At 56.0% G+C, this 70289-nt stretch overlaps 2 protein-coding genes across 3 annotated transcripts; both read left to right on the forward strand.

The window, feature by feature from the left end:
* The first annotated feature begins 16618 nt into the window (after nt 1-16618).
* Nucleotides 16619-23416, forward strand: CLDN8 (claudin 8). Of its 2 annotated transcripts, none has more exons than XM_037161505.2 (2): nt 16619-17253; nt 20943-23416. In XM_037161505.2, the coding sequence occupies exon 2, from the start codon at nt 21564-21566 to the stop codon at nt 22239-22241; it is 678 nt and encodes a 225-aa protein (XP_037017400.2). In that variant the 5' UTR covers nt 16619-17253; nt 20943-21563; the 3' UTR covers nt 22242-23416. The 2 variants fall into 2 exon arrangements, with proteins under 2 accessions (XP_037017400.2, XP_037017399.2); XM_037161504.2 differs by lacking the exon at nt 16619-17253 and adding an exon at nt 18911-19007 and having other exon boundaries at nt 20452-23416.
* A 20237-nt stretch (nt 23417-43653) lies between these two features.
* On the forward strand, nt 43654-46142 carry CLDN17 (claudin 17). The gene has a single exon (XM_037161523.2). It carries the CDS (start codon nt 44679-44681, stop codon nt 45351-45353), a length of 675 nt encoding a protein of 224 aa, XP_037017418.2. The 5' UTR covers nt 43654-44678; the 3' UTR covers nt 45354-46142.
* Nucleotides 46143-70289: the final 24147 nt, after the last annotated feature.

Raw genomic sequence — 70289 nt, forward strand, 5'->3', positions numbered from 1 at the left:
GCCTGGTGAGAAGGATGAGGGGGGGTCACTTGAGAAGCCGGGAGCCGCCCCCTTGCTCCCCCCTCTGATGCGACGCCGGCCAACACTCTCCCTGCACAGCACCGTCATCACAGGTGAGGCGCAGACCAGTGGGCCCCAGTCCCACCCGGCTCTCACGGCGGAGGCGGGAACTCCCCCCAAGTGGTCGGCGCGGACCAAACAGTCCCACCCCCCGAACTCCGACTGCATCATCCAAGGGCTTATTCGCTGTCATCCCCACCTGAACACTTGCTTTTAAAGAATTAATCAGGCACCTCGTCACCTCTCTTCATTCACTGTCATCTGGTGACCGGTGCACGGACCCCTCAGACATGCTGGCCCTCGCGGGAACAAGCACATGGCTTCCAGGGTCAGAGGCTGGTATTTCCTACTCAAGTCTAAGGCACGTGGGTCCGGACATCAACTGGACTGCAGAGTCTCCATCGAGCTCCGTCTTAGCCCCCGATTCAGAGACTCTCACGGGTGCTGTCTGTCCCCGTTTGTGCTCTGCAGACACGTCACCGCCGTGTGACTTTCCCACAAGCTTCTCAGAGACACCGCCGGGTTTCCGGTGTGGCCGGGTTCCATTCTGGGCACTTTCTGGGCAGGCGCCTGCTCTGAGCCCAACAGAAACTCTTCCCCGCCTCCTGGGCCAGCTCTGCCGGTGGGCGCACCCCATCTGTGCCGCACAGGACCGCCGCCGGCCAGCAGGCGTTTCCCCGCCGTGTGCGGACTCCAGGGGGTGCTAGGGTCCCCGAGGCCCCAAACCGCCAGCGAGAAGGGTGCTCGCCAGTGCGGAACCCGCAGACCGAGGTGACGTGGGAAGTGGACCGTGTGAGCCAGCTGGTCGGTTCCCCTGCTCCTGCGCGGATGCCCACCGCGCCCCAACTTCTCCAGCGGGACCGAATCTCCATTCTGCATATTGTCTCAGCTGCTTCTTACTCTTCGCACGTTCACATACATCTTATCATCAGCTTGGCATCTTCTAAAAAGAAATCTTGATGAGATTTTGATTGAGATGGTATTGAATTGATAGATGGACGGGGGATAATTGGATTTTTAGCAATATTGCATCTTCCAATCAACGCATGTGGTAAGTACCTCATTTATTTAGGTCTTCTTTAGTTAAGTATGTAGTGCTATGTTATTTTAAATGCAATTGTAGTCTATTCTGCGTTTAATTTTTTTAAACATGAATGGTGGTATAAATAAATACACCGATTTCGTATTCACTATATGCACAGTGACCTCGCTGAGTTCGTTTATTTATTTTAGTATTTCACCTGTAGGCCCTCTGGGATCCCCCAGGTAGGTGTTTACGTCGTTCTGAGTAATGTCTCCTCTGTGTTTCATGCTTTCTGTCTTGAACTGTTGCAGTGGGTAGGACCCTCGGCTCCAAATCAGAGGCACCAGGGCTCTCCCTGCCCGACCTGTCCTCGGGCTCCGGGGCCGGCGTCCGGGCCACCGCGGGACACAGGCCCGCTGCTGGGTTTCCTGTGGCCAGCCACCCTCTATCAGGTGGGGACAATCCTCCTTGATTTCCAGCTTGCAATGTGGTTTTGTGTTTTTCACAAACGAGCACGGGGTTTTGTAAAATGCTTTTTTACTCTATCTAATGAGGCTATCCAAGGCTACTTTCTATTTTCCCGTCATTTAGAGAATTTAGTAACCATCTTTTGAACGTGTGACAAAATATACACTCCTAAGATAAAATGTTTTGTCTGTGATTTGTTACTCTTTTAAACATGGCAAGATTGAAAAGATTTGTTAACATCTGGTTTCAAACTTTTACAACAAAACTCACAGGAGAGAGGGGTGTGTGGTTCTAACATCTCACCGTTCATCTGGGCCCCCCACACACGAATCCCCAAGTCCCTTTAGTTCTTCCCTAGTCACATTTCTTGGACCACTGGCATTTGTAATTGGATACAAGACTTTGCAAAGGCTTTGCGCAGATGTTATTTTCTCTGGATGATTCTGTTTGTTCCTGGTGGGCAGGTGGGCGAAGACTGGAAAACATTGCCTCTCTGAGCACATTAGCTTCTTTAAGGGCGACCTAATACACTAACTTTCAGGGGTACATCGCCTTCCAAGGGTACAGACAGAAGCCTGGCTTGTGGGCCAGCAACTGCCGCACGGAGATTCAGTGTGGCTCCCCCGCAGGGAGGGCCGCCAACTCTCCGCACAGCGTCGGCCTTAGCTGTTTGCTGAACTTCCGTGCCTCCTGGCCCACACGGCCTGGGGGGGGGCGGATGCTCGAGGGGACGCGGCCCCCTTTCCTGTCTCCCCCTGCTCTGGGATGTGGCTCGCTGGTGGTCTGCATACCACCTAGTCCTCCAATGCCTAAGACCACCAACATCTCTACCCAGGGCCCCTCAGAGGGGTCTCTCTTTCTTCCTTTCTGCAGCCACGCACTTGATCATATCCTTGAACGTTGCCTGTTAGCACCGCGGCAGCTTGTCTGCTCGCCTTTTGTCCGCCCCTCTCACGTCTGGAGGGGAAGCGGTGCAGAGCGCCGTGCTCGCGCTGACCAGCACTTCTTCCTTCTAGAACGTTCGCCGCTCGAGTCCCGGCTACCTTGGTGGCTTTCAGGTGCCTCTAAACACTTTGTTTTTTCCTTAAATCAGCTTCTCAAGTTGCATTTAGTGGGAGAGTTGTCCTTCTGCTAGTGGGCTCACCATGACACGGATTGGCAGGAGCAGTTAAGATTCTAAGTGAGAAAACTACTTCTGTGCCGCAAGCTCCTTTCTTGCCTCTAAACCTTAGTGTCTACACTCACAAGGCTTCCTCGGGCTTTTGGGAATCAAATGTCACTTTTTTAAGTCTAAAGTGCGATGGCCTGGGTGTCCCGCTGGACTCCAGTCTGCGCTAACCATCACTCCCCACCATCTGGCCTCAGAGCCGAGTTCAGCTTTTTCAGGGGAACTCGCAATCCTGAGTCAGCCTCCTTTAGATAGAAGAAGACTGGTCACGGCAGACGTAGGCGTGTGCACGTGCGCACACACACACGTACTCACACACCCCTAAGCTCAGACAGAGGCAGCATCTAAACATCTCCCAAAACAACTAGGAACAGTGTGTGTCTGCACGTGTCTGTGTTTAGACATGAAACAGGAATCGCAAAGCCAACGAACAGCCCCCCAGGCCAGCTGGCCGGCCCTGCGGGACTCTGCTCAGCCACCTGTCTGTGCGGCTCACCCCCGGGCGCCCCTCTACGCAGAGAGCCCCCAGCACCGCAGACGCAAACACAGTTGTGGTCACAGGAACACGGTCTTGGGAAACACAGCCGCACCCACGGAGAAGACAGCCCTTTCCCTCAGGTGCGGAGGGACTCACCGCGTTCCCGGACTCTCGGTTCCCCAGCCCGCTCTTCAGTTCCACCGCCGTCGCCATAAAGTGTCACCGCCGGCCCTTCCGCCCCCAGCAGTCTGCTCTCAGAGGTGCATTCAAGACTTCATTTCAGGAAAACACTGTTAATATTTAAAGCACAAGTCTTGTCCCGTAAAGTGGAAAGGGCATTTTCTCACTGCTGGACACTGCACTGGCAGCGTAAGGGGTCTCCCATCCACACTGGGCACCGTGACGGCCTGGGTTTGCCGAGGGAATGAAGGAAGTGACACCGTCTCGTCGAGACACCGAGCGGCCGCTCCTGGGCCTGCCCCGTGCGGCCACCGCTCCCTGGACACAGAGCCCGGCCCCTAGCAGCTTCTCATCGAGTGGAACTGGTCAGACACGGCCCCGCTCACGTCCACGACCTGCCCCCTTCCCCGGCCCCCACTTACGAGCCTTGGCCTCTCACCTGCAAAGGAATCGTTTAGAAAAACGGCCCCTGCGAAGGACCAAAGGCTGAGCCCTTTCTCAGTGACATTCACTGCTCGGGTTTCCACGGCTCGACGCACCAAAGTCACGTTCCAGGCTGGACACAAGTGCTTGACGTCCGTCCTGCGTGGGGCGGGGAAAGGCTGAGCCTCGTGTGCCATTTGGATGGGACTGGACCAGGACAGATAATCACTGGGACATAGGTCAGTGCTCGGCCTAAAGGGGAAAACGAGAGAGTCCTGGCGGGACTTGGGTGCCGACAGGTGGGAGACCAGAGTCTCCGATCACGAACAGCGCAGACCCCGCCCAGGTTCCCTCGACGTGGGACTCGGCTGCACAGGAGCGTAGGAAACCAGGTGAAATAGTCCCAGATTCCCGTACAACTTCAGTGTGATTTATCGTTTTATTTTTATTTTATTTTTTAAGATGTTAATCTTTTATTTATTTGTTTATTTTTAGAGAGAGGGGATGGGAAGGAGAAAGAGAGGGAGAGAAACATCAGTGTGTGGTTGCCTCTCATGCTCCCCCTACTGGGGACCTGGCCTGCACCCCGGGCATGTGCCCGACTGGGAATCGAACCAGCGACCCTTTGCTTCACAGGCCCGTGCTCAATCCACTGAGCGACACCAGCCAGGGCCGATTTATCGTTTTAAAGGTGTGATTTCTCATCGTGGGCTGTGGAAAGCTGACGGAAGCACGGTTTGGCTATCTTCATGTTCAGGGCCTGTTAATTAAAAACAGATTAACGCCCGCGCCTTTTCTGTTTGAGGTCCGTATTCGTAAATGCGGCAGATTAAGAAGGTTCCAATGGCCTAACCTTGTCAGTAGCCTGACCCAGGGCCCGCCTGGTCCTCAGGTCAGCGTCTGGGAAGAGAAGGCCCTGGGAACTCAGCTCCCTCCACCCCAGCAGGCGAGGGCCGTGATTCTCCGTGTCCTGAGCACAACATCCTCCAAAACATGCGTGTGACAAGACAGACCCAACTAGACACGGGTTCGAGACAGCCACCACCCAAATCCCTAGAGGTGACTGACACCCATTCCCGGCACTAGTGTTGAAAACTCACTGACCCGAATGGTCACCACAGCAAAGCAAGAGAACAGGCTTCCTACACAGCAGCAGTTACTACAAGGCACAGCCACCCCGCGTCCTGAAGGGCGGCAGTACCGCGGGTGCCGAGAGCAGGGCTGTTATTAAAGACAGAAGGGCCACCACCCAGTAACGCACAGAGAACTCACAGAACCCGACGCCGAACAAACACACAAGCCAGTCAGAAAGTGGCCGAGGACCTGGACAGACACCTCTCCCGAGAGGACAGACTGACAGCCCATGGGACATGAACAGGTGAACAGCTTCCCTGGCCGTTCGGGAAACGCAAACGAGGCCACACTGAGACGCCACGTCAGACCGGTTAGAGTGGCTCCATCGCCAAGACCGGCGATCACAGGGTGGAGGGGCTGTGGGGAGCAAGCAGCCCCCACGCACTGCGGGTGGGAGTGTGAGCCGGGGCAGCTGCCGTGGGACACAGAGCAGAGACTCCCCCCAAACTGAGACCAGAGCTGCCGCATGAGCCAGCAACCCCTCCGCTGGGCATCTGCGTGAAACAAAGGTATCGAAGACATGTGCAATGCTCTGCTCCGCATTCTTCACGGCAGCCGGGACACGGAGACAGCGGGGTGTCCTTCGGTGGAGGACTGGACAGAGGGGACGTGGTGCCTCTGCACCGTGGACGCTGCTCGGCCGCGAGAAAAGGTGAAGCGCTGCGTTTGCGACAACGGGCCCTGAGAACACCGTGCCGAGTGAGACGGATTGGAGAGACCTAAGGACCGCGTGACCTCACTCCTGCTCGGATGTGACACTGAAACTCGGGGACACAGACGACAGTGTGGTGGTCCCCAGAGGGAAGGGGGTGTGGCCGGAGGGTGCAGGAGCCTCACGGACGGTGACGGGAGACGGTCTGACTTTGGCCGGTGGGCACGCGGTGCGTATGCAGCCCCTGCACCACGGAAGTGCACGCTTGCCACCTATCGATCTCACTGACCGATGTCACCCCAGTAAACCTAATTTTTGAAAAGCAGGGGGGAAAGGAGCATTTCTTCATTAAACACGATTCAATCTACTCTTCAGAGTTAAACTCCAGAACTCTGCGGCATTCCCGGAAGTTCCCACGTGGGTGTCCTGAGTCTGTGTCGCAGCTCGGAGCACAGAGTGGCTGTCGGGCAGGGAACCCGGCCCAGGCCCGGGCTGGCCGCCCCGAGGGCAGGTCGCGGCCTCCGCGCTCTGCAGAGCTGAGGTCGGCGACGGCCCTTGGACGGTTGCAGGACACAGAGCAACTGCTGCCCAGAGGATTAGTTCGAAATGGACTCTGAGGCTGAAGCTGGGGTTGGTAAGTAAGTGGAACAATTTGTCAACGAGTTCTGCGGGTATTGGAACAGAAGGGCCATCGTGAATGATGCGTTTTCATCCCAAATCTAAAGGGTCATCTGCGAGTACCCGAGGGTCACCCGAGAAGTACAGTGTTTTAAATAGAAGAGCAAACAGTCAATTTGTGGACAAGCTCAGTAAATATTTCTTCTTTCGTTTCGCTCACAGATGAAAGTCAGTTTTACTGGCTGCAGTGACCTGCTCGCCGGGGACTCCTGAGCGGAGGGGAACCGCGGGCCCAGCCCTTCGCTGCCATGATCTCCTGGTTCAGCTGAAGGGTCTGGCGAGGTTCGTAGGGGCTGCAGGTAAATGTGTGAAAATCTGTAGATCAGCAATACACGCCCATTGGTGACTTTTTAGTGATCCTTCCTCACCTGGAATCACTTCAGTGAAAATATCCATTTTTCTTCCCTGCAGGAAGCACTTAAGAGGAGAAGCAAATAATGAGCACTTAGTAGGACCCCCCACCCACCCCTGGAACTGGAACCACAGGGTTCCCCTACTGGCACCGTATTCTGCCACAAATCCAATGAGCCTGCTTAGTTAGGCCGAATACGTGTACTCGTCTTTCACCATTTTTAATTTTAGTATTTTTTGTGTTTTATGGTTTGAAAAATGAATTGCTCTTCCGAACAAACGTAAGGTGAGGCACAAAATACACCCTAGTGATTTGTTTTCTAACACATAATAAAAACTAGCATGAAAATATCTCTTTGTAGTGTGGCTTAGAGTAAGAGACTCCATTCAGGAAAAGCTTTGTAATAATTAAGAAGGCATCACTACTCATTACAGAATGAAGGGAGGGTATTACATCTTACATCAGACAGGGAGAGAATGTGAATGTTTAACCGTCATCATTACTTTCTTTGAAGCTATTTTCTGAACAAGCGTTTGGTACGTGACCTTAAAAAGTCTTCCTTCAGAACTAAGATGTCTCTTTTCTGCCTTTACACGGTTATGAATATTACCTTGGCCTTAGCTGCAACAAGATAAGAAGGGCGTGTCCCCGGCACAAATTCTGTGTGTATTAAATAAACACATCAAGCTGTGCGTGTAGGCTCGTAATTTGGGAATTAACTCGTTATTTTTAAGGCTGTCGGTTTCAGTGTTTACCTTTGGAGTTAAGGGAACTTTGATAAATTGGGCTTAATTAGGAGCATAGAAAACAAACATCGGTGCTCTCAAGGAGCATGTAATCATCCATCTGAACTCCTCCGGCGCCGAGTCCTCCCCCTCTTGTGAGAGCATCGGGCACCGAGAGTCGGCTGCTACGCATCTGCGCGATGTTCCCGTGTATTTCGTGGGGTTTCAGAACGGGTCGCCCCAAGATGCACCTCCGGGGCATGCAGAGAGTTTTGAGCTAAAGCTGACTTCAGCCTCAGGCCTGAGGGAAATGCAGCCACCCCCCACCCCCCGCCCGCTGAAAGAACTTGAACTGGCGGCCTTGCTGCCGTGGGAGATCAGCAGGGACCGCCTCTGTCGACCCCCCCACGTGGCAGGGCAAACTTTCGTTTGCTAAATGTCTGTTCTCCTCACCAGCCTGCAGTGACCTTCCCAGCCCCGAGGCACCGGGACCCGTCCATCCCGTGTGTGGCTCTGACCCCTGGGCGTGCGGGGCCCCGCCTCTCCTGTGAGTGCGGCCCTCCGTTCACACCTGCGCATCACTTGTGGTCATTTCCTCCCACTGGTCTGTGCTGTGTCAGAGGTCCTTTCTCCCCCACAACTTCCTGCGTTCAGATTGCGGGCGTTTACGACCACGAGTGGATTCGGGCGGAGAGCCCATCTCTCCATGTGACCCTCCGTCCTCCCACCCGTCCTCTCCCAGCCTGAGTCACCGAGCCCTCTGCCCATCCCATTCCGGCCACTCTCAGACTGTCTTAGGAACCAACCTCGGGGCTGTTGACCACAGAAGCAGAGTTGCCGTCCCGAGGAGAACATCTCGCCCCAGTTACACGCCAGCCCCAGGCCCCCGAGAGCAGCAAGGACAGTGCCACAGCTGACGTCAGGCCCTGATGCAACGGCTACTCTCCCCGCCCACGACCTGAACCCCTTTGGCCACCGTCGTGAACGGTTCCCCCACAGCCCAACCCCTGGGAGCCGTGGGCCGCCGGGTCTTTGAGGACGCGCCCACCCGGGACTCCGGGCCCCGGGGGCTCCGCACTGTTTCCCCAACGAACAGACCCTTGACAGTAGCGGGTGCACTCACTAAGTGTGCATACTGGCTGCTGCGCTGAATTACACACTGCGTGTAACTGAGCTGTTCCGACTGAACAGCGTGGTGACTGGTAAGCCCGGCGGCCTCATTTCACCGGGCGGCGCAGACTCGCAGTGAAGGTGCGTGGCGCCGGCATCAGGGAGCCCGTGGGCACCGCTGTTCTCACAGGCTCGGGTGGTGGTCGGCATTTTTGGCAAGAACGTACCTTTCCTGCAGGTGTGTACACTGGTCTTTAAAAGCAATGCTATGCTGCACTCGACAGACTACAGTGCAGTGTGAACACGACTGCTGTTTGCCCTGGGCAGTGAAAAACGTGTGTCCGGCTCTGTCGCACACTCGCTGCGTCGCAGGGGCCGGCGGCGGAGCCACACGGGGTCTGCCGCAGACCGGTGGCCCTGCGCTGTAACTTACTGACCGTGGCCTTGCAGTTCATTTCGACTGAAGGGACACGGAACCTTGACTCTCCGAGTGGGGAGTCAGAGGCTCCACTTGAAATCCCCTCTTTCTGGCCGTGTTACCCTGACCTGGAAACCACACAGGCGTCTTCCTCTGTGTGAGGACACGGTGGTCTCTCTCCTCACGCGTGCTTGCGCCCACCAGCGGTTGTTTCTGGTCAGAGACCCCTCGCCTTCACCGGAGTCTCTCTGGAGCCCCCGAGGCGCACGCAGGCAGGTCCAGATCAGCTCTGGCGAAGACCCTCGCTCCCTGCTCCCGGAGTGGCCCGAAAGTCAGGGTGCAGCCGCCCGGACAGAGTGCGAACAGCGTCTTCGACTTCGGGAGAAGCCCGCCCTGCGTGGACACGTCGGGTGCTCTGCGGTGCTTCATTGTCTCGGTGACTACAGGGGGCCCTCTGTTCGCTTCCTTTGACAGTCACAGGGACACAGAGGCTTCATCATTTAGACACGTCCCCGCTGTGTGCATTTCGGAGCCTGACTCTTCCCTGAGGTCGGGCTTTGGGGCCGAGACGTAAGCCGTGCCTGCGTCCGGCTTCCGGGGCCCGCTGGTGGGAGTCAGTGAGGAGCACTGTTCCTGTTACTGTGGCAGGTCTCAATGCTGTGTCTTCAGATTCTTGACCATTAACTAGAAGGTAAAGCATTTTGGAGCCATCGGGACGGCAGGGCCCAGAGACCCTGCAACGAGACGAGATTCCCGACCTGGAAGGGCTGCTTCTCAACCCCCCACGGTGCTTTCCAGGCCGCGGCCCACTGACGCCATCAAAATGATAAGTGAACCAAGCCCCCCCCCGTTCTACCCCAAATCTCCCCTTTTCCTCCTCAATCAGAGCTTCTCAGCCTCTCCAGCGATCAGCCCCGAACACACGCTCTCCCTCGGAAGACAGAAGGCCAGCCCCTGGGCAGAGCCTCAGGCCAGCGTCGGCCACAGAATCTGCTAGAAACCTCACATGGTGCTTTGTTTGAATGTGTGAAATAGTTTTCATTTGCTATCATGTCAAGTTTGTCAAGATACAGTAACTCGTGTTTAACATCACCAGTTAAATCACCTCATTTTGTTTCTCCCAGAGCTCTGAGGACGCTGGCAATTTGGGAGGATTCTGCCCACAGGTGTCCTGGCACCTGGGAACCTGTCCCCTCCCCCCGGACGTCGCCGGCCCCTCACCACGGGGCGCATCCGGCCGTGTGTGAGCTCGTCCTGAGAAGCAAAGCCATGAGCTTTCGATGTTTGGTGGCAGAACTGTGAGGCCTATTTTTCATACTGATTACTTTTCCCTTCATCCATGACCCCGATTTACAAAGTTCAGATCATCACCTCTCTTGACTGATGGGACGCTGTGGGAGCGAACCAATCTCCTCTACGACTTGAATACGCAGTTCACATACTCTGTTTCCTTAAAAGCTCCTGACTGTCATTATTTTTTGCCAAACTGATGGCAAATGACTTACCCTTTCCCTGCCCCAGACAGATGCCTCATTTCCTTCCGGCAGGTGGCTAACGCTCACTAGTTTATAAAAGTAGTTCACTGTTCTCCCTGGTTTTGAAGTATCTGAGATTAGGATTTGGGGGATTGAAACAGGTGGGCAGAATTTGACTAATAGACTAGACCTTAGGTGAACTCGTAGGTTAGAAAAAGTACTTCTAAAATTAGAAAACAAATTCTGTTAATTCTTAACTGTGATTTTTAGGCTAATTATATGAGTGACTTCTTGAGTTCAGCTAAGTTTTAGATGGTATAACCCCCTCTACCCTCCTCAATAGATATTAAGAGGTTTAAATGGGATATTTATGTTCTCTTCAAAGCCTAAAATATATTTATGTAATATGGCATCTATGTATCTATTTGTTAATACGTGAAAATGTGGCTCAGGACATTAGTCACTGATTAAACAGTGATGCCCCTGATTTCCTTGTAAGTTACTGCTTCTTCTCAAAGAACAAAACAAGTCATAAAAGGGGTGGTCTCAGGGTTTAGTCCACGTACATCGTCTGCAAGCTGTGCAATGGCAGGTAAGTTATTTAAACTAACTGGACTTTATAAAAAATACCATCTGAAGAAGGCAGGCTTATCAACTGTGGTCACATAAACAACAGCCTCTAGTGACCTGATGTAGCATAATAGTCCATCGGGAATAAATTTTTGTGTGTTTTTAAAGATTTTATTTATTTTCAGAGAAAGGGGAAGAGAGGGAGGAAAATGTCAGTGTGTGGTTGACTCTTGTGCACCCCCTACTGGGGGTAGGGGGACCTGGCCTGCAACCCAGGCATGTGCCCTGACTGGGAATCGATCCGGTGACCCTTCGGTTTGCAGGCCGGCACTCGGTCCACTGAGCCACGCCAGCCCGGGCTGAGTATAAATTCTTAATGCACAGGAGCGGTGGGCCATGAACAGGACCGTGGCAGTAATACTGAAGGAGGCTGCCTGGTTTTGACTTACAAACAGCTTTCTTTTCCAAAGACCAAGTTTTAAAAAATGCTTTTCTTCATAAATATCATTAAATGTTGTTATCAGAATCTAACGACAGCCAGAGTCCAGGGAAAGAATTGAGCGTCGGATAGAACAAGGTAAGAAGCATGGAGTCTGGGGCACAGTGGTTGAGCTATAGAACCGCTAAGGAGCCCCTGTGACCAGAGATTTGTCCACGTCCCAAACCCGAGTGGGAAGCAAGCTCCTGGCCTCGCTCAGCGACGCCGACCGGAGAACTGAGGGTCCCTCTTCTCTCTCTACCACCGACCGACCCAACCCCCTCCCTCGGTACTCGTGGGAACTCACGGCGGGGTCGAGAATCTCCCTGGGCGTGGTCTGCAGAGCCGTTTTCCCGAGAGACGGCTCACAGAATCGTCGGGAAGAGGCACCGCAGCCTGGAGCTTTTAGAAGGGATTCCCCAAACCAGGCAAATCTGGGCCACCAGGGAGGCGGGCCAGTCTGTGGTGACGTGACGCCTAGCGTGTCTAGAAGCTTCTTTTCATGTCAGCCCGTCACCACCAACATTGCTGGCTCCAGAAGCAAGCATCTTCTTCCGTCACCCACGCTGCCAACAAAGCCGCCGGCTGCCCCCAGCCAAACCCGGGGCCCAAACACCGGCCACACACGCCGGTGTAACTTCGGAGCCTCAGTGACGTCTGGACCGACCTGAAAAGCTGTGTGTGTCACACAATCGTTCTCTCTCCCACCTCTTCTCCACAGGCAGGCCGCCAGCGCGGGGCTGGGGTGCGGGGCGAGCCCCGGCGCCTTCTCCAGGGGGTGAGCCTGGCTGCTCTGCCCCCCCCCCCCCCCCCCGCCGCCTCCCTCCCTCCCTCCCCCTCGTCCTCATTCCCGCGACCTCCTGGGAGTCTCTCTTGCTCCCCATTCATCGCAGTGTCTGCGTCCCTGTATGTTTACTCGGCCGGGAGACCCTGTGTCTGTTTTCTTTCTCTCCGAGGTTGACTATAATCTAAAATACACATGAATTTTAGACATGTTTTAATACTTATTGGGAGTAATCTTCATGATTTTATTCTTCAGCTGAGACTTCGTGAGTTGAATATGTTCTATTTTTCTCTAGGAAAGCGCTGGGCTCAGTCTGTGTTTTTAAACGCCGATTTCGGGGTGGAGACCAAGGTGGGAGGAGCGCGGACTTGGGAGGAGGGGAGACCCAAACTCTGCCCCTCCCCGCGGCCTCGGCGGCCTGGGAGGGCAGGCGCGACGCCCTGGAGCGATGGCCCAGGACTGACCCAGACCCTTTAAAGACGCCCGGGAAGCGGCAGGTTTCCATTCCAGTCACGGACGCTGTAGCTGCCGACCCCCCACGCCCACCCACCCCACCCCACGCCGGGGCCGAACACACAGCACCTACGCTGCTCGGCCCCACTCCCCTGGGCCTTTCTTTGTGGGTCTGTTTCAGGACCGGAGAGGGGACCCCGACACCCAGTTCTCATCTTACATCCTTCAGCAACTCGAGCTTCCTCAGGCTCCGAGCAGACCCCGCGTGTCCCGAGGGCAGGCAGCGCCTTCTCCCAGGGCCGCCACCAGCCAACCCTCCACCCGCGTTCCTGGACGCAGACAAAGGTGCTTCCCCGGTGGTAGTGTTTCAGGGAGACATACACGTAGGCACTGATTGAGTCACGCACTTTAATCATCTTCCTGTGTCTGTTTGTCTTTTTAAATAAGGAGATTATGTCTGGCATCTTAATGAACTTGGAACCCAATTCCTCAAAACCTGTGAGGGCCGTGCCTGGCGGATGAGCATCTAGGCCTGCCTTCCCCTCCCGCAATGCCGAGGGGCGGGGGCGGGGGCGGGGGCGCGAAACGCAGCCGCTCGGCCTCACAGCGCCCCCCTCTGGGCGTCCAGGCTGCCCCTTTGGGTGCCCGTCACAGCTGAACGGCCACCGCCAGGTAAGCCGGTCCGGGGAGAGTGACGCTGCGCGGACGGCTGCAGACCCACAGCCGGCGCCGGTGTCCCGGTCTCCGCCGGCCACGCCGGTCCCTTGCAGCAGAGCACAGTGTCTGTGCTGGCTCCGCCCTGAACTCGCGGGGAGGATCTCGAATGACCTCCACGTCTGCGCGTGATGGCCACACTGGTAAAAGCTCCTGGAATCACCTCCAGGACTGGCTGGGCGTTTTGTGTCTGGAGCCGTGGGATGAATTCCACTGGGGGAGCTTCCAGTTGGGGGGTTTTGGTCTCCAGCAGAGTGGATTTTCTTGTTAAATTCAAAGGCACACCAGCCGTCTGCTGAAACCACAGTGGGGGGAGTCGCCGTGCAGTAGGGACGTCGTTACAGGGCGAGGCCTGGCATCGGATGGTCCTTGCCCCTGGGGAGGAGTCCATGTGCGGCTCCAGGTGCTGTAGAGCAGGGGGCCAAGCCGCACGGCGCCCTGATGGAAGCGCTTCGGGAGCCGTGCCTGTCGGACTCCGGAGTCAAGACTTCTGCTCCTGCTTCTGCCCGAACCTGGGTGCTGGCCAAGCTGCTTCCAGTCAGCAGCACCCGGGCCCCCGCAGCCTGCTCAGGCAGCGAGCCAGGCTTAATTAGCCCCAAACCTGCCCCCTGACCTTTCTTGGGGGAGATCCAGACGAGTTTATTGCCCTCATACATAACATTCAAGGGAACCCTTTAAAAGCCTCGCTGGACGGTGCGTCTGACTGCACTGCGTTATTTATCGCACCTGGGCTCCTTCTCCTCTTCCACACTCGGCCATCGGGGTCTCCTGGGAACACCTCTGCAGCGGGGGGACCTGGAGGAGCACAGTGACCACGAGGCTGACGGCAGAGCACATCTTGGCCACCGGCCTACAGGACAGATGACACCGACCTCTGTTCCTAAGCCCCGGCAGGACCAGGAAAGGAGGGACAGCAGGAGATGTATCGGCAGACGGAACCGCGGGTTCGGCCTGACCGGCCGTGTTCTGCTGTAGAGCAGGTTGACGCTGGGGGGGCGTGAACCCGCAGCAGCCGATGAACTGCAACCCCACCCTCGGGTCAGGGCCCTGGACCAGGGGAGGGTCCACTGCGGGGTCTGGCCACTGTCCTCTCCATCCCAGGAGAGCTCGTGACACCCGGGCGGCGCACAGGCTTGGTGTCCGTGTTTGTAAAAGGCTCTGGACACGTACCAGCCAGTCTGCTTTCCTAATATGTTAGCCCTTCAGGTTTCCACGATGCCTTTGACTGGGAAAAGGTAATATGAGCAGCTTGTAAATTATTAAGGTTTCCTTTCAAATGGAGACTCGTGTGGAAACTGGGTTTGCGTTTTCCTCGGGAGACTCGCCAACTGCTTCCTCCTCCCCGCGGGAGTGCGGCATGCAGAGTGGCGTCTCCGAGGTGGGCCCGCCCACGGTCCTTCGCCCAGAGATGGTATCGGCCACCAGGGTGGATTCCTGCAGCTCCTTTATCCGGGAGATCGATCTGGGTCCACCACGGGCCACTGGTGGGGGCCCAGCCGGCGGAGGTGGGGCCGGTTCTGCCCTCCTGGTGCTGACGCAGGACCTGGAACAGGGCGGGTTCAGGGGCGACGCAGGTGAGGAGCTCGGTGGCGACTGATGGTGGAAGCTGCTGGACCTTGGCGTGTTGAAAACCAGCAAACCTTGACTCAAATGTGTCCCACCCGGTCTGCTCGGCAGCCACCCCACTGGCGATGTTAAAACTGGAGAATTTCACTGAAACCCAGGTTTCTGGCTGCTTGTCGAAAGTGGGGAACTGTAGTGACACCGAGATGCGTGCCCACGTGGCCCAGACCACGGGACTCGGGTTTTCACGCGACAATATTTTCTTAGGTAGTGTGGACACTCCAGGTTTCCCAATACTTACAAAGCACAGGTTTCCACTTGGGCAATATTTTTCCTGTTGCAAAGAAAGTGACTGTATTCTTGTGCTTTTACATTCCATACAATTTTGTATTAGTTTCAGGTGTGCAGCGTGGTGATCAGACAACCATGCACTTTACAAAGCGAACCCCGATATTCCCAGCACCCACGTGGTACCACCCAGAGGAGCACTGAGTATGTCCCCTGAGTTGCGTTCATGCCCCTGTGCCCATCCTGTGACCACCAATCTGTGCTTCTCAGTCCCTCACCTTTTCCACCCAGCTCCCCGGCACCCTCCCCTCTGACAGCTGTCAGTCTGTTCTCCGTGTCTGTGAGTCTGTTTCAGTTTGTGCTTGTTAGTTTATTCTGTTCATTAGATTCCACCTATGAGTGAGATAATACAGTACTTGTCCTTCTCTCACTGGCTTATCTCACTCAGCATAATTCTCTCCAGGTCCTCCCATGCTGTCACAAAGGAAAGATACCTTTTTGAGGGCTGAGTAGTACTCCATTGTGTGAATGGACCACAGCAATCACCTACTAATGGGCACTTGGGCTCCTTCCAGATCTTGGCCATTGTAGGTAACGCGGCAGTGAACACAGGGGTGCACGTCCCCTTTTGAATCAGTGTTTGGGTTCCTTCGAATATATTCCCAGAAGTGGAATCACTGTATCAAAAAGCAGTTCCATTTTTAATTTCTTGAGGTACCTCCACACTGCTTTCCACAGTGGCTGTACCAGTCTGTGTTCCCACCAACAGTGCATGAGGGTCCCCTTTCCCGACACCCTCAGCAGCACTTGTCGTTTGTGGACTGACTGATGACGGCCGTTCTGACAGGTGTGAGGTGGCATCTCGCTGTGGTTTTCATCTGCATCTCTCGGATGGTTAGTGATGCTGAGCATCTTTTCACATCTATTGGCATTTGTCTGTCCTCCTTGGAGAAGGGTCTGCTCAGGTCTTCTGCTCATTTTCTAATGGGATTGGTTTTTTTTTTTTTTTGGTGTTGAGTTTTGTAAGCTCTCTATAAATTTTGGATATTGGTCCCTTTTATGATATATCATTGGTGAATATGTCCTCCCACACAGTGAGATTGTCTTTTTTTTCATTTTGCTGAAGATTTCCTTTGCTGTGCAAAAGCTTTTAATTTGATGCAGTCCCACTTGTTTTTTTCCTTTTGTTTCTCTCGCCCAACAAGATACATTAGAGAAAAAGTACTGCTGAGAGAAATGTCAGTGACTTTACTGGTAGGTTTCCTTCTACGATTTTTATGGTTTCGAGTCTCACATTTGAGTCTCTAACCCATTTAGGGTTTATTCTCATATGCAATGTAGCAGGTCATTGACGTGTGACAAATCAGTGAAACAAATGACAGACTGGAAATGGCATCTGAACGGACAAAATGACTTTGCTGCTGACCGCTGGGACTCTCCCTGCCAGGAAACGTGCTTGCTGGTGGCAGTGACCTTGAGAGCTCTCCGCAACCTGCCCTGCTGGCCGACACCGCATTTTCTGTCACGACCAGGGCCGGACACCAGGGCTCACTGCCTGGTCCCCGGCCCGGGGTCGAAGACGGGGCGTGTGGACCCTGGTTGTGAGACGTGTCGATGGGGAAGGTGCGGTGAGGGGGAGGCTGGAGGACGCCCCGAGAAGGCCCCAGTGACAACGCCCGGCGAGCGGCCGGCCACGGTGACCATGGTGGCCCCTGGGGACCATGGTGGCGAGGACAGGGACGGCGCCTGCCTTCGTGGGGCTCCTGGCCCCTCGTCTACAGAACATGGGCATTAGCTGGTCACTGGGACCCTCTTGGTTCGCTGTCCTGTCCTGCTGCCATGTTGACACACCGTGTCCCCACACCATGTCCCCTTTCCCGCTCCCGGCTCTCAGCCCGGATCGAGGCTGGCCTTGCTCCAGGCTGGACGGGACTGAGGACAAAGGAAAGAAGCGTCCAGGCCAGAGAGAAGTTTTGTGAGTTTACTTGGGTCAAACCGACAACAATCGCCAGGAAGCACAAGCTCAGCCGGCTGAGGAAACGCTCCGGAGCGCGGCAGGTGCGGCAGCTCGTTCCCCACGAGAGGCTGGGGGGGGAGGCGAGGGGGCCACGGGAGCCCGTGGGTGGCAGACGAAGGGGGCGGAGAGAGCAAAGCGGGGAGAAATCTCCCAGGTGCATGAAAGGTACACAGAGAGGCACCCTCTTCCCTTACACGGTGGGGGCAGGGCCGTTAACACTCACCCACGGCTGCACGTGGGGCTGCTGCTGGGGAACGAGACACCCTGGGGCTCCGGGGCCTCCTGCTCGGGTGGAGGCTGGGCCCTGAGGGTCTGGGAGGGGCACCCCTCGGACGTCTCTGAGCTGTGTCCATGGGAAAAGGTGGCAGGCAGGCTCAGTGACAGTAAAGGCTGACATTTGTCAAGGAAGCCACTGGCCTTGGACATGACTCTCCCCCACGACCTGCCGCAGTCAGAACTTCTGGGTCCAGGCCGCCGTGCGCGGTGACTCCCATCTCCAAGTGGGTCAGGCCACCCTACAACACCGCCCCCCCCTCCCGGCCCCGAGCTCGTCAGCGTGAGAGTGTGGCTCCTTTTTAACCCACAGGACCAACCAGTCTGGTAACAAGGAGTGAGAGCAGGCGCCCCGGGGGAGCCGAGACCGGAGGGCTGGCGAGGGACTTCCAGCACCTGGTCCGACGATCACTCAGGGCCCCGCAGCAGGGGCTCGAAAGCAGGCGTCCTGGCTGGGACCGGGGAAGGACGGCGGGCCCGAGAGCAGCGTGACCCAGGGGCCCCGGGCTCCGGGACAGCTGGCCCGCCTCCGCTGAATGCTCCCAGGCTCCCAGAGGTGCTCGTCTCGGGGTCTCAGGGTCTCGGCTTCTATTCCAAGGCCCCAAAGGCCTTCAAGCCTTTTCTGCTTGTTTGTGCTTTGGGGGCTGACATGACCGTGCAGCCAGTGGGGGGCGTTTTCAGGAGAGCAGGCTGGTCTGCACCCTGGACTGTGTCGTCCTGCGAACCAGGACACGGGCTTCCAAACAGCCTGGAACTTTTAAAGCTGCGCAATCATGGAATGGAATTATTATTTGTGAATGACTTGGCTTAATGTTAACTGACCCAGATCGGCACTGAACCCATGACCCTGCCCCGACTCAGCACACGGTTTCCCCGCGTGTTCTGTGCGTGGTCCAAGCGTGTGGTGAACACGGGGAATGCACGCCGGTGAGGAGGCAGGCGTGGCAGGGTGGCGGGACGCGCGAGAACACCAATCCACGCAGGAGCTCCATCCGAAGGCCCTCAGGCGCAGTAGCGGTCAGCGCCCCCTGAGCCCAGGAAGAGGGCTCGCGTGTGCAGGACCGGGGGTGGGGCGTGCACCGCGATGGGGCAGACGGGGCGGCATTTCTAAAGCTGCGCGATCGGGGGCTGACACCGGTGCTCTTTCAGTGACTGGGTTTAGTGTCCCCGAGTCCCTGGCCCTGCGGCCCTTCCCCCGCACCCCGCAGAGCTGTGCACACGGAGGCCACCGGGACGGGGACCCCCCTGCGCTGCTCCACCCCAAACCGGCCACGGTGCCCGGTGCACAGACTGCGCTCGCAGGGCAGAGGGCAGGGTCCAGAAGGTGTTTTACGAGACATCCTTCCAAAACTTTACAGAATCTCTGAGTATTTGATGTAAGAACTTGTGTAACCTCACTGTTATCATCCTGCCTGGAAAGAGACTTTAATGCCGTCTTTTCCTCTAACAGCCGAAGGCGGAGAGAGCTACAGGCCGCTGTTCCGACAATATTCTTACCCGTGTGGACCGAAGTTGGTTTTAAGTAAGGTGCTTAATGTCTAACCCTATTAAAATCTGCAAGCACTGCTTGCCTAAGGCAGGCAGAATCTTAATTTAAATTTTAAGTGGAAAGTTAATTGTTTTGTAAATTAATCAGTAACAGGGCTTAGCCCCATTTGCCTGGGTAATTCCTTCTCCCTGCCGGGTTCACCCGACTCCACACCAGAACGTCCTCTCGGGGCCTCTCCCACCCGCCGTGTGCTGGGAAGGGCGTGTACACGGGTGTGTCACACACGTGTGGCCTTTGCCCTCATAAATGTCCACCGTCTCACGTGTCACACGGGACGTGGCCCCGTTTTAGGAAAGGGGGGGCGCCTTCCCTCCCTCGGTCCTGCAGAGGGGGCCCCTGAAAGCCACCTGGTGGGGAGCTTCAGCGCAGAGACGGCCCAGAGCTCCGGCTTTCGCAGCTACTCCCCGGTGGGCCCCCTGCAGTGGGGGTCGGGGGTCAGGGGTCAGAGCGTGGCCTTGGGGGTCTGAAGACCTGAGGCTCTGCACTGGAGCTTCCGGCCAGTTAGTCAACCTTCAGAAAGTCCCCGTTTCTCAGCCTCTAGAACTGTGAGAGGTGAATTTCTGGGGTTTAAACGGCTGGTCGACGGAGTTTCTAAAGCTGAGGAAGCCCCTGAACACTAACCGGACAGAGAGGAGTTCGCTTTTTGGCAGGGTTGTCGACTAGGAATCACAGCGAGGGGCAAACCAGGGGGGCAGCCTGCCAGCCAGCTCGTCTTCCAGGGCCCAGGACCAAAGGAGCAGCCGCTCAGCGGGCAGGACGGACAGGGGAGGAGTTCAAGGGCACAGAGCAACGCACAGAGGTGTTTTGGGAGCAACAAACCAAGAGATCTACTGATATGTCCCCTTGTTTCTCAGGACAAGATGGTCAGCCAAGGACAGCTAGTCAACAGTGAAAAATAATCTAAAATAAATACAGGTTGAAAACAGCCAACACAACAGGAAAAACATGCAAACACACACAAACAGACACTGGCAACTGCTTGACTGGCAGATGCAAATATTATCTCAAGTAGTGGGGAGAATTCTGGGAACGCAGACTAAACAGTGGGCGGCTCAGGACCCGTCACTGCAGGAGTGGGAACGGCAGACTGGGGGCCGCGGCAGGGACGCGGAGGGTTCCATGTGCAAGAGGGAGCGTGCCCCTGGGTCACGTGGTTGGCACGCCCGAGTCGAAGTGGTGGATTTAACTGTGAGACTCGAGTCATGCTCCTGGTGGTGCAGAAACAAGGGGGGCTCCCCCAGGAGAGACGGGGTCCCCGGGGGCAGGCTTCTCTTTCTTGGGTTCTTGGCCGTATTCGGTTTTTCCGCAGACGTGGCCGCCCCGACGGCAGAGCATCTGCGGCGGCTGCTCTGTGCTTCCAGCAGCGACAGGCAGGTCCACCTGCGTTTTGCTCAGGGGCCCCTCCTTCCTCCGGCAGATGGGGCCTCAAAGGCCAGCGTAGCGGACGCCTGGTGTGATCTGGCTCCATGGTTGTGGCCGCCTTGTCCTGCGATGATTTTGTTCAGAAATACGAGCCACTGGTGGAGACTCCGCAGAGGGTAACTCTGTAACCGCCTGCAGAGTTACGGTTGCCTGGGTCTGAAAGGAGCAGCAACCTGGGAGCCCGGGGCCACTTAGCGGCTGCGGCGAGGGAGACTACACACACTCTCCCTGCTTTTCCTCGTAAATCCAGGTGCAGATTCCAATAGGGTTTTTCTCTTATGTAATTTTTTTCTTATAAGTCAAGATGCAGATTCCAATACGGTTTTTTTTTCTTGCACTGTTTGTTTCTTTTTCTCATAAATTAAAGTTCAAATACCAGTAGACAGTTTTTCTGGCTCAACAGAAAACCGTGAGCTTGGTGCCATAAAGGAAAACCTCAGTGCCCGGCTGAGTGCCCGGTGCTCAGTGCCCGGCTTTGTCCTGCAGCCCCTCCTGTTCCCCGACTTGACCCCAGGACGCCTGCTTTAAACCCATGGACAGACGACATCGACCACCCGGATCCCACGCGCCCCTGGAGGCAGGAGGACTCCTTCGCTCCCCGCTTCCCTTTCACGCTGGCATTCTGACGAGCCCTAGAAAATTTCTCAGTACAACCATTTCAGAACTGCCCGTACTAGGTGCACCTGCCCGCGCCCCAAGGGCTCGCTCGGGGCATTTCAGGGTGCGTGTGCCAGCACTCGGAGGACGCCCACAGGCTCGCACGCACGGCCGTCTTCTTGGAAAACTGAGAAGCACAAAGAACGTTTCTGAGCGGGCCCAGCCGTTCCCAGCCTCTCTCGTCAGCTCAGACACAGCTGCCTTGCCCTCCCTCTTTTATTGGCCAAGAAAGTTGCCCCACCTGCTCTGTGAGTTTACCTGTCAAAGGGGCAGGGCCCTCAGCCAGCCGGCACTGGATTGAATCTAAGTAGAAGTAGTCAGGCAGCTCTCTTTGAAAACCACTGGGCTGGGAGTTCATTGCTGCAGGACCCTGTTCTCTCCTGGGACGCCTGGCTTGCGAGCGGACTCGCTGGCTCCGGAGCCCGGTCGGTGCGCACGGCCTGGAGGACAATGGCCCGCTCTGCCCTGCAGTACGCCGGGCTGGCCCTGGGCGGCGTCGGCCTGGTGGGCACGGTGGCTGTCACCATAATGCCTCAGTGGAAAGTGTCTGCCTTCATTGGGGGCAACCTGGTGGTGTTTGAGAACCTGTGGGAGGGGCTGTGGATGAGCTGCAAGAGCCAGGCCACCTTCCGGCTGCAGTGCAAGGTCTACGACTCGCTGCTGGCCCTGCCCCCCGACCTGCAGGCGGCCAGGGGGCTCATGTGCGCGGCGGCCGTGCTGTCCGTCCTGGGCTTCGCCATGGCCGTCCTCGGCATGAAGTGCACCAAGTGCACCGGGGATGATGACAGGGCCAAGAGCCCCGTCCTGCTGGCGGCTGGAGTCATGTTCGCCATCGCGGGCCTGGTGGTGCTCACGCCCGTGAGCTGGGTCGCCAGCTCCATCATCAGGGACTTCTACAACCCGACCCTGGACGACGGCCGGAAGCGCGAGCTGGGGGAGGCCCTCTACCTGGGCTGGGCCGCGGCGCTGGCGCTGGTGGCTGCGGGGGCTCTCTTGTGCTGCGTCTCTTACGCCCGTGGAGAGAGCAGGGCCTACAGGTACTCCCTGCCGCCCCACCGCGCGACCCCCAAAAGCCATCCCACGGAGAAGAAGCCCCTGAGCGTCTACTCCAGAAGCCAGTACGTGTAGGAGTGTGCCAGCTCGTCCTCGGCCTGGCGAGCCACACGCCGGACCCGAACGCCCACCGCTGTCTGGGAGAGGGGCCTGCGGGGCCGTGGGCTCCCTGCTCACGGGAGGCCCGCCGTGGCGTGGGTTCCCACGGCTCCCGCAGGACGAAAGGCACACTGTGTGCTTTGTCTGCAGTGATCTGTTTTCTTAAGTGGTTTGTCTGCCTCTTCTCTTTCATCAGTGTCTTTAAAATGAAGTTGCTAGAGACCTACCACTTCAGAGCTGGGATTTCTCTGGGACGTAGCATTATGTATGCAGCAGGGAGCGTACCTGCCACACACAGGGAGAGGCTTATCTGGTTCTATTTTAAATAACACGCTGATCCATTAACACTGCATAAACAGAATTCCAGCCCTGCTTTCCAGGGACTCGGGGATGAGACTGAAGACTGTTAATATTAATTGTTTAAAAACAGCTTAACAAGGGATGCCTTGGGTGTCTAATGAAGGTTTAAGAAAGTCTCTAATCAGCAAGATAAAGGACACGGAAAAGCTCTGTGACAATCAGTTTCCCGGCCCCCTCCCACTCTGCCCAAGGCCTCGGTGCTCAGGCTGCACTGGCATCTTTGCCAGGAGGTCTGCATTCGACCCCGAGCTGTGCCGGGAGGACGATGGACCTGTGATCTGAGAAACGCTGGAGGCCTCAGGACAGTGAAATTCTTTGCCTGTTAAATTTGGGGGCTTGGCAGGGAGGTGTTTGGGTAAGAAATCATATATGTGTATGAATATTGGAATAACTGCTTGAATACAGACTTTGGGTTTTTATCAATATGGATAAGAGGACAGAAAAATAAAATGTCTTCGTTTTATTTGCTTACCAAAAACAAACAAACCAAAGCCCAAACCGCAAGTTCTTCTTTCTGAGCTCTGTCTTCCCCTTTGTGAATTCTTCAGCCGGAAAGGTCATTTTGTCTGCCAGGGTGATTTCTGTGCTTATTCCGTGTTGGTTATGTGTTACTGGGGCATAGAAACACCGTATTCCAGTGTTTTGCCCAAATTTGATGCCACTGACCATCTAACTGGAAAGCCTGGGCTCCGTTTTTGTGGCTTAAGTGATTCTGTGCCATTTGCTCTATTTCTTTTGTATTAATTTGGCTTATATAAATTTTTCACTACTCCCTTTTTTCTGTTTTATTAAACTAATGATTTTTTGAAAACCTGATGTTGTGGGTCTCTACCTTTAAATAGAATATCAAGGTCATGTTTTAAAGATAAAGGTAGGTTCAGCATTAATTTTTGAGAATATACAATGATACATTCACCTCATAATCAAGGCATTCATACACTAGTATGTGATAAGTGTGACACACTTGTAACTTCCTCAGATGGTGCTTGGGTCCCGGCAAACCCGTGCACCACAGGTGACGGGAGGCGTGTAACGGCCGCCCACGGCCAGTGCCCGTGCTGAACACACACGCTTCTGCCTCGAGAGGCAGCACGTTCATGAGAAGCCGGGTCCGTGCCTGAGGCTGAGGGTCACAGTCAAGACCTTCCTTCTCTGTGTGAATCACACCACTAAACACTTTATGAGATTTATATGATGAGTTCAGTTTGCAGATGAGAGGACCTTGGAACAGTTCTTTGTTCCAAGACACACCAAACCAGTAAGAAGTTTTATGAGTTTACTTGGGTCAAACCGACAACAATCACCAGGAAGCACAGGCTCAGCCGGCTGAGGAAACGCTCCGGAGCGCGGCAGGTGCGGCAGCTCGTTCCCCACGGGAGGCTGGGGGGGGAGGTGAGGGGGCCACGGGAGCCCGTGGGAGGCAGACGAAGGGGGCGGGGAGAGCAAAGCGGGGAGAAATCTCCCAGGTGCATGAAAGGTACACAGAGAGGCACCCTCTTCCCTTACACGGTGGGGGCAGGGCCGTTAACACTCGCCCACGGCTGCACGTGGGGCTGGTGCTGGGGAACAAGACACCTGGGGCTCCGGGGCCTCCTGCTCGGGTGGAGGCTGGGCCCTGAGGGTCTGGGAGGGGCACCCCTCGGACGTCTCTGAGCTGTGTTGGCTTAGATGCAAAAGGGCAGCAGGCAGGCTCAGTGGAGGTGAAGGCTGACCTACGTCAGGGGAAGCTACGGCCTCGGACGTGACGCCCCCCACGGCCCCGCACGGCACGGGTGCCAGCCAGCCAGCCTCGTCAGTGCATGGTCAGCGCGACGACCATCACAAACCAACAGAACAGTGCCAAAGGTCTCCATCACCATCCCTCCAGAGGAACACTGAGACCAGACTGCCCTGTGCGGTGACTCTCTGTCCCCAAGTGTTCAGGGCCGCCCTGCGTGGCCTCGCCCCTGACCCCGAGTGTTCAGGGTCAGGGTTGGGGGGGCCCTTTTTTGTTCACGACTGATCACCCAACGGTCAGGGGGAAAAGTAAGGGTTGTCTGACCTTACAGCTCACATTCCTTCTCTTCAGAAAAGTAGGTTTTCTTCAACAGGGTATAGTTTATAAACTGAACTTTGTACGTAAAGCACACAGGCCCAGCTGCTGTTGGTTGGGGCCATTTCCGTGTTTTTCTGGGACTGGTGGTTTTTCTCAGCGCCAAGGGCCCATCTGTCCCAGGCAGTTTTGCTCTCGGGTCGAATCATTCATGAGAACAGAGAGAGAACCACCGGGCACCTGGAGGAAGCAGCTCGGCTCAGTGCTGGTCTTGAACCAGACGCGATTTTCGCTGGTGAAGCTTTTCTGAACGCCCCCAACGCAGCTTAGTGCTCCCTCCCCTTCCCCCACAGACAGAACCCTGCCACTGCCAGTCCCCCGGGCGGAATCCACTCCTGCGTGTCCCAGGAGTCCTGTTCCAACCGTCCACGCTCACTGCCCTCTGCTTTCTTCTCCCATTGCGGAAATGCCCCAGCAGCTGCCCCAGCCCTTCCCCCCACAGCCCCCTCCAAACCCCGTCTCCGTTCTTCACACCGTGGGTGCCACGCTGTCACTCCCGCCTGCGTGTCTCCGAGGGAAGCTCGGACGCCCTGGCCGGCCTCGTCAGTGCAGGGTCAGCACGATGACCGTCACACAGTTGACCTCCAGACACGAGAAGCGGACAAAGGTCTCCGCCAGCAGCCCTCCAGAGGAGGACTGGGACTGAGAAGTGGTTTGACTGGTGGCCGGCGGTGTGGTTGGGCATTTTCCAGTGTGGCTTTACAGCGTAGACTTGGGGGGACATGTGACGGGGTGGAAGGACCCGGGGGCAGAGGGCGGGGCTCACCCTCACTGACCTCTGTCGCCTCCCCCTTCGGCTGCACCTCCCGCCGTCGCTGCCTCAACAACCCGCTGCCGACGCCCCGGCCAGGATGACGCCCCCACGCATGTCACTCCACGTACGACGGGTTCCGGGGACGGAGAAGGAGATCGGCACGGCGTCTGCTTCCGAGGGCTTACAGTGCGACAGGAGGAGAGGCACGTGGGCCTCGGGGCCGGGAGTGGCCCTGTGAAACCCAAACTCCTTCGGACTTTAAGTTTAGCGTGAACCCTGAGCTCCAGGAACTACATCTCTGTCTCTAACCCACACCCGTGGCAGACCCAGCCGCCCCCAAGGCTGCACAGGACGGCGGCCCAGACCCGCCCCGCCCGTGGTCACGGGGTCGGGGCCTCTGCGGACGAAAGAGAAGACCTGGACCCACCGGATGTGCCGGCTCCTGAGTCCTAAGGTGGAAGGACCACCCCACTCTCCCATGAGACCAGACAGAGGGACACGGGGACAGACCTCAGAGCTGTCCTCCACACCAGGAGAGATGGCTTGTCACCCTGACCTCACCTGTGACCGATCGGCTTCCAGCAGGACCCTGAACCCCTAACCCCCAGTGCCTTGCGACTTTGCCCTGTGTAACCCGTGATGTACACGCCGCTGTGGGGTTGGGGACTCGGAGCATCCGCCCCCCATTCTCCTGGCGGGATCCGTTCCTGACGGAACAGCCCTCCCTTCGCCGCTGCAGTTCTTGGCCTCTGGCGTCCGGCTCCGCCGGCACAGGGCACAGGGCTCTTTCCGGTTGGCAGCGCCCACCCGAGCCACCTCTCGGAACAGCGGACGGCACGCTGCCACCCCGACCCCCAAGGCTCCCGTGCGACTCCCGGTCACAGGCCCTCCCCCGGCCCTGGAGTCAGCCGCGTCACCAGCCTCAGCATCACGTTGAGGCCCCCTCCCTCCACACCCCCCAACCTCTGCACAGCTGACTGCTTTCTAGTCCCTGAGGCCACTGGTTCAAAAGGCCAATATTCCAACCCCCGAGTCTGGAGTGGGAGGAGGTTTATCGGTTGATAAGGTCGCCCCTGGAGGAGACCGGAACCTAGGGCTTCCTCAAACCCACCTCCAAAGAGCCCGGACTCAGGCTTCTTCAGGTCAGAGGGAGGGACAGTGGGCGGGGCAAGAGGTGATTGACATGTAGGTGCCAACAGGGCTCCCAGGATGAGGGTAAAATCACTAAAACTCTTGGTTCTGGGTCCATTGGCCCCTGCAGACCTGGGTCGGTCCTGAGACTTCGGAGAATCTTTGACCAACCATCCTTATTTTGGTACATATTTCCCACCGCCCCAGGAGAGGCGCCTTCAGGCGAGGGGCTTTCCTCCAAAAACTCCCCTACAGGTGGACCCTCTACAACAACCGGCACCGGCACTTCTGCAGCAAGAGCTATCGCCCGGAGGCCGTGGGGGGTGCTGGCTGGGACTAATGACAAGAGAGAGCCCGAGAGAGGAGCATTTCACCCTGCTTCGCTGCCGTGCACTACCGCGTCCTCCGAGTGGACTGCAGGTTTTCTTCTCCCGTCACAGGTCACAGGCCTCCTCTCTGGAATTCACCAGGTCCTTCCTGGTTCAGGGCAGGTGTCCGGGTGCTGCAGCCCCTCCCCCGGCGCTGAGGCCAGCAGGGCCCCAAGCAGGGCCCCAAGCAGGGCCCCACGCAGGCCCGCAGCTGGGGCCCAGCCAATGCACGGCCTGCAGGCTTTCTGCTACATTGCAGGTTCTGCCAGATTCCAGGAGGAAAGAACAGCTCCCGGCCAAGTGAGCTGGGCTCCCAGAGTCACAGGAGACCCGGGTTCCTGGAGCAGAGGCCTCCGGCTGGGCCTGAAGCACTGTGGGGGGCAGGGCTGGGGGCAAATAGGGGGCCCGCCTGCTTCACAGGCAGCCCTGGGGGGAAGGAGACATTGTGCACCTCTGTAGATTTAGGGGGATAGGTCCAGGGCTGGGGAATCTGAGGACTGTTGCAGAGGTTGGAGTCCCCTTGGCCTGGGGCCTCCGGGAGCCCCGGGACTGAGTGTGAGGGTCCCCGGAGCTGGGGCTGCACAGGCACTCCCCGCAACCCCGGGGGGGAGCAGCTTTCTGACCAGTTGTGGCAGGTCACAGCCAGCAGGGAGGAGTCCTGCCGCCCTGGGGCCGGCTGTCACTCAGCACAAGGACTCGACCTGCACTGGGAGAGATCTGAGACTCACGTGAGAGAGAAGCCACACGGGACCAACAGGCAGAAAAAGCCAGTGCAAGCCGAACCCCGCACCCGTGGGCCCCGGGGGCAGCCGGTCTCCTGGGAAACCGAGGGCGTCCGCACAAACCAGCCACAGTGAGAGCCGGAAGCAGAGCAAATCCCAGACCTGTAGTGACAGGGTTTGCACTTGAAAAAGTCAGCGGGGGTCTGAGAACACAGGGAGGTCGCTGCTGACGTGGAAATGGGACCTTCCGAAGGTCAAGTGGAAGAAAAGCTCAGAACACAGAGCAAACACAGAAAGAGAGGTGATTCGCGTGGAAAAATACGAAAGCCTTGGAGGTAAATTCAAGGACCGAGGAGGCCAATTCAGAGAGATCGACGGATGGGGGAGGGGCCACCACTCAAAAATAAAACTCAGTCTCCCAGATACAAGGGCTGGTGGAGGTCCGGGAAAAGTTGAAATAAACGTTTGCAAAGTTAAAGTTAGAGTTAAACTTCAGGCACAGAATAAAATCACATTTTACCACCAATCACAACAAATTACTTAAAAACAAACAAAAAAAATCTGTCTTCCGTCAAATACGTTAAACCACAAACCTGGAAGCTGGGTCAGGCCAGTGAGAGGACCAAGTCCCTCACCAACAAATCCACCCCTGGAAAAATTCCACTCCCTGTTGGGGAGAAAGAGAGGACTTTTGAGAGAGAGAAAGAGAGGAAGGAAGGAGAAGAACGGGAAAGAAAAAATGCAAGAAAGGCTGCTCCCGAATCCAGCAGCTGCACCAGGCACAGCTGACTGGGGGGCGCGGGGGGGGGGGGGACTGAAGCTGCGGGACTCCCGGGGAGGGGCAGGGGCGGTGGGCGGAGTCGGGGGGCTGTGCGGATGTGCAGGGCCCTCGCTTCGCAGGACCCTGCCAAGAAGAGGGGAAGCTGCCGGCCTGAGGCAGCTGGATGGCGGGTGTGAAGGGCTGGGGCCGTCTCCTGGAACTTTCTACGACATCGCAAGGCCGGAACCTCCTGTGAACATGGCAAAATTCAATCTCAAGTTCAGATTAAGACCGCTCTCACCCTGGGCCCCCTGCCCCAGGCACCCTGCCCCAGGTCAAGGCCAGTGTCAGCCGGGGTCTGGCGTCAGTGACAACTGTGTCCCTCCCTGTGCGGCCTGGGCCCTGAGGTCTGACTCCCTGGCTCAGACAGGCCCCTGGCCTTCAGGGGCCCCTCCATCTGCGTTCGCAGCGAGGTGATCGGACGTCTGACTTGGAGCTGGAGGTGCTACGGGTGCGAGAAAGAAAACACCGGTCCTCTAAGGAGCTGGATGTCTGCTCTGTCACTTGCCATCTGCCAAAGTCAAGCCAGGGTTGCAGAAAGGGAAAAAAACTCTAATTCTGGGGGGAGGAGGGTTAACGAGTCAGGAGCCATCTTTAACACACGGCAAGCCCCGGGTGGGCTTCTAAGAACTTCCTGGGAAAATGCTCGTTCCGAGGGGCTCCCCTCACGAAACGAAGGCCGGGTTCGGAAGGTGTGCCTGTGTTTTAAACAAGGGGGAGGAGAGCACGGGTTTTCTACTACAACAGGAGCACAGAAACATGCCATTTAAAATAAGGGTCTCAGTTCTCTCCTTGAACACGAGGAGATTTCTCTACCCTCCGCCTTCACTGAGCCCTTACTCTGGAGAACTTGTGATTACAAGTGCTTCCTCGGCTCTGTGTGAGGCACGTAAGTCCTTACACAAAGGACAGGCTTCTGTCAGCTGTGGGACCCGGGACTTTCTCCGGATGTGGGAGCCACCTCTCTGGAAGCTAAACCCAGGGAAACCTGTGGGGGCCCAGGTCCTGTGGGGCCCAGGAGCCTGACCTCCGGGGCTAAGTTGGCAAACAGTCTGCACACAACAGCAGGTGAGGCCGGCTGGCCAGCCGACCGGCGCCCTAGGGACCAGGCGCGTCCAGGGCGAACGTGGGTATCGCCGAGGGGCTTGTCATGGAGGAGCAGTGGCCGGTTCACCCCGAAACCGCGCTGCGACGGGCTGGGCGTGCCGGCTCTGGGGGGAGCAGACGCACCCCCAGGGCGGTCCCGCCACGGGGTGCCTGCAACTCCTTTCCTTCTGATGCTCGGCCAACAAGGAAGGTTTTCTCTCTCTGCTGCTCTAGCGGAAAGGGTTTGAAAGGTTGGAAGAGTTTCTTTTTAACTCTGTTTTCCAAACACAGGGCACGACCAGAAAAAAATGAGGAAACTGTTCATAATCTAGAAATGTATGCTTGGGAATAATGAGACGCGTTCCCCAGTGTTCTTTCTGTAAGTTCACGGTCATCTGAACGCCACTCACAATGATGAAACGCCGGGGGCCTGAGTCCCCACGGAGAAAGGTCACGTAAACAGTGGCCTGCCTGTCAGCCCTGTGGCACATTTTCCTGCTCTTGAGTAATCCTAACAAGCTAAATATTGCTACTGAAATAATGGTATGGACGTAGAATTAAAAACAGTTTAAGTAAAAGTTTTATATCCATTGTAATCATGATTAAAACTCTCACACACACACTAACACTCATGTACACACACCTCCACACTGACTTAGATTTACTTTCACTTTTTAATATGCAAGTATTTTCGTAGTGGGAAAAATCAGTAAGCTTGTGAGTACATTTTAAAGGTTGGGGTATATTAGAAACAAGAGATAGTTAACTTCGAAGAAGATCAAAACAGGGCTATGGAGGAGAGAGGTGAGAAAAAGGTCACTAAATGCTGAGGAAATAATAAAACTATGAGAAAAAGTGATATAAATAACAAAAAAGATTACAAATGCCAGAAAACAAGAGGAAGAATCAAAGGACACTTTCAAGATCTGTGGAAACCAGACCTGTGGTTGAGAGCCAGCTGGTCTACCACGTTGCCAGAAACATGAGCGATCTGAAGTGGAGGCTAAGAGCTAGTGTGATAAAAATGTAATATTTCGAGTTTAACTAAAGGATTTTAAGAACATCCAAACGAAAATAAACAGTTGTCAACGCCAGTAAACAAATGTGAGTTGTGTGTTTCAGCTCTGCCCTTAATTAGTAACACAATGGAGCGAGTTGATTTTTCATTCTGCTCTTTGACTCCGATTTCTGCATTTAACCTTTTACTCTATCTTACTCCAGAGAGAAAACACTTCTTTTTTTTTAGCAACAGGTAAATATAAGCTTCAAATTCTTGGGGCAGCTAATCTTTTATGTCTTCCACTCCCCGTAGTTTGCTGATGTGTTATGTGTCCAGTAGTAAATGCGTATTTATTTCACTGCCTCCTTCTGGGCTCCATATTCTGCTTCATTGATCTCCGAATCTTTTCAAAGCAGATTATCACTAATTGATGTAAAGGTTGATGGCATCTTCCAATCTGTGGGCACTCGTCTGGAACACTCTTCATACTCTCCTGACTCCTTAATGGAATTGCATCCCGGGGCCTGGCCCCCAAACACTGCGGTGCGAGGGTGGGGAAGGGGGTGTGGCTGCAGTGGCAGCGAGGAGGCTCCGGTGACGTTGGTCTCCTGCCCACGCGTCACTCGACTGAGGGAGGCACACTCGGGCACCGTCTCCGTCCCATTTGTTCTGACAAATGTCCAAGCCAGTGGTGACAGAAAAGCAGTTTTGCCTTGGAACTCAGATGGTGTTATTCAGTTGGGGAGGGCTCTTATAAATCAATATTTAATTAAAATTGAATTCATTGAGTTTAAAAGATTTATTCCACTGAAAACCTCTCGGGCCCAATGTAGACGACTCAACCTCAGTCAAGAGGCCTGGATTCCGGCCTCTGCCCAGGATGGACTCGATGCCACACCGGATCCCAAACAATCCCTGGAACCCTGAATTCTGGGGGGAGGCATCAGGTCCAAAAATGAGGATTTCATCACCTTTTTGTCTACTGCCCTACCCAGACCATAATGCTACTATATTTTGGAGTCAGAACCATTCTATGCCATTTGGTCCACGTCCACCTTCCCTCGGTGACAAGCTGGAGACTCGACTCAGGGGCAGGCTGACACCAGACTGTCCCAGGCCAGGTACAGGTAGGTGTGGGTGAGCTGCTGTGGCCACACTGTGCGCAGGCCTGGTGACCAGTAACAGTCCCTCCTGGTTTCCTTCCTTGGGTGTCCGAGAACGTTCCCAGGAACCTGGCGGGCATGGGCGTCAGGGCCACCTCTGTGAGTGACAGAAGCAGCAGGTTGCCACAGGGTCGGGCCGCCGAGTGGCACAGCGGACAGCAGCAAGCGTTTGCTGAAACCACGGTAAACCACAGTGGTCTGGTCGCAGCGTGTTCTTTTGAGGAACTGGGGGACCGAGGAGCCATCCGGAAGGGTCGGAGTGTGTGCCTGCCATGTCTTCAAGGTGTCTACCCCCAAACCGGGGTTCCCGGGAGCTCTCCCTAAATCCCCACGAACGAGGGAAATCAGTCTGCCTCCTCGGTTTACGGAACCTCGGGCCTCCCGCACCAGGCAGGACGAACTTCTCAGGAGTGACAGGCGTGGAGGGCGGGGGCCCCCCCTGTTCGATGAGCCCCGACCATTAAGGTCCCTGCGACCTGCAGCCTGAAATTCATCCAATTTTATTTTTATATTTCACAACCCAAATCGATTTGTTGACTGGTGGCTCTAGATAAAATGTTATATCGGATTCTTCATTTAAAAATTAAACATACAGTGAACAAAAAGATGAATAAAACTCTACCTCAAAGAGATAAGCAATATTATCATTTCGGTATTTAATTTTAAATCATCACCTTTCCCAGATATCGTCAGTATTCAGAAAGGGCAATAAGAATATATTAAAAGTCACGGTAGTTAATCTTCCGCAAATCTGCAGTGGTCACTGACTCCCTGAGTCAGTCGGTGGGGCCGACTTGGTGCGAGGACGCCCGCAGAGCCCTGCCCGGGCGGAAGCGGGGCAGGTGGTCCCTCGGGCCAGGGTGCAGCAGCCCCTCCTGGGAGGCGCAGGGGGGCCTGTGTGCTGCGCAAAGGGCACCCAGATTTTCTGGGGTTTAGGATAAAGGCAGGGTAGGATTTGGGGGGAGACATTTAGTATTCCAAGCTCTGATGGGAATTAGCAGATCAGTGACACCCTAAAATCAAAGTGATTGGGCCCAGAATTCAGTTTATGTGTCAGACGTTACAACCTCAAAACCTCTGTCTCGTTCACATGGAAACAGAGAAATGCCTTCGTGAGCAGGAAATCAAAGGAAAAGCTGTGTTGCCACCCGAGCACCAGAGGGCGCTCCGGGCCATGCTGTGGGGACAACCGGACCCGGCCACCCTGGGTGCTTGGGAAGAGGGTCTCCTCAGAGGGTGCTGCGCGGTCAGGAGGGTTCACACTGTGGAGTGTGGTTGAAATTCATCGGGACTCCAATCCTTCCCTCTTTTGCTCCTGTCAAAAGTGAGCCACAGGAGGAGGAAAGCAGTGAAATGTTCTTTGTAATGATTATGGCCACTTGTACCATGTGACCTGCGCCGAACAGGTGAACAGATCGCTTTTAAGTTCTCTGCAGAGACTGGAGAGCTGTAGAGGTCATTTCCAAGTCCTCTGCAGGCAAACCAGTTTTGTTCACACCAACCAAACCGGAGGACGGTGGCTGTGGAACCCCGGCTTTTCAAACCGCTTTAAGTCAGCCGGCCCCGGGAATGGAATCGGGGGGTTCGGGACGTCAGCTCTGATCGCCCCCACCATCCGTCACCGACACGGACGCTTCCCGATTGACAGGCCGCACATGTGCGAGGGGCAAAGGCAGGAGGCCCTGAGCACACGGACGGACGGACGCTGGCCGAACTGCGCGTCCACACGGACTCCGCCCCCTGCCCAGGAAGCCCCCGTCCCCGCTGCCCAGAGCGGAGGTGGCCCCGCGGAGTCAGCCTGGCCCGGAGCCCACGCTCCGTCTCTGCTCACAGCCCAGGAAGCCAAACAGCACCTTCGGGCCCCACGGGCCCCACACGAGGAGGTTTTCCTAATTTACTTCCCTGTTTCCAACCTAGGACCTGCCTGAGGGGCCAAACTCACACCCTGACCGATCCCACGGCTTGCCCCGCAGCCGGTGCACACCTGAGCCCCCCTTTTCCACCGTGACACTCCCCTTTCTGCCCGACACCCAGTCTTTGCCAAAACACAGATGACAGTGGCTGATGTCCCCGCGACAGCCAGCTCTGAACAAACAGCCTTCGCGCTCCTCCTCTGGTGCCTTCGTGTATCGGCACGTGTGTAACACGACAGGTGGGGGGGCACTGCCGGGAAAGTAAGTCTGAATCAGGTGCCAGCGGGGGAGGGTTCATTCACGTGGAGTGGACACGGCTCAGACCTGAAGGCAGTGCACGCGGAACCACCTGGACGTGCAAGGAGGACACCTGCACAGGGAGGGCCAACACCTGCACAGGGAGGGGGACACCTGCACAGGGAGGGGGACACCTGCACAGGGAGGGGGGCACCTGCACAGGGAGGGGGGCACCTGCACAGGGAGGGGGGCACCTGCACAGGGAGGGGCACCTGCACAGGGAGGGGGACACCTGCACAGGGAGAGGGACACCTGCACAGGAGGAGTGACCCAGCCCGAGATGGCAGTGCACAAGCATGGAGACCCCTGCTGCCCTCACCTCACCTGTGCAGGGCCAGTGAGGGAGGGAGTGGCCAGACTTGTGTTGGGGACTAGGCAGTGGCAGGAATGCCCTTCCCAGAGGTGACAGGGTCTGAGGGCCGTGGGGAGCAGGGACAGCAGAGAGACAGCACTCATGGGTGGGGACAGGAGGGGACGGTAGCTGTAGCCAGGGGGCTGGAGTGGCGGCAGAAGGTGGTCCTTTCTGGGTGCATGTGAAGGCAGAGCTGACACAGGTCTCAGCAGCTGGGACCTGGGTGACGTGAAAAGGCCACAAGGTTAAAAGCAAGGACAGGCTTTTGGCCGAGGGGACTCAGGCGGGGAGCAGTGCCCCTGAGCATGGCGGGCAGTCTGGGGGTCCCGCTGCAGCAGGTGGCCATGCGCCTCCAGTCCTGCCAGACCTGAGGCCTGTGTGATTCCCAGGGAAGGGGACAGAGAGCTGCAGTCAGGGGACACGGCTGGGGAGGAGAGTGGCCAGTGATGCAAGGTGACGAAGGTGCCGAGCGCCCAGGGGGTGTGTCCTCTGGTGCAGACGTGATCCATTCAGATGGACCCAACTCGACGCTGACGCCCACCAGGGGACACCATCCACGGACGACCTTCAGAACGGGGTCTGTGGCGGCCGTGAGGTGGAAGCCTGCTTAGAGCTGGGGCGGGAGGGTGAGTTAAAGAGCCCAGGAAGGGCTGTGGAGCCAGGAGGAAGGTGGGGCTTTGTCCTGTTTGGTTTGGTTTTTTAATTCTGTTGTAGTGCAGTAGGTTTTAATTTTCCACTGGAAGAACTCGCAGCCCAGAGGTCCCAATGCCGGAGCCAAATCTCCAGGAGGGGAAGGGATTTTTCAGATCTGATTAAGGGTCTTGGGAAGGGGGATTATCCCGGATTTTCCAGGTGGGCCCAACGCAATTACAGAAGTCTCCCAGAGGGACGGGTAAGCGGGGGTGAGGGGCAGAGAAGGGGGCGTGTGGTGCAGCAGAGGAGGTGGGGGGAATAGATGAGATGGGGGCGGCCACTCGGGTGCCCTTCCCAGGGTGAGCCAAGGACGCAGGGGCCCCTGGAAGCTGGGGGGGGACCAGCAGAGGGCTGTCCCCTTGAGCCTGCAGAAGCAGCCAGCCCTGCAAATGCACCTTGGAATCCCGAGCCCAGAACTGCAAGGTCATGAGTCAGTGTCCCTGCAGCCCCTTGCTGTGCCCGTGGTCGGTGGTGCGGCCTTGGAACACAACACGGTCGGGGGCACAGAATCAGGACGGAAGATGCTGATGCAGGAAGGACGGCCACATGGGGAGGGGCGTCCCTGGGAGATGAACAGGGACCTGGGCACAGCAGGTGGACCCAGCCGAGGGGTGACCCTAAATGCAGCTGCCATCAGCTGATCAGTTCAGAGGCAGGAGAAGTTCCTCCATTTCCTCAGCGGAGCAGAAAGCAGCAAGCCAGCCACAGCCAGCGGCACGGAGCAAGACGCCGGGGAAGCAGGCGAGGGGACAGATGGCAGACCAGGCAAGGGTGATTAAGGAGGGTGCCGGGCAGAAATGGGACCCACCGGAGGCTGATGGCGACAGACGGTCTGGTTTGACCTTGTGTTCAGTTGCGTTTAGCTCCTGGGTTTAGGAGAGTCCGCGGGAGCTGGGTCGAGCCAATATGGAGACTTTGCCAGAGGAGTAAAGCAGAGACAACTGGGTTGGAAATCGAGGGAGCACAGAAAGGACCCCCCTGCCTTAGGGAGGACGGGAGTGGCAGCCAGAGACTGACCACATGGGGTGTCGATGACCCGTGGAGCTCCGTGGGGTCAAAGGGCGTTGGAAACCATGAGGGAGGGCAAAGATCGGAGACCAGGATGTGCAAGAAGGGTTTGCGGAGCTGGCCGGGTTGCAAACGAGCCTCACCCGGGGTGCCGAATTGGAGCCGCACTGAATCGCGTCCCTGGGGACAGAACCCAGACCTCAGCGCTGCCTTAACAAGCTCGCAGGTGGTCCTCTGTGCAGGGAGCTCTGAGCACCTGGATGGTGTAGCTGGGGTGGAGGGGACAGGAGCCCCAAGGCACCGGCAACAACACGCGTGTCGAGGAGATGAGGAAGGTCCCTCGAGCGCTGGAGCGGACCTCTCCTGAGAAAACGCCACCCCGTCAGAAGCCATGTGTGGGCTGAGGGGAACGGGTCCCCTGCGGACACCCGCACGCCCCACTGTAGGCCCCCGGGTACCTCCATCACCCCGAGCCGCTCGGCTGGCTCCCTGCACGTGTCCCCACAGAAGGCTGTGAGCATGTGACTACGCTGGTTGAACCTCAAACTGTGAGAAGGCGCACACCTTTGTGCACCTCAGGGCTCTGCCCCGGAGGAGACAGCCGGGCGGTGTCAGCACGGGCGTGGCCGTGAGGACCCAGGGGAGGCACGTGGGCTCAAGAATGTGTGCCCGTCAGCGGGGACCTGCTGCTGTGGGGGGTGGGCGGTGCACAGAGAAGGTCCGGGGGCGCGGATGCCCCAGCCAGGCTGGTCGGGACATCACTCATCACCAGGGCTGACTTGTCGCCGCTCACCTGGCAGGACGGCTGACATCAGCAGGGAAGTGCCAGGGAGGGTGCGGGGTCGGTGCCGCTGCCACGAAAACCAGCGCAAACCAGCGCAAACCAGTGCAAACCAGCACGGCAGGTCCTTGGGAAACTGAGGCCAGAGCTGCCGTGTGACCCGCAACTGCACTGCCGGGTGCACATCCAAAGGAGACAAGTCACCGTCCCAAAGGAGCAGCTACATTCCACGGCGCCGCGGCCTCATTCACGGCCACCAACACAGGGCACGACGTATGTGACTGTGGGCAGATGCTTGGACATGAAAAGGTGACACGGATGTGTGTTTACACACGAAATGCAATGCTTTCAGTCTTAAAATAAAACGAAGGGAGGCCACCCGGTCCTGTAGGGCGACATGGGTAAACCTGATGGGCATGACGCCAGAAGTCGGTCAGTCACGGGGGACACACGCTGCGTGATCTCACTTCCTCGTGGGCAGCCCCAGCCACGTGGCTGAGCGCGCGGTGGGAGGAACGAATGGCGGCACCAGAGACCTGCCGGAAAGCCGAGGTGGTGCGCTCAGGCGAGAGTCTTGGCCGTAAGGTGAGTTAGGAGCCGCAGGTAGAAACATTGGGCTTCACACTTGAAATTCGCCCAGAGATGGGACCCTGCTGTTCTCCTCGCAAATCGGAGACCCTCCCGCACAGCGGGTGGGCCTGTAAGTGAGCTCAATCGCGGCCGTCATTTCATGATGTGACGCGTTTCAAACATCACATTATGCTTCTCAAACAAGTACAATTTCTCTTCGTGAATCACATTTGAATAAAGCTAGAAAAAGAGAAATGCTAGGAAAGAGCAGCTGTCGTTCTGACAGTTGTTTCCTTGTAAGCCATCTTTTCATCAATTTATGGTAACATTTTCTCTTTTGTCATTGCCCACAATACACCTAGAAAGGGTATTTTTAAATGTGCCTGTTTAGTATTAAATATGCTTCCTTATTGTCACAATCTGGAGATTCTAACGTCAAAACCTGCCTTTCTGGAAATTGTTCACTTATCGTCACTGACTACGGCCTTTCTCGTTTTATTTGTGTCCCCAGTGAAAAGCAGCTCCAACCCCGAGCTGTCCCGCCACCAAAAGTTTGCGGGCTCCACCCCGGCTCGGGTGCGCAGGAGAGGCAGCCGGCTGATGTTTCCCGCTGATGTCTCCCTCTCCCCCCTTCTTCCTTCCCTTTCTCGCTGAAATAAAACTTATGCTCAGGTGAAAACTTGAAAAATTAGGGAGACAAAAGGAGCTTCAACCAAACTTACATCGGACTTCATCCTCAACAACACTCAGTCTTATTCTACAAGGCCATGGCCCTCTTTGTCAGGAGTGAATAATTACTTAAATGTAATTCAATGGCCTAATGCCATTTAAACTCTTGTAAAGCCCATTTTCTCATTTATGTAATTTTTCTTAAATTTTCATTTCCTTTCTTTTGTCCCAAATACACCCCTCATTTTTAGATAAACAGTTCCCTCTTAATTGGAGCCTGCATTTTGTTTTATATTCTGTTCCTAACAATCACGTACTCGGTATTTGGGGTCCGGTTCTGCCCTTTTTCCCTCCGCTGGTCCCCAGATGCTGGGACGGACACGCCCTGCTGTTCTGGGCGCATGGCTGGGCCCTGCTCATTGGCGACCTGACTGTGGGAACTCACTGAACTCAGAGGGGAGTCAGGTTTGCCCCTGCTGGTGCTTTCAGGCTCTGCCGACCCAGCCTTGCTTCTCGCTGACCCCCAGCCTGCTGTTCATGGTCGACGCAAACAGTGATCGGCTCAGCCCACCAGTGTCTCAGGCTGCCCCAAACCTGCTCGGAAGCTGACGGGCTTCCTTGCCGTCAGACCTACTGTGCACGTTTCCTTCTAGTTTGGTCTTTTCCCTTAAACTGCTGCCCTTCAAGGATGTTCGCTTTATTCTTGGGTGTCTGATCTCACCCAAGCTCTGCCCGAGCCTGGGCACTGGCCCCCCTCGGAGCGGCTGGGACCCCACGGCCACTGGAGGTCACGGAACGGGGCTCCAGGCTTCCTTGTGGCCGACCGAATCGCGGACACTGTCCTGCTCACCCTGACCCGCGTCATAACTGAGGAAGCACCACCACCCTGCCGGACCTCAAACCTCGCTTCATAGAGAATGTTTGGTAACGTCCTACAGAATGTTCTGGAACGAAAGTCACAGAGGGCGTAAAGTGCGCATTTGGAAACATCGGTATCATGTCTTACTTACAAGCGACCGTTGAAAGAGAAAGAGGTCCATTTAAAACAGCACCCGTTTCCTTATGCAACCACACAGAAATGCCTAGGATGGGGACACAAAAGCCGCTGGAAGCTGCCTCTGCACCAAATCCGGGGCCATGACAGCTACGGAGACGGCCTGACGCGGGTGTTCGATTTGAGAGCCCAAGTCCACGGTCGTCACAGATGCCATGAGCCTTTAAAATGACAAGTGACTTATGGGATAAGTTCCAAATGAAACAAAACTCAACTTCCACTCCACTTCCTGGTCACCGCACTCCTGGTTTTCACTGCGCGTTCACGGAATTACCCTGGATTTACGTGGAAAACGGAGCAGAGCCCTCCTTACACGTCCCGTCTGCACCGACAGCTCACGGGCCTCGCCTGCTGAATGGCCGGCACGCTCCTTGGGGTGGGGACATGCGACCCAGCCCGTGGACGATGGGTCACAGACATGCACAGCTGAAACCCATATAATTCTACCAGCCAAGGCCAGCCGAACAAATTCAACCAACCAATCAATCAATGCCAGGGAAGCTCCCGGTCATCACAGGGCCACTGAAAGCCACGCCCCAAACACACACGCATCTCCCAGCGGCTCCGGAAGCAGCCTTTGCCCTTCCCCGGCTCGCCGGTGCCGGCGCAGCTCACCCACTTTAGGGGGCCTTGGAGCAAGGCCCCCTCGTGAGTGGTCGCCGGTCATCCCTGCGGACACCGTTTTCCCATCCCTCCAACATGCGACGGCCTTCCATGTCTGTCCACGCAGCGACCACGCCTGTAGTCTCCTGGTCTGGGCTTCCATCTCAGGCCCCTCAGGTCCCCGGCAGCCCATCCAGCTCGTCTGTGTTCCCACGGCCCCCTCTGTGGAACAGGGACAAAGTCGGAGCCCTCTCCCTGGGGGGCAGCCCTGGGAAGTTCAGGTGCGTTTCAGGGTTGAAGAGGGATATTATTAACGCCCACTCTCTTTTGCTCACTAGCGTCCACCAGTCGGTCCCTGTGACCCTGGACCACCGTAGATGCCTTGGGACCAGGGCGTCAGAACATCGGCAGGGGAACTATTGATCACTGATACATACTTATTTGTCCGGCACACCCCAGAAGTACACCCTCCACCTAACAAGACTGCGAAGGTGGCCCTGCGTTGGGACCTCGACGGATCCCGCAAAGACGTCCACAGAAGCACCAGGAGTCAGCGAGGAAGCCGCGGGGACTCAAGTGCTTTCCTGGCTGCGGATCTACCGAAGGCCCTTGGCCGGGTCCCGGAGCTGCCCCTAAACTCGCTTTCCCACGACCAACACAGATGCGGCCCCTCCTCTCCCCTCTGCGGGGGTGCCGTGGGGTCAGATGGTGTCTGGGCAGCCTCTGTCCCTCGGGTCACAGCTCAATTATCCGTCCTCCGGTTGAATTTTCTCTCTTCTGCGACCTGAGGCCTGGCCAAGCATCCTGATGAGTCATGGCCTCCGTGGCTTGTCTCTTTCAGAGAAAGGAGTGTCTTCTCTCTCTTCTTGATACTAAGTGAGACACAGCGTTCCTGGCCTTGATATGTGTGCGGTTGGGGAGAGTTGCGTGAAGCTTCAGCGTCCCCACCTTTCTGGGGGACCGCCTTTACGGTCCCCAGAGAAACGTCCAGGAGGGAAGCCCTGGATGAGGGCGGCGGGAAGCCCGGGTTTAATGAGCACCTGCCACAGCTTCCAAATGACCCACAGGAGAAACGGGCAGGTTCCCGTCCCCACGCAATTAAACGAATAATTAAGTGCCAGTCATTATTGATTTTTACTTTGTTTTTGGAAGAGAAAGTTAATGCGTTCTTAAGGCTAAAGGAGCCTTTAACTTGAATTTAATCGGACTCGACAAAGGCAGCGCAGCGGAGGGCTGTCAAGCCCGGCTCCAGGCCACGCTGCCGGAGGCTGGGCCTCGGCCTCACCTGTTAGTTGGCGGGGTGCCACCCAACTCCGCCCTCCCGCTCGGAAAGATGCAAAGTTCTGCATGAAAGCAGCAAGAACAGGACAGAGAGAACTTCTGTGGCCAAAACTGGAGACGTTTGAGCAAAAAAATACTGTCATTTGGATTACAAGTCAGAGTATAGAATGAGTGTTTGTAAGTCCATCTGATATAAGAAGATGATTGACTAAACTGATACTTAAGGGGGAAGGATGAAGGCCCCGTGCAGAAGAGCCCCAGTAACTGATGCAAGCCCTGTGCTCATGTGTGGGGGCTGTGCAGTGGGGATCGGTGAGAGCGGCCCCGCAATCCGGGGACCCGCTGCCCCAGGGGCCGGGGGAGAAAGCGGACCGTTCCTGCCCTGGCCAGACGAACAGGACCCCAAGAACAGTCCCGCCGGGGTCGATGGCGCGCGCGTGGTATACGGTGGGGAGAAAGGGCGCTGTACCCGGGATCTTCTTCCCCAGCCCACGGTCTCAATCGACTCAGGAGAAAGATAAAAGGCAACTGGGATAAACAGGCATTTCGCAAGATAACTGAGCAGTGACCCCTGACTTCTAGGGTCATCGGATGGGGGAGGGTTTGAGACACTGTCCCAGCCACAGGCGGCCTGAGGGATCCTCAGAGCCAGCGGCCGGGTGGTGTCCTGGGTGCGACCCTGGAGCAGAGAAAGGGCACCAGCGAAGAACTGAGTAATGAAAACAAACCGTGACCTTTCGTTAATAATGATAATACACTGGTTTGTTAGTTGTGACAAATGTCCCGTGCCAGTGTGTGGGGTCAGCAACAGGAAAAACTGGGTGTAAAGTGTGAAACTCAGTATGATCTTGGCCACTTCTCTCTACATCTAAACAGCTCCAAAAAGTAAAGTCTACAGAAAGTTTAAAACCAAACTGTTTATCTCAAAGAAATGTCAGAAAAAATTAAATGGGTAGATTTTGGTCAGTTTTGGATCGTGAACCCAGCGTACGGAAAACGTCCACTGTAACATCAGCTCACGTTCCCACGTCCACTCCACTCAGAAGGAGGAGGAAGCGGCTCAGAGCGGCGCCCACAGGAACCGGAACTCTCCTGGTCCCTGGGGACGCGTCTCTCCAGCGAGGGGCTTCCCGACCTGATGACGGCCACCGTGGCCCCCGGGACTGACCCACGCGACTACCAGACGTGAGAATGGTGACTTGTGCCCCGACTTCTCAAACGCTGGCTCGTGCGGACGGCACAGCACGGCTGCTGTCGAATCCGTTTTACCGTCGGTGCAGAGTCGTCGGAAGGCCCTCAGCCGAGCGAGCTTCTCTGCGGCCCCAGCACAAGCCCCGGCAGGCCACGTGGACAGAGGGGGTCTGCCTCCTGCCACGGCTGTGACCTGACCACAGGTAACTTGTGGATGGGACAGAGGAGGGGTGACCACTCACACGCGGCACTGCCCACCGTTTCCCACGAGCTCGGTGCACCCCCATGTCCCCACTGGGGTGCCTCACAGGCAGCTCCCGCTCACGCCTGTCACTCAGCCCGGATGCCCCCTGTGGGGGGGCGGCGCTGGCCCGTCAGCACCTCACAGCTGAGGAGCAGTCCTGCAACGATGGAGCTCATGCCCCAGACGTGACAGGAATCCCCCCGCCTCCCTGCCTGCAGCCTGTCACCCACCTGCATGGGGGGGCCCAAATGCGGCACGTCCGTCCGCACCCCTGCTTCCCTGCCACTACCTGGCTGCCGGCAGCTCTTATTAAACTACAGCTTTTCTGATCCGCTCCCCCCAGATAGCCAGGAACCCCTAAAAAAACAGAATAGTCTTCTGGAGGGTGGGCCCCTTGTAGTACAGGCTTCCCCCACTAGGGGCGTGCTCTGGGGACCCATCTGTATCAGTGCACCAGCTGGTGTCGTTGTGAGAGGCTGAGAGAGGCTTCAGTGAAATTTTTAAATTCACTTTATTGTTGTTCAATTACAGTTGTATTTTTCCCCTCCCTGCTCCAAACCTCCCTCCCTCCCTTGCTTCCACCTTCCCCCCTGGTTTTGTCCATGTGTCCTTTCTGACCAAAACCTGGGCGACCCTGGGCCCCACCCTCCCTATTCACCTGGTCCCACCCCAAGCAAGGTTTTCTTGTTTCCCTGGATAAAAAAAATCCCTCCAAGGCAACAGTTTGCTGTTGTGGACGAGGTGAAACAGAAAACAGCAGACGCACGGAAGGCATCAGCACCGACAAGTTCGAACACTGCCCTGAGCCGCGGGAAGGGCATCTCGAAGGGTGTGTTGCGTCCAACGCTGAGCAGCGGGGAGGTGACTGAAGCTTGTGTGTGAGAGTAAACACACAACTTTTATCAATTTCATTTAGGGCCCCCCTAAAACGATATCTGTACATGCAATGCAGATGTGCCAGGGTGTGTCAGTTCCGTGTTGACACCGCTCAACGACTCTGCACTGACCTTGGAGAGGGTGGGGACAGCACCCCCACACCCGGCCCACACCGGCAGCCTCTCCAGCCCTGACAGCCCCCACGTCGGGCCAGGGCCTCCCGTCTGCAGGAGTCCGGCGCCTTGGCCCCATGTCTGGACCCAGGCAGCCACTCCCGACCCCGCGCCCTCCTGACCCCGCGCCCTCCTGACCCCGCGCCCTCCTGACCCCGTGCCCTCCTGACCCCTCGCCCTCCTCGCTCTCCCATGACAATGGTCCGGCCGATCCCCACCCCAGCATCAGGCTATGGCTTACACGTGCTGTTTCGTGGGGGACCTTCCCTTCACTTCACGATCACGTTAACGTCTCATCTGTACACACTGTTTGTAGGCTGTGATTTCCACTTCCTGCGTTTCTTTACCCACAGCTGTGTCTCAGTCTGTGATCACGTGTATTTTCAACCGCTGTTGCACAGTTACAAGTCTCCCTGTGATGGAAGCTGTGTGAGAACACAGAACGGAGCCCCGGTCAGAGGCCTGGCCCAGGTGGGCAGAGCCGGCTCGCGGCTGGTCTTCTGCGCTACGCCGGCCAATCTGGATTTCATCGCGGGGAAGGTAACATGGTAACAGACGGCAAATCCCGTCCACAGAAGCGCTTCTCTGGTCCCTGCTCCGTGGGTCTGGAGAATTCACTGTGAAATCCGAATTTCTCCCTTTGGACTCCACCTCTATAAATCACCATGGGTTTTCACGGAAGCTTTGAAACGAACACCTAAACATTTCTGCATGTGCAGAAGTGTGTGTCCAAACCAGAGCTGATTAGTTACAGTAAAGGGAAGGTGGCTTAGACCAAAAGAGCGAATCACCCGGGGGCACCGCGCCGTCCGTCTGCCCGGCACAGAGCGGCCCGGTTTCGGCGGCGGCTGTGTCTGGTTGGGGCTGAGTGTGTGCGCTTGGGGTTCTCAGACGGGAAGTTTCCGGCTCTGTGTTAGCATTGCGCAATGGGAGCTTTGCCACTAATTACAGCCCGGCTGGGACGACGACACTGTGAGAAACACTAACGTTGCGGGCGGAGCTTCCGGACACACCTCCGCCACCTTCTCCGACCAGCAGACACTCCGAGCAGGGAGTGCACCCCGACTGCAGGCGCTCCTGCAGCCGCCCAGACGCAGCGTGATGGGCAGTCACCGTGGGAGACGCCACCCATGTCCTCCGTAGACCCAGGGGCCTCCTCCGCCTTCAGATCGTGAGCAGCTTCCAGGCGGACCCGTCCTCAAGGTCACGGCCATGGCGTTTTATCCCCTGCAGATTGCCGGGCTGGTCCTGGGGTTCCTCGGCATGGCCGGGGCCCTGGGGGCCACCCTCCTGCCCCAGTGGCAAGTGTCGGCCTTCGTGGGCAATAACATCATCGTCTTCGAGCGGATCTGGGAGGGGCTGTGGATGACCTGCGTCCGGCAGGCCACGGCCGTGCTGCAGTGCAAGGTCTACGGCTCCCTGCTGGCCCTGCCGCCCGCGCTCGAGGCGGCCCGGGCTCTCATGTGCGTGGCCGTGGCGCTGGCCCTGCTCGCCCTGCTGGTGGGCGTCTGCGGCATGAAGGGGGTCCAGTGCGCCCCCTCCAGCGAGAGGGCCAAGGCCCGCCTCCTGGGCGCATCGGGGGCCCTCTTCCTCCTGGCGGGCGTCTCTGTTCTGATCCCAGTGTGCTGGACAGCCAGCATCATCGTCAGGGGTTTCCACAACCCGGCCGTCCACGTGGCTCAGAAGCGAGAGTTGGGGGCCGCCCTCTTCCTGGGCTGGGCGAGCGCCGCCCTCCTCCTCCTCGGAGGGGGTCTGCTCTGCGGGGTCTGCTGCCGTGCCTGGAAGAGGCGAAGGCACCGCCGTCCGGCCTCCGGACACTGTGCGCCCCACGTAGACAAGCAGAGGGCCGGGGCCACGGCCCACAGGACCTTCACCAGCTACGTCTGACCCCTGCGTGGGGCCCCAACTCGGACAGTGGTCGGTGCATTTTATACGGTCCTGCCGGGAACTCTGAGTACGTCGGGCTGGAGACCTGGCCCCGCGCCCGCCCTGGAGCTGAGACTGTCACGGGCGCAGACTTGGCAGTCTGTCTGTCCCCGGGGGTGGGAGTGGAAGGGCTTGCGCTGGGCGCTCTGACGGCCGGTATTACATGCGTTTACCGGGGCTGGACCCAGATGCGCCCTCTTCCAGCCCGTGTAGTCTAGACTCCAGCAGGTCCACGGGCTTAGTATCATGATGGCCTTTTGGGAACAGTCATATGTCCTTTACTCAGAAATCCAAATTACATTGCGGTGAATGATGCATAGCAATAAAAGATTCTAAAACACGGCCTGGAATCTTTCCTGGGTTGTTCCTCAGACCAACAACTACAGGGATGACTTTCTCTTCTCAAACAGTTCACCTGGAAAAATAATAGCCATCAAGTCAGGATTTCAGTCGACTCTATAAAAACATGGAGACGCCCGTTGGGGGAAAGGACCTGTTACCCCTCCAGGAAAGCTAATGCCGCAACCTCCAAACGCTGTCAGGAAAAGGGAGTTCTTGTTTGTTTTAGGATATTTCACAAGATGGATTTTGGAGGATTAGTGTATACAGTGAAACTTGCTTACAATTGTATATTCAAAACCAGCTTATAAATGAGAAGTAACATGCTTTCATAACCTGTGGTTCTCGCCCCGGACGGGCCACGCCAGAGGAGGTCCGCGCGGCCTCGGCTCTCCGAGACAGGAAACGCGGACCCCCCCCCACGGCGCTGGGGTTTGGTGCCGAGGGGCGGTCTCCCTTCCCGGCTCCGCTCCTTAGTCACTGAGCAGGCCCACACACGCCGAGTCGAGCGAAGAAGACTCGGGTCATGAATCGGGCGATTAGTGACGCTCAGACGGTGCCTTCCTTTTATTCTCCAGTAAACAAATGGGTGGGGGAAGCACTTTGTTTCTGAGTTGCGTGCATTGACTTCTCAGTCTTGCGCTTCCTGTGTTCACAGGTCAGGGGTCAGTGTGTGCGGTGTGGGGGTGGGGGAGACAGGGCCTGTGGGGCTGCTTCTGAGTGTCTCCAATGTGCTACGAACCAACCGATGTCTGTACATTCAATTTCAACTCTTCAAATGTTGTGTTTGTTTTGCAGTAAAATGTATTTAATTTATAGTACATAACAGCAATCAGCAGATTAAACGTGTTCACCAAACATTGACTGTCTGTCCATCCCTGTTACAACCAAAGGAAGTGGCCACCTGAGTTCAGTGGCGCTGACCGCACGGTGGGGCCAACATAAGAACGAGTTTCTGTCCTGAGCGGACTGTGTGGAAACGCTGAGCCTTTGAATCAGAAACCACGGCCCGCGAGGTGCGGGCAGCGAGGCGTCCCTCCTTTCTCCCGGTCACCAGCAAGACGTCGTGACACGGAACGGGTGGGGAATGTGTGACTAGGACATCAAGCCACAAAAATGAAAACATCCTCAGGAAAAACCACGACTGGTCTGCGTTTCCCTAAGATGGTCCCCCTTTTCAGACTCCATTCACAAAGGCCTGTGTGCCGGGGGTGTTGGAAAGGAGTCGTTCATCCCGCAGGGGCAGGCGCAGGACACCCGCAGACCAGACACGAGCTCGCGCTGCCGTGGAGTCCCGTCTTCCCGTTGCCCCCCAGAGGAAGCCATTCGCCCCGGGGGACCGTCCGGGGCCCAGCCAGCGGACCGTGCGGCACCCGGATGATCACAGCATTGCCGGGGGCGGCACTGGGCCCTACGGGGGGGGGGGGAGTCCCAGAACCTGAGGGTCCCGTCACCCACTCTCTCATTCACCACGGTGCACTTCTAGGAAAAATTATGTGTAGTTCTCCTTCCTGTCACCACGTGTTCCCTATTACACCAAAAATGGAATTTTAATTACTTTTAACACATGTCAAGATGCACTGTGGTCATAAATCTCATCCCACAAATCCCAGTATGTGAGAAATGCATCATTACTTCCTAAAATTTAGCTGAATTCAACTTCTTGGGCACCGTGCGCAGAACGCTCAGTTCCAGGGTCTTACTCGGAGATCAGTGGGGCTCGGGCGGCGGCTTCAGGCCCATGGTCATCGGTCCCTGCAGGTTGCTGAGAAAATGTCTATTGGAAAAGACCTCACTCCCTGTGGCCCCGCCGTCCCCTCAATGGAGACAGCAGCCTGGAAACCAGGAGCAGCGGGCCCGGAGGGGCTGAGGCAGGAGAACCAGGGAAGCTCTCCCAGGGCACAGAGGTGTCACTGGAGACCAAAGCGGAGGCCCCGCCCCCGTCTTCCCGGGTCTCAGGTGCGGACAGGAAGGCCGGACGGCAAGGGCGCTGGTGGGAAACGCAGTGTGGGAGGTGAGCGCTGTGTGGGGAGACCCTGGGCGCCAGGCGGAGCCGCGAGTGGGTCCCAGAGCAGAGGAGGCTGGACGTCACGGGAGGGAGGAGTGACAGCGGTGCAGTGATGAACTGCAGACTCGCCCTGGGGAGGCTGTGGCTCTTCAGAAGGATGGTGACGCTGGGAACACAGCGGCGGCCGGAGAGACAAAACATCGGAACTCAGAAATCTAAAGATGGCTTTGCTTTTCTCGTCTGAAAGTCCTGAATTTTGAGGAGCTTAGGGGCGAAGAACGAAGTGGCTCAGTCAGAACCCACTTTTTTATCTGACTTTTAGGATCACGGAACGATTTCTTTGGACAAGGTATAAGACAAACGAGCCGAGGTAAGAGGGTCAGGCATCCATGTGTCCCAGGGAAGGACCCCGAGGAACAGGACCCAGAGAAATGACACAGCTCAGATGGGTGTGAAGACGTCAGGGCACATGTGACCCAGGACGCCCGCCGACGGTCGTCACGGTGTGGGGATGGCAACAGCCCCTGGCGTGTTTGGTCGGACAGGCCCAGAGCCGACGGGGCCAGGTGCCCCACAGCCAGGGCGCCGGGGGGCAGAGCAGCCAAGACTGGCCGGGCCCCTCCAGGAGTCAGTGTCTCTGGGGCTCAGGGAGAACGGCAGCCACACCCCGTGAAGGACAAGTGCGCCGACCACGGCCTCCCGTCCTCAGTCCCACCCCCTGCCCCCCACTCTGCAGCCTAAGGAGGTGCGTCCCCATGCACCCGGCCGTGGGCACACCCGCAGCGCGTGTGAGGGAGGAGCGGTGGCTCTGTGTGCAGAGAAGCAGGAAACAGCCGAACAAGCTGACGTCAGGCCTGTTCACTGTCTTCCCAGACGGTCTCCGTGAACAGCATCGTGATACACGGCTCCTTCCGCTGAGAAACACGGGTCCTGAGCAACCTCGTAGTTACTGTCTGCAGGGAGGGACGATGGCAGATAAACTGACAATAGACGCATAGACGGCAGATGCCGACACGGGTTGACAGACAGACACACAGATGGTCTCACGGCTGGCCAGATGAGAGAGGTGGTACGTAGAGACGGAGATTAGAGACTTGGAGAGGAGGTAAAGGTGGGGAAGGAGGCAGAGAGACCATCGGATTGGTAGACATGACAGACGGACAGATGGATGGAGAGACAGCATAGACGGACAGACGGATGAGAGATGCTGTCTGTGTGACTGTGAGCCCTGAGCCCTGACACGTGGCCAGATGGTCTGTCCCCCAAGTAAATGAGGGGGTCCCCCCGGACTCAGATGCAGGAAGGCGTGGTTTTCTGACCGCCGCTCCTCGGCTGCTGTGTTGTGTTATTCTAAGTTCTGAACAGAACAAACACTCCTGTCACCAAAAAATACCAGCGTTAGAGTAGCTCGGTTCACGGTGTCTGGACAGGGTCTCTGCGGCGGAACCTGGCGGCACAGCCCACCCACAACAGCACTTAGTGGGGCTTCGATCTGGGGGTGGAGCGACTAATAAGATGCCCACAAGCAGCAGGTCACAGGATGGATGTGACTGCGCCCAGCGCTTGGAACCTGCCCCACAGTGAAGAGGTGCCCGACCTCGTCTGAGGGCTGGGCTCCCGGAGGGACAGAGAAGGGCCTTCAGCCGGGCAAGTGCCACCCCCGCCGTGTGGGGTGACGAGGCTGGTTCTGAGCAGGGAGGCGGCGGAAACGAACCTGTCAGACAGATTCAGAGGACAAAGCCAGGAAGGACATCACCAAGGAGGGCTGTGTGTCTGGGACACGCCCAGGGCGCAGCCAGAAAACCGTGCAAACAGGTACAGGGGCGGAAGGGAAGCCAGAGTGTCCGCAGGGGCAGCGTGGAGGACAGACCGCGGTCAGTTTTCCCGGAAAGTGGTTCTCAGAGCCCAGGCGCTCAGGGATGAGCATTCTCCGGGACACTGCAGACACCCGGCCACTCACAGCGCCCCTCCCAGTGCCCTCCCCGAGCTCATGCAAGGTCCGGAGAGGGTCCTGGAAGGAAGCAAGGCCAGGACAGGCGGGCCTCGCCGCGGCTGCTCTGGCTCAGGGGTCTGCAGACTGGATCTGCCCACCCGGGACACACCCACCCTCCCTCGTCCTCCCCTCTGGTGCCCCTTCACCCTGACCCTGCCCTCGGACCGGCCTCAGGGTCCAGCTTCCATGCCCACCCATCCTTCTTCCACTCAGCCAATGTCCGCCACTTCGACTATTCCAGTGACAAAGGCGCGTTCCTCGAGGTGGCCGAAGGTCTGTTCCCGCCAGCTGTGGCTCTCTCCACACCTCTGGTTTAATGAGTTTCTCTGAATCAGACGTTGAGCACTTCTTTGTTTGAGGTTTCTAAACACACACACGCACACACACGCCTTCCCCAGAGTCTGTACTAGTAACCTGCTCCGAGGGCTCACGCACCCTGGCTGCTCCGAGTCCCGTGCACCGCAGGCTTCCCCACCCCCCGGGGCCTCCCATTCTCTGCTGTTCCTCCCCAGTCCTGTCTCCTCACTGCGGGGGGGGGGGGGTCCCACTGCCTTCCGGCTGCACAGTGGACGCAGACATTTCCAAGTTCACGCCGTCCTGAAGGCCGGCCACATTTGGCTGGTTCTGCTGTCAATCACAACATTGATAAACCTTCAGTTCTCGACAACAAAAGTCTCCGTTGGCTGGTTCAGGCGGACACACGTTTGATACACCTGACACGGGAATTCACAGCGTCGGGAGGGCTGGGGGAGCAGTCAGAGGGGTTTCTAGAATGACATCCCGTTTGCCGTCTCTCCTCCTCCTCCACTGCTTCCCTTTTCCTTGTCAGAAGCAGACCCTCACCGCGTGGGCCCTGCCGCTGCCCCCCCACGACCGGAGGATGAATCACTAGCTGCCAAACGAGCCCTCTCCCTGTGATCGGGGTCAACACAGCCGTGTCACACTGTGCCCACCTGGGCGCCCAGCCCAGGTCTCGCGGGGAGAATCAGAGTCACGCCCCGAACACCAGCCACGAGGGCGGGGAGGCCTTACGCACCCGGTCGTCCGCCGTCTACGCGCCGGGAAGGGCTCAGGTGGTGCTGTTAGAGCCGCTCTGAGAAGCCCCCCCGCAACGCTCAGCACGAGTCACGACAGTCGGTGCTTGCCGCGCGGACGGAGCGTTTCCGTCCCTCCCCTGGCCACGGGCTTGTCCCCAGTTACCTAACGAAGCGTCCCAGTGCCTGACACTCAGCCTCCCTCGGGTTACAGCTTCCACGTCTCGGGCTCCTGGGCTGGTTGGTGACCTGACGCAGCAACGTCACTCTGTGTTCGTCACTCGTCCTCTCTGGCTGGACTGTGCTCGGGCCCGAAGGCTCGTTCTCTGTGTCTAGCACCCCCGCCATGGATTCCTGGCTCTGGACCCCTTGTCCCTGGACAGAAGAAAGGAGGCGTGAACGAATATGCAGAGGGATGGGCGGGGAATGGAGCCGGGCGGCGTGTGCCGTTCAGTACCCATTTGCCAAATACGACGGCAACAGCACTATCCGCTGGAGTGAGAAGCGAGTCTGGGGGTCAGAGGGGACGAGGACAGTCAGGACTTTGCGGACGGCATCTCCATCACCACCACCACCGAGTCGTTGGGTCCTTCTCAGGCTCCTGCGCCCCGCTCTCCCCCAGGGGCAGGACCCTGAGGGCCCAGGATAGAAGCCCCATCTCAGAGGGCGGAGACCCCCTCGGAGGGCAGAGACACCCCCTCACAGGACCGAGACCCCCAGCCTGGGCAGCAGAGCCGCCTCCCACCCAGGTCGACTAACACGGCACCTGCAACGCTTGCTATTTGAAGCCAATAAGGTTTTAGAATTAGGTTTTTGAAGCAACAAAGCCTAATCTGCCTTTTTAAAAATAACAACTCAACCAATTGTCACACAGATGCAATAGGATTGCTGAGAAAAACAGAACATCCTGCTGTATTTTCAACAGTTGCAACTGATTTGTCAGTTGCTCGGGGGTGGCTGGTGTCCGCTGTACTCGGAGCAAAGCCTGCGAGCTGAGGTGTGCAGACGAGGGACCCCCGAGACCGTGCTCCCGCGGACGGCCGCTGCAGAAGGGAGGAGACCAGGGGTTTTAAGTCCTCAGGGGAGTCCTCGTTGGGATGACCAAGGAGGTGCAGCAGGGAGGGGTGAAAAGATGGGCAGAAAGTAGCTCTCGGAAGCAGGAGGCGCCCTGGAAACCAGACCTGGTGGGAGATGGGGGGACACACGGGCTCCCTCCGGGGCCGTGTGACCGTGCGGCGGCTCCGAAGGCTGAGGAGCAGGGTGTGCCACAAAAGCAGAGCGGGCGGCGGTGCCATGTGGGGACTGACCGCAGGGCACGGGCCGGGACACTGACGGCGGCCCGAGTTTGAGGGGCGGCGGGTGTCGAAACCTTGAACATGAACATCGACTTCATCCGTTTCAATGGCAGAGTGTTTACATACTGTGCATGTTACACATTTGCTATTCGGCACTAAATCTTCTAAGTCGACTTGCAAGAAAAGGAGAATAAAATTGTGTAATTAAAGTTTTCATCGTGAGGTTCTCTCATGAAAGTGCCCATGTGATTTTAAAAATGGTAAAAATAGAACATTTTTGTCTAGCTCTAAACTCTCTTTTAAAAGTTGCTCAGTGCTTAACAAAGACATTTTTCAACTTTGCATATGCCTTTAACGACAGCAGAAAGCCGGCATTTCCCCCAGTTCTGCCCTGTGTCCCTCGGCTGCCGTGTCTGAAGCACACATCCCGACAGTCACACAGCGCACGGCGAGGCGTCGGCGACGATGCTCTGTGTCCGTGTGCAGCCGTGTGAGAACGTGTTGTGACTCCCGGATGCAGAGATTGGCACAGGGCCAACGGGAATCTAAATCAGGGAGGACATGGGCCCCCCACACACACACACACGCAGGCCCAAGCGGAAACGATGGCCGGAGCACTCCGACCTGATCATCAGTGCCCGAGTGCTACTCAGCTCTCCTGGCCAGCGGGGCTGCTCAGGACTTGAGACCACTGGCCGCTGCCATGAATGCCGTGCTCTGTGTTTCAACAAAGGAGAAAGACAAGGCTGTAACCCACCGTGAGACTCTCATCTCTGAATTCTGTGTCAATCTGGACACTAAAATATTTCTCTTTGCTCTTACGTTGGAATGAGTTCACAACTATGTTTATTTGTAAGCCGTCCGTAAGCAAGGATCGAGAGCCACCCACTGTGGTCATTTCCTGTGAAAGCAGAGAAGGACCATCCCTGCGCTGGGCACCGCACTCCCCGTCGGGGACGCCTTCTCTCTGAAGCACGGGTGGGGGACGGTGTGAATGAGCCACTGTCCGATGGCGATTCCGTGTATGCAAAGGTGGGGGGCTCGGGCCCACAGGACCCGCGGGAGTGGGAAGCTACAGCTTCCCTTCTAGGCGTCGAGGAGAGACCAGAGAGCGGGGCCTTCTCCGAGGACACTGACCGCCCGTCTTAGCCCTCGGGGGGCTCCTCCCAGGCCCTCGCAGGAACTGTCTCCACCTAATTGTCCTGCTTTCTAACAAAGATGGTTGCAGGTTTCCGCCCCGCACGCGGTGCCTTGTAACTAACTCGCCGTCACTCGACCGATGGCGGAGGCCGCGCGGAAAGCGAAGATGTCCGCAGTGGGAGGAGACGTGTGAGATCGCAGAGGTAGACGCTGGAGAGTAAAGACAATGCCGACACCCTGGCCAACGTGGAGACTTTCACCACATCGGCACGGGCGGCTCGAAGCACACTCTTCTCGTTCAGTTTGCAAGAACGGACGAAATGGCCCGTTTTGTGTCAGAAAATCGTGTCAGTCAGTCTGTGGTCTCAGTCAATCCCCAAAACAAATGGTTCATTTAAGAAAATCCATCTTAACAGTGAAATCAATAAACGTTTGATTGAATGCTTCACTCTTTAAATGTCATGTGAAACGTCCTCTGAGGAACTGGAAGAACAGGAAAGTGTCGTACAGGGAGCCCTGGGTGGTGTAGCGCAGTGGATTGAGTGCGGGCTGTGAACCAAAATGTCAAGGTTCGATTCCCAGTCGGGGCACAGGCCTGGGTTGTGGGCCAGGTCCCCAGTAGGGGGCGTTCCAGCAACAGCCACACATTGATGTTTCCCTCCCTTTCTCATTCCTTTCCCCTCTCTCTAAAAATAAATAGATAAAATCTTCTTTTTTTAAGTGTCAGACAGGGAGAGAATTGGCGCAACACGGTGAATGTCTCCAACGCCATCAGGTAGCTAACGGAGCCGCGGTCCCGGAGGGAAGGCTGGTCGCAGCCCCGCTGACGGCTAAGGAAGCCTGCCCGGCCCTGGCCACTCGAACCCGGGAGCTGCAGCTGAGGCCCAGCAGTGAGTGCGGCAGGAGCTGGAGGACGCAGGCGGGGCGCGGACGGAGACGGGAGACTGCGCCTCCTCCCCGCCCTGCCTCCGCCCTTCCGGGAGGACAGTCCCCGCCCCACATTCCTGGACGTTCAGGAGGCAACGGAGGGTGGAGGCCGGAAGGGGAAGCGCCACACCCCCTGGGCTCAGAAGGGAAACCGGGCGGGCACCTGCCACGCAGCCAGCTCCGCACTCCTCTGGCTCACGTGTTCCACGGGGAAATGGGCTGTTTCGGGTCTGACTCTGAACTCGAGAGAGGTGTGCCCTGTGCAGGCCAGCGAGACCGCGCCGCTCACGCACCCTGGTGAGCGCCTCTCTAACCCGATGGTGCGCCCCGTCTGGGCTGGGGTCGGAGGTGAGGTTCACTGTCACTGCAAGCTCCCCGGTGACACCAGGAAGCACCGTCAGCAGAGGCTCTAACATCAGCTTCAGAGGAGAGCGGACGTTAAACCCAGAAGGACCCTACAGACAACTGGCCACTTTACAGGCAAAGACAGGAAGTCCCAGAGCAAGGTGATGCTGCCGTTCTCCTGCGTCCTCATGAACCGAGTTGACATTGAACCCCGAACTCCTGACCCCAAGTCCAGGCTCCTCCCCATAAGCAATGGATAGAAACCAGTCCTGAGCTGGGGGGGGAGGACCCGCATCAGGGACACTTTCATTTAAAATATCAGGGTGCCGCCGTCGAAAGTAAACTGGAAACACCATTTCAAAATAGCATGTCCCTTGCACTTTAAAACTCCTGTCTCCCTGGTTCCCGTTCCCCACTTGACTTTTGCTGGTGGAAGGTTTACATTCAGGACGAAGTCCATGTGAGAGAGCAATTCACCTTTTCCTCGGACCCGAGTCTTCATGAAATACCAGGCCACGAGAAGAAAATTTTCTTCTGTCCAAACAAGTGGAGGCTGTGAAATTACAAAAGTAGATTTCGACCCTCATCCGCCACCCTCCCTTCCCAGGTGGTGACTGAGCAATGAGCTACGATTCCAAGGGTGCCCTTGCTCTTGCAGAGGTCCCCTCTGGTGGGGAGACAGGCTTCAGGTAGAGGAAGCGGCCACATGGTAACTCGTGGTGCAAAGTCCGGAGACGACAGAAAGAGGAGGGGACTGCAAAGACCTGGAGCACAAGCCTAAGTCACATTTAAACGGGGTCATGAAGGAGGGAATTGACGTATAGGAACAAAAGGTCACCTCGCAAAGGAACCACAAACAATCAGGATGAAAGGAGAAAAGCCACCGCAGAGTGTGCAGAACCTGAGGCGGAGGTTGAGTGCTGGGTGCCCCCCACCCCCCGTTTCTGAGGAGAGGGGGTGGCCGAGCGCCGAGCTGGGCGAGGCCCCGACACATGCGTCACCGTGCGACCCAGGACCGGCCGTCTCAGGGAGGTGGCGGTGGTGTTTGCTGGTGCGCTGCCGTGCAAGGGAACACACCTGCGTCCCGGCAGAGCGGGGCTGGCGGGTGACATCACCGAATCTCCAGTCACGCCGCTCCTCAGAACACCCCTGCAACCACCGAGGGCGGGGTGCTAACACCCCCACTTTGTAGACCTGCTTCCAGTTTATTTTCGGGAGGTTTTGCTCCATTTACTTCGAAGCTCTGCTAATAGGGGCCTACACGGTTCGGGCTGTGACGTCTTTCTGATGCATTGACTGTTTTATGTTTCTGAAATGACCATTTCTGGTAATAGTTTGTCTTTAAGGCCGCTTTGCTAGTTAGTAATAGAGCCGTTTCAGGTTTCTTATGATTAGTATTTTTATGGCATATTTTTCTCACTTTGCTTCTTCTGGCCAGTGTGTGTCTGTACGGAAACAGCATTATTTATTTCCTGCAAAGACCCAGGACGAAGTCTGCCTGCTCCTACAGGTCTGTCCGGATTCGTCCAGACAAACGGACTGTTTTCAGACCGCCTTTTCAGAGGCTGCATTTGTTTTTCTAAAGCCACCATCTGCAGAGTGTTTCCGAGTATTTATATAGCTCATTTTTAATAAAACTTTGATGATGCACAATAAAGAGATTTTTTCCTCATCCAGAATTATGTGGTAAGATCTGCTTATATGTGGGTTTTTGTTTTCTCTGAAGCCACCCTAAGTAAGAACCTTTTAATTTTTTTTTTTTTTGCCTGTAATTTGGTCACGGCCCAGGCCAATTGGTGCCCTCGACACAGATGCCACACAAATGTGTCACGTGTACCTCACTGACAGCAGTGAAATGGTCTGGCTGAGTAATCAGGCATTTTGTAAATGGGAGTGAGCTCCCGCGTTCCAGAAAAACCCTTCCAGGCCCTGCCACCGCCTGGATCTCCCCCGGGCTCCTCCCTCACCTTCCGACCCCTGTCCCCACCTTGCAATCAAGGACTGTTTCCTTCTCCTCAACCGGCCGCTCCCTTCCTGCGTTTTGCTCAGTGACTCAGGAAGACACTTAAGTGCCTCCCCACAGACCAAGCCCGCCCTCATTCCTTCTCCCTCCACCCCTGGGACCCTCCCAGTGGGGATTAGTATCCATTAGACTCGCTCCCCGGTCCAGTGCAGCCCAGTTCTCCTCCGGCCCCACAACCAGATGAAAGTTCGGGCGGGGGAGGGAGGGCTGTGTGTGTTTTCTTTTCTGGTGTTAAAAGCAGGGTTCGGAGAAGGGACCGAGATCTTGCCAAACAGACTTTTACAAAGACGGCGTCCACACTCTGTTCTTGTGAGGACAGGAAGCAGATGGGGCCGCCACCGCCCCGGAAAAGGGACCGAGTTCTGCTGGAGGTGGTCTCCATCCTCAGCACCTGGACCAGGGGCCTGGAGCACCAAGAAGAACCTGCCCTCGGCCTCACAGCTCCGGGTCCGAATCTCAGTGGGGCAACTCCGGGAACCTCATGTCACCCCTCTGTGGCTCATTTAAAACATGGGAATGGGACCACCTGTCTTGCAGGTGTGCCTTCGCCCCCCCCCAGCGCTGTGTGAAGTGTGTGCCCTGCGCCTCTGGTGGGGAGCAGAACCACTCGCTGCGCCTGTGGCCCCAGGCGCCTCTGCAGGCTGAGCCCGCGCCCCCCTGAGTGGCAGCTCGCAGGTGGGCCCCAAAGGGAGGAGCCCCTCTAAGGAAAGGTGGACGACCCCCGGACTTGGTCCAAAGGCAGGGCTCTCAAGCACGCTTAGCCCGCCACGCATTCCTCGTTTTGCTCCGTGAGGACGCACTGGGGAGAAAGGTCCATCGGAAGGGGAAGGGCCGGAACGGATGCTGGCCCCCACTCGGCGCCGAGAGGCGCGGGAGAGGCGCCCACGTGGCAGAGCCGCTTCCGGGCTGGGACTGTGCGCAGCGCGGGACGGGGTGGGAGGCCCCAGGGGCCGCGGGTGAGCAGGCTGCAGGCTTGTGACCCCCAGGGGCGGCGCGAGGCTCCGGCCGGGGGGCCCAGCTGTGCGCCTCTGTCAGGGGTGGGGGTGGGGGGACAGCGTGTTTGTGAAGCCGTAGCCAAGTGGACAGCAGCCCGCAGCCCGCGGGGCGATTCAGGAAACAAGCTGGAGACATCGGAGCAGGTGTCCTGTTCCCCAAACCCGTGGGATGGGACGGAGCAAAGGCCCTACTAACAGGGGGTCTCCGGGAACTGCTGTGACTCAGCGTGGAGGGACCTGAGCAAATGTGGGTCGCACCTGGGAATTGTCCACCCATTGAAAAACGCACATAATCATCAACAATTGACATTATTGATCATAAGAAGGGCACACGAACAATGCGTTTGCTACTTCTAAATGTACTTGCTGAATTCCCAGAGAAATGAAGCCAGTAACCACACATTTAAGTTGAATCTTGAGCTTGGAACATACCGGATGCTCCCATTTTAAAACTCTTACTAATAGGAAAGTTAGAGTTCAGTCTGATTTCTAAGAAACACTATTGCAATATCATAGCACCATTTAAACTCACTTGATGAGGACTTGCTTTTTTAAAAACTTACTTCAGTTAATGTGACTAAATTAAACATTCCCCAAAGTTTGCCTCAACAAACGATAGTATGAAAAGTAATATTCAAGACGATTTTATGATGAAGTAAATTTGGAAGAATTCACATTTACCTATGTCTTAATACTTGGTGGTTTGAGGTATTCATTAGCATATTAAAATGCCAAAGAATTATTGCAGTAAAGAAAACTTAATAGATCGAACCCAAATTTTCCAAAACCCATCAATCACAGAACTTAGTTATTTGAAATAACATCTTCAAAACTCACATTTAGAAAAGGCTGATATCAGTGTGTTTTTTGCAACACCCCAAATTATAATCAGTTGTGTTTCTATGCTTTGTTTTGTTAGTTTGTAACGAGAGCTTCACTGTAAACACTGAGCCACGGAATCGTTGGGGCTGGTAACAGACCAAAGTGAGACACGCCACACGGGTCCTGGTTGTCACTCGGTGTGAACGAGCTCACTTGATTTAGCACAGACAATAGCACTTAACTAAGCCAGTTGGATAGACAATAAGAAAGACGTGCTTGCAGAATAATTGCTTGCAAACTAATTTTTACTTTTACCCATAATTAGAAAGAAAAAATATTTTACATTGCAACTAGAGCCCACATACACATACTGTGTAACAAAAAGAAAAACTTCAAAAACTATTATTATTCCTCCTTTCATTGTAGTCTAAATTCTAGTCAATGATATTCTATTATACATTCTAATTTTAAATCTGTGTCCCAAAGAACTGATTCTGAAGCACTAGTAATTTGAAAAATTTAGTTAAAAAAGTATTTAACAACCAGAGCAAAATTATGTTTGCCAAAAAATTAAAAACATTATCTGTGTTTACTGTGCAAACCTGGCCATTGTGACGGGGGTCGTGTGCTCCGCCCCACAACCCACAGACCCTCACTCAGAAACCCACCCGAGAGGCTGCGGTTTGGGGTTTGCCTCTGAAAATAAGGAGTCAAGGAATCCGATGCACAGACCAGCATCGACCAGCAACTGCATCTAAAAGACTGCACCTGCCACCTCAGAGGTACTATTGGCTATAAATATCTCAGTCCACGGAGTAGAAATATTTAAAAATTTTTTATTCTATTTTTTCCATTACCGTTTAGTCCCCTCATACCCCCCTCCCCCCAGAGTCACTGCACTGTGGTCCACATCCCCGAGTCCTCTGTCTCTGTTCCCAGAAGAGGAATCAGTAGGTCAAAAGGCCGATCCACTTTTAATTTTTTGAGGTATCTCTGTACTGCTTTTCAGAGCAGCCGCCCCAGTCTGCGTTCCCACCCACAGTGCACAAGGGTCCCCTTCCTCCACGTCCTCACCAGCACTTGCTGTTTGTGGATTTATGGATGACGGCCATTCTGACAGGAGGGAGGTGACATCTCACTGTGGTTTTAATGTGCATTTTTCTAACGATCAGTGACATTGAGCATCTTTTCATGCGTCTGTTGGCATCTGTGTGTCCTCTTTGGAGAAGTGTCTGTTCAGGTCCTTTGCCCATTTTTTAACCGGGATGTTTGTTTTTGGTGTTGAGTTTTATTAAGTTCTTTATAAGTTTTGGACATCAGCCCCATATCAGATGTATCTACGAATGCGTCCCCCCATTCTGTGGGTCGTCTTTTTACTAAATTTAAAGCTTCAACATAGCAGTCCTGGGTGCTTTGACAGCCCCTGAGGATTCCTTCATGTATCTGGCCTCACGTTAGGGTTCCTGAATCCACAATTCCGATCTAGAGCCTTTATTTCTGCTCTCTGTGTTACTGGAATGAGAAGCTGTACAAAATTTTCATGTGCCAAAGATGATGGTTAAATTAGCATTTTTCTTCTATTAAAAACTTCTTTGCCTGACAGAATGATAAGCCATGTTTATTCATTAAAAAAATTATACTGAATTTTCAAACAGTGTCTTAAGGATATATATGCCAATTGGATTCCAAAGAAACATCGACTCTCTGTGAATACCGCCCTACATTTCCTGAAAAAGAAGCAAACCCAGCAATAACAACAACAAAAAGAGATAAATGGGAGGCAGAGGATTCACAGGTTCAGAGAAAAATCTATTAAACAAATGAATGCATTTTTTAAATCTCCAATTTGGGGCAGCTAAATTGATTTATAATCTCTAATCTGTTATGCTGGTCTGTGGAGCAGCGCATATAAATCCGCGAAGCTCGCTCAGCATTTATAATCACGCAGCCGCGCCACGCCACGCGAATACAAACTGCCTGCCCGCTGCAAACGACGCCCAGCCCCGGAGGCGAGTGCGGCTGCCGCAGCAGGGAGACACCAGTGCGTCCCCACGCGGAGCAGTGAGCACGTCCGCTCTTCCTCTTCACCGGAGGCGCGGTGCGCAGTATCCCGGCATCCCAGGGAGTGACCGCGGCCGCAGGCTCACGCTGGGTCGGGCCCTGTCGGGCAGGGAGGGCCGGGCGCCGCCACTGTGCACGCCCTGCGCTGCTCGCCGTGCGCCAGTACGCGGGGGACCCGCACTGACCTTTGTGCGGCAGCCCCAGAGTGTGTCGTTTCTTATCTGGGCAAAAAAGCTGCCTGGACTATCTGAGGACAGAGAAGGCCTAACTTCGAGCCCAGGAAGTCCCGGGGTCCGGATTCTTCCAAATGTCAGACGAATCCTAGGCGGACGGAACGTGCGCCCAGAGGGCGTCTCAGAGACTCCCTGCAGAGGCGCCCTGACGCTTTCTGCACGGAGGGGTCAGGGCCCAGTTGCAAATGGGCCCAGACACAGGCGTTTAGAAACAATAGAGCTCTCGCTCCGCTTCCTTTTCGTGCCTCCGGGGCCGACCACGCCCCCTGCCGTTGGGCGGGGCGCGTTCCGGTGTCTCCTGCGGTTGGGGGCACCGATTTGAATGAGACAGGTCCCTGCGAACCTCCGCGGGGCTGGGGGCGCTGCGCTCTGGCTCCATCAAGGCCAAAGCACAGCTCGTGTGTGCAAGGCAATGTTGTAGCCTTATGGCTATAATTTTTATAATTATGAAATTCCAGAAAAGTCATTAACACTGATTTAATTGGAAGCTGTGCTTAAATTAAAAATTGGAAGGCCTAAGAAAGATGCTGGGAAACTATTTCTAGACCACGAACATAATGACTGTATTTACGAAGGGAGAGGAAGAAGATTACTGTTCAAGGAATAATTTTGCAAGTTAATAATAAGTAATGATAATTTAGTTGCTGAACTTTTAAAAAAGGGTTAAGACTAACAAGATATTATTAAAGAATTAATAAAGCAAGTGCTAGACTAGAGAAAAATGCAATTTCAGAAAACACTGCAGACATTTCTTTAATTAAGAAACAGTACATTTTACAGAAGAATATTGATTTGGGATTCATGAGAGGCTTACTGTCACTTATAAAACAATGCCCAATCAGCATGTAATTTTTTTAAAAAATGACTGAAGACTTGGTTACCCAAAAGCACCAATAGTTACAAATCTCCCCCTCGCCACCTCCAGTCACAGAAGAAGAGTTCAGCAGCAAGGAACCGTCTGCAGAGGCCACTGTCCCTGGCGCCGTTGCCGATGGCAAAGGACCCAGCGAATGCTGAACCTGGGTGGTAAGCTGCCAGCCGGCCTCCAGCAGGGGGTGCGGACCGGCCGGTACTTCTTCCATTCCCCGCCAGCACATATATCCTGTGGGGACGCCCACCAGGGATCAATAAGCCCTCGGAGAGGGATTGATCCACCCCCAGCCAGTGCACGAGGGATGACTAGTTGCCGGGGGGAAAACACGTCTCCCAGGGCTAGATTTCTGCTCTGAAATCAAGGAGGCGGACATACACCGAGGCCCCTCACAGGTTGTACTTGGCAGAGACTCTCACTGTCACACAGGTGGCAATTATGCCGGCAGGTGGCCCATCAACTGTGTCTTCCTACCACACCGTCTGAGCAGTCCCGGTTTTCATAGCATTGCCTACCTTTGGGAAAACGAGATTCCTATGGTGACAGGTGATGCGATCAGCCCGCGAATGTTGAGTGTAGTCTTGTCTCTCACTGACGCTCCGCTCGTCTTGCCCCCGTTCCTGTGCTCCACTCACCGGGCCTCGCCTGCCCTCAGAGACCACCTGTGTTGCTCCAGCAGAGGGGTCGCTGTCAGGCCGACTCCAGCTGTGGTTCTACGTCTGCCGAGTCACCGCCCCTTCATCTCTGCCCCCTACGCCCCCCCCCCACCCCCTGAACACCGAATGGATTCTGGACCTTGAGCTGCCACCGTTCGGCGTCGCCCTCTCTCTGCCACACAAACTTCTCTAGAGAAAGACACAAGGGCTCACGGCCCAGTTCGCTCTGGCTCCCTCACTCTTCTCAGCAGGCCTGTTCCTTCTCGGTGACCCTTTAGGGTTACTCCGCACCTTCACTCTTCAGCCCATTGGTTCCCACTTTCCTGGGGCCAAAGCCTCACGGAGCAGGTGTTCTCTCCTGTTCCCACGGCGAGCACCCCTTCCGGAACCCCCCACGTGTCTCCTTCCTGTGGGCGTGAACCTGCATCTGAACCAGTCCTCCCTTCCTGCCCTCGGTGCGCAGCCCACGAGCACTCGCGCTGTGCTGGCTCCTGTTCCCACAGCCACGTGGCGCACAAGACGGGCAACCCGCCGCACTGACCTCCCACTGGGGCGGACAGCAGAGGGCGCTGCGCACCCCTCGCATGGCACATAGTGGACGGAGACACAGAGCACTGGCCCTGGGCTGGGACGGGCTGTGGGACCGGTGTGGCTTCCTTAAGTGACATTGGAGTCAAGATGGGGAATGGCCATGGGCACGAACCAGGACAGCGGGCCAGCCAAGCTGGCCGGAGCACCTGGCGCGGGGCGGCGGGGAGACATTTGGGAGAAGTCGGCGAGGCCTCGCCCGGAAAGGAAACGCCCAGGCGCGGCCCGGGGCCCAGGGAACACTCGTTGGCTCACCCAGGGTCAAGTGAGGTCAGGTCTGGCACACAGTGAGGTTCCTAACACTTGTTAAAGAGCTGATGTTGGGCCCCCGTGAGAATGGCGGCCTCCAACAAGACAGGCGATCACAAGGGCGAGAGAGGCTGTGGCAAGCAAGGAGCCTCTTTCACTGTGGGTGGGAAGGTGAGGGGGGGCAGCCGCCGTGGAAAAGTCTGGGTTCCTCAGAAAATCAGGAATACAGCTTTCATACGACCCCGCTGGCCTGCACTCTGACCCCGAGGCTGCCACCCGGCCCCACCCACTCGCAGCAGCAGCCTCTCTGCCTGTTCTTGGAGCACCGCTGCGCTCACCGCGGGTCCCGTCCCCGCGCTGGGTTCCCGTGAAACCCGCTTCTCCCTGGGCCACCGCCTTCACGAGTCCCACCACCCACGCCCTGGATCGAGGTCTGCGCCCCACACCCCACTGGACTCATCAAGTTTCGGGGTTTATTTCAGCTCCATTCGCCCCTCTAGACGCTCCTCCTGGGCATCTGGCATCGCCGCAGACCGGCTGGTTCACAAGGCACGGGACTCGTCTGTAACCCTGTCCCCAAGCCTGGGACAGCGTTTCCTGTCCCGTCGGAGCTCAGTACCAGGCCTCCACCTTCCTGGAAAGGCTCCGGGGAGGCCAGAGGGGGCTCCGCACGGCCCACCTGCAGACTGGACGCTCACACTCACATTGAATGGCGTCCGTCCCTGTGTGCACGCGTGACTGGGCTGTTGGTCTCTTTTAAACAAGGAGCACATATCTTATTACTTCAAACAAAAGATCAGGAATAGAAAGACAGCAACGGTCACATGTTTCTGTCAGTCCCCGGAACACTTTGGAAAATGACAGTTATTCAATGAACACTTGTTGAAAGATGAGTATGAAGTCAAAGAACTTACAGGGACAAAGTCACAAGAGCTGATTCCTACTCATAATTCCAGAACTATGCAGACACACGCGTGTGGGTCCTTAGGACCACCCGAGCTGGCTGTCCAGTGCCCCCTGGGCCCGCCGCTCTCCAGAACTTTCTCTCACAGCACACAGCTGATCACAGGGACGGGCCGGGGCACCGGAAGGCAGGTGGAGGACGCTCGGGCAGGTCGGCTCACGGGGGAGGATCCGAACCGCTGCGTTTCTCTGGCGCTCATCCCGTCTAAGTAGTTTAAAAAATACTCGGGTGGTTCGTTCTCGACCAAAATCCCTTCCTGGGAAAACCCGTCTGCCCAGGCAAAGCACACCCCAGATTTCCAGCGTGGCTCCGAAAATCTAATCATCGCATTCTGGTGTGGCACTGGACAACATGGCACTGGATGCCGTGCGACTCGGTAACACGGGGGTCGGGGGGTTTGGGAAAGAGTGAGATTTGCACGCCACAGCCCCTCCCCACTGTGGGCGTCCCACTGCCGCTCACGGTCTCTGACTCCTCAGTGGGGTCCTGTCTGGCAGGCAAGTGCTTCATAAAATGTCAGCCGTTCTAAGTTCCGGGACACAGAAAGCAGACGTGTCACCTGTCCCTGCGGCCGCAGCAGCAGCAAGCTCCGCACTGTAGCCAGGACCCTGCAGCTGGACGGCGCTCACTCAGCACAAAACCGGTGGGAATCTTCCAGGGACTCGGTTCTGGCTGCGGAAGGGCTGCTGGGACAGGGTGCGAGGTGGGCAGCTGTTGGGTGTGCAGGTCGCACAGACTGCAAACAGCCACCAGGGCGGCGGACTGGCCAGGGGCCGGGGCGAACAACACCCTGCAGAGGCTCCGCCTGATTCTGCCCCCCCACCCCCACCCCGACATTCAGGCAACTTCTGCAAAGCTGATGGAAGTCTTTCCTTTGGTTAGAAAAATCGCTGCCTCGTAATTTCCACCCACTCACCCTACTCTGCCTTTTGTAATAAACATAATTACGTGTTATGTTGTCTATTGGGCAATCTTTCAAAAATCTAAGAGCTGTCAGGTTGCCCTGAAGTTTTCCGTTCATTAGAGTAACGCCCTCCATCCCTCCAACTCCTCCTCTGCCAAATACCAGCCAGAACATTCTGCGGGGTCTTCTTCTGAGTTGTCCATTCAAACCGGCCAGTGACTTCCGAGCACCTTCCAACGCCCGCCCAGAGTCTGAGACGGGACGTCTGGGTGCCGGCGTGTCCCCCTCTCCCACACGCAGCTGCTCGAAGCGGTGCCCACCCCCTTCACCGGTCAGCGCCAACCGGACGTGACTACGGCGGACAGAGGAAGGCGGTGTCCCCACGAGTCTAATCCCCCAGAACACGTGTCCGTGCATCAGGCCCAGACACACGAACATGCCTGCACGTGAGTGGTCACTTTGTCCGTCATACCAACTGATCATCTGCTCATCTGTCTTCCCTAAACTTGCTTACTTTTGTTTTATGGCCTTTCCCCCAAATAAATACACTGTGATTCAGCAACTTGAAAATAAAGAAATAAAGTACAGGAAATAATAATTGTTAACAGCTTAAGGAATTTTGCTATTTTTTCTCTTAAGAGCAATCCAGGAACACATAAAGGAGATGAAATAAATTACACAGGTCGTGAATTCATTAAAGCCGCTGGTTTTAGAGTGTATTTTAAAAATTAAAATGAGGCCAAAGACCAGAGCTTTTTTTTTTTGCCATTTCAATAGAAAAATTAATATATTAATTTCAATGGTTTTTAAAAATTAAATGAACAAATCTAAGCTTTCATATTTTGAAAATACTACTGTGACTATTTTAACCTCATATTGCACGTTTTTCATCGATTATGAGTGTGATAAAGAAGATGGGAACATTCCAGAAACGTAACTGTACTGTCCTCCCTGGCGATTAAGCAGACAGTGGGAATGACCTACAGGAGGAAGTTGCCACTGTTGGGAAGAAAACTACTTTTAGGCCACCCCTTGTGAAGTTCTGGTGGTTAATTCAGTAATAAACAAGGATACTAAGCCCATTTTCATTGTGTAGGAGACTGATTCTGAGAATCAAGAATGAATAAAACGAAAATCACATGGCGAAACCTTCCTGACTTAGGTTTTGGCAAAGGGTTTTTGGATAGGACACCAAAAGTCTGGTCAACAACATCAAACAATAGATAAACTGAGCTTCGCCGAAACCCAGAACTTTATTCCGTCCAAGGTCACTGTCGAGGAAAGAAAAGGCAGCCCCGGGAACAGGAGAAACTGACCGCAAGTCATAGATCTAATAAGCGACTTGTATCTTGGGTTCATAAAGAACCCTTCCAACTCAATAATAAAAAGACCAATAACCCAATTAAGAAACGGACAAAGAACCTGAACAGACACTTCTCCGAGGAAGACCTCCAGAGGACCGACCAGCACATGAATAGAGGCTTTGCCTCATCTGTCCTTGGGGAACCGCAAATGAAAAGCAAAGGTACCACTTCACACAAACCCAACGGCTGGAGTGAGAATATGGAGAGAAGCTGGTGCCCGTGAGGACGTGGGGAGAGCGGAGCCCTCTGCTGGCGGGAAACGGAAGTGCAAGGCAGCCAGGAGGCCCCCCCAACCCTTTGCGTGGACCCCAGCAGGTCCGCCCCAGGCGCAGACCAGAGAGACCGGAGAGGACACCCACGCAGAGCCTCGTCCGCACACGTTTGCAGCAGAATGTTCGCAACAGCGAAAAGATGGACACGGTGGGGGCGCTGGCCAACCAAGGAACAGATGACTCAACGTGCTCAGTCCGTGCCATGGAACAGTGTTTGGCCACAACGAGGAGCAGAAGGAGCACTCACGCATGACACGGTGTGAGTGGACCTTCCGAACACGCCGCCGAAAGACGTCACGGAAGGCCACGTGCCGTGCCACTGCACGCGTGCAGAACTGCAAGGCGGTGAGTCTACGGATGCAGGCGGATCGGCAGCTGCTGGGGGTGGGAGGTGGGGGTGGGGAGGTAGCGACAGGTGCGGGTTTGGGGGAGGCGACAAAGTGCCCTGAAAGGAGAACAGTGTGCACAGCAGTGACCGTGCCAGAACTCGCGCGGCTGTACTGTGATTTAAGTGGGCGAATCGAATGGTGTGTGAAATCTGTCCCAGTAAAGCTGTTAGAAAGGACACTTGTGGAGCAGGAAAACGAGCGTGGTGACCGGCCCAGCAGACACGGTGACAAGACAGCACGGTAACAGCGCCAGGACGGCAAACGGACCCACGGGAAAGGACCAAGAAGGGAGACCAGACACGCACGAACGCTCGGCCGGCAGCAGCTGCCGCGGGCAGAACGGAGGGCGGAGGGCAGTTACGTCCGTGGGCACAGCTGGGCGCACCTGGTTTTTACATCGCTAATACGCCCTGGACGCCGTTCACAATGGTCCCCCTGTCCCGCCCTGTGAGCCTGCGTCAGGAAGGTGGCTGTGGGGTCTGGGGAAGGGGAAGATGAGACTCCAGCCGACTCGGGCTCTCCCCGTGCAGCCCACGCACAGCCCCCAGCACTGCGAGGGGGCGGCGGGGGACCCTCGGCACAGCCGCGCAGGGAGCAGGCTGCTCTCTTCCTGTGCAAAGTGTGTTCCAAGTTTGCGCACTGGCGGGGTCGTGGCCAACAAGTGTCGTCCAAAGTGCCACAATTGCTACTTACGGTATTTTTGTGACGTTTGAAAAGGGAAATTGTTTGAAGGAGTGAGGCTGCCAGTGTTCAATGTTCTCCTCAGCTCGCCTCTCCCTGGCCTGTCTTTCCCTGCTGGAGGGGCCGCTGCCCTGTCAGCCTCCCCCACCCCCGCAGCATCACTCCCTGCCACGGTCACAGCTGCGCCGCTGCTGGGCACCCACACTGTCCCCTTCAGCTGTGACGAGCGGCCGCACAGACCGGTGCTCGATCTGTGTTTCACACACTTTCTTGCGCTTCCCCAACACGCAGCGCAAGCGCTTTGTTCAGTTGCAGCGGGTGCTGGACGGTTTTCCCACAAACAGGAGCGAAGCCGGCATCTGTGATGAGCGGACCCCATGTCACTCCCGGTGTCCCCCGGGCACCGCAGGCCAGCCTCCCACAGTCTTCTTCGCAGTGCGTGTGTGAGCGTGTGTCTGCATGCACGTGAGTGTGTGAGTGCAGGGATGTGTGTGCATGTGAGCCTGTGTGGGTGTGAGTGCACATGAGTGTGCGTGGACTAGTGTGCGTGTGTGCATGTCAGGTTTCTCGTCCCTCTGCAGGGCTCAGGCCACCGGCTCGTCTCCCTCAACGGCCACCAAGACGACTCCTGCCCCATAACTGATGTTGGAGTCACCTTCCTGGGCACCGTCCCTCGGGGAGTTGGCTGGTCAGAAAGTCACCGGCGGACACCAGTCAGGATGCATCGACCTATTTGTAGCGTGTCACACCGCAGTTTTTCTTTGGGCCCCATCGTTAAGTAACACGGAGGCAAAAAAGAGCTGTGACTGGCGCTGGCCGACCAAACGGAAATGCCGTCGAACCTCATTCTAGGACAAACTGGCAGACAGTTCGGTTCTCAACCAAGTTGCTCACAGAAAGATGCCGGGCTGCAGCACAAAACCTCGGCCCCAGTTCCCCGCCCAGGACCCTCCCACACTGACACCAGTGGGATTCGTCCCTCACCCATCCCCCAGGCGACGACCGGAGGAGACTCGGTTTTCCAACCAATCCTTTGTCCAGTGGTTTCCCGGGATGAGTTAAGTTTGTGAACCAAGGTTGCACCGTAATCTGGACGCTCCGCAGCCCCACCGTGGGCCGGGGCAGAGCGTCAGGACGCACTGCGTGGCGTCTGTTTGGTGAGACTCTGGCCCCACCGCAGCAGCTGGTACGAGGACCGTACAAAACACAGGAAGAGCTAAAGACCTGTCAGCGGTGACACCAAGATTCCCCTTCATGTGACAACGGCCACGCTCACCGCGTGTGGTCTGTGCAGGTGAGAGACTCCTCGCACAGTGAAGAGGCCACTCGGGAGGGCCTGAGCTTGGAAGGTGCTTCTGGGACGCGTGGGAATTTCCCACCCAGGGACTGTCCCTGGGGCCCAGTGCGGGGCAGAAAGTCCGGCGGCGCTTCGGTGACTCGATCCGGGCTGCCCCTGAGTCTGCCTCGTCGGACGGACGGGAGGATTCACTTGGTCAGGACGATGCCGAACAGGGTCACTGACAGACGTTTCTAACGCACAGAACCAGCATGACCAAAACAGAGAACACCGTCCCCAGTAAACTGTCACCAACGGTCTTCTTCAAATGAAATTATTAAACTGTAGGACTTGTTTTTGATTACCGGAGGCATTGTGACCATCCTCAAAAACATGGGAAAGGCATCGAACAGCAAGTCCAGGGGGGACCTTGCCTGGCCGGTGAGCTTTCAGCATTTTTCCATATTTGAATAATTATCTTTAAACCTCTGCAATGAATATACTTACCTAAACTTTCCCCACCTTCGGCTGCATTTCAGGATAAATCTGTAGATCAGAACTTACAAGACTATGGTTCTATAGTTCACTGGATACACTTTTTTTTCCAAATTCCCCCAAAAGTTTACACCAACTTTACTCCCACAAAATGACATCAAGAGCCCACTAATTCAAGAACTGTGATTTAAAATTTTAGGAGTAAGATAGCAAATAATTTGGCAGAGTCATTTTAAAAGCAGAAGAGACTACTGTGGCCCTGCAGCTGAATTCTCCATGTCGCCTCAGCCCACTGAGGCCACCATTCGAGGTCCTGCTTTGGTGGCACACGGGCGAGCCCAGTGACAGTTCAAAGAGGGGACAGGGCAACGCTGACTCAGATTCTGTACGTGGTTACATCGGACACCTTCAGGCTCAAGCCGCACTCGCAGTTTTGAAAAAAAAATAGAAGAGCTCAAAAAAATTCAAGAAAACCCAAATAAATATTTGTTTCCAAAGCTGTCACTCTGATCAAATCTATTACGCTCGCCGGAGGCTGGCTCATGGACAAAACACGCCAGCGCTCTCTAACCGAGCCAGGGAAGAGAAAATGATTATTTTTGTTTTGCCTGAGGTTTAAGATTTTGTTTATTTTTTATCCTCACCTGAGAACACGTTTATTGATTTTCAAGAGAGGGGGAGGGAGGGAGGAAGAGAGGGAAAGAAACACTGAAATGAGACAGAAACATCGATTGGTTGCCTCTTGCGCACACCTCAGCTGGGGACCAAACTCTGCAACCCAGGCACGTGCCCTGACCGGGAATCGAACCAGTGACCTTTCGGTTCAGGGGATGATGCTTCAACCAACTGAGCCACACCGGCCAGGGTCAGAAGCTCAAGATTTAAAAAAGTTGCACATCCACGCAAACTGGAAACTAGACCTCATCCATGATTAGTTTATTTTAAATCACGGATTTCATTAAGTCTAACGATA

The sequence above is a fragment of the Artibeus jamaicensis genome, unplaced genomic scaffold (assembly GCF_021234435.1).
Source record: "Artibeus jamaicensis isolate MK-2021 breed Jamaican fruit bat unplaced genomic scaffold, CSHL_Jam_final scaffold_474, whole genome shotgun sequence".
NCBI lineage: Eukaryota > Metazoa > Chordata > Mammalia > Chiroptera > Phyllostomidae > Artibeus > Artibeus jamaicensis.

Coding starts and splice junctions, on each gene's coding strand:
- CLDN8 (XM_037161505.2), top strand. CDS start 21,564: ATGGCCCGCTCTGCCCTGCAGTACGCCGGGCTGGCCCTGGGCGGCGTC.
- CLDN17 (XM_037161523.2), top strand. CDS start 44,679: ATGGCGTTTTATCCCCTGCAGATTGCCGGGCTGGTCCTGGGGTTCCTC.